General features: G+C 40.8%; 1 protein-coding gene across 1 annotated transcript; it reads left to right on the top strand.

The window, feature by feature from the left end:
* Positions 1–14,168: 14,168 nt before the first annotated feature.
* Positions 14,169–44,420, top strand: LOC128656430 (neurofilament heavy polypeptide-like). Its single transcript, XM_053710335.1, has 3 exons — positions 14,169–14,256; positions 29,082–29,168; positions 40,507–44,420. Exons 2-3 carry the CDS (start codon positions 29,141–29,143, stop codon positions 43,671–43,673), a joined length of 3,195 nt encoding a protein of 1,064 aa, XP_053566310.1. The 5' UTR covers positions 14,169–14,256; positions 29,082–29,140; the 3' UTR covers positions 43,674–44,420.
* The last annotated feature ends 27,669 nt before the right edge of the window (positions 44,421–72,089 follow it).

Raw genomic sequence — 72,089 nt, 5'->3', positions numbered from 1 at the left:
TACATACAGATACACACTGCACAGCATACACTTATACATGCACATACACACACACACATACATACAGATACACACACACACTTATACAAACAGATACACACTGCACAGCATACACTTATACATGCACATACACACACACACATACATACAGATACACACACACACACTACACAGCATACATGTATACATGCAGATACACACACACACATACATACAGATACACACACACACACTACACAGCATACATGTATACATGCAGATACACACACACACTTATACATACAGATACACACACTACACAGCATACACTTATACATGCAGATGCAAACACACTTATACATACAGATACACACACACTACCCAGCAAACACTTATACATGGAGATACACACACTACATAGCATACACTTATACATGCAGATACACACTTATACATACAGATACACACACACTACTAGCTTACACTTATACATGCCGATACACACACTACATAGCATACACTTATACATGCAGATACACACTTATACATGCACATACACACACACTACATAGCTTACACTTATACATACAGATACACACACACACTACATTGCATACACTTACACATGCAGACACACCATACATATCAAACACTTATACAGGCAGACACACACACACTACATAGCATATTCTTATACATACAGATAAACACACACTACATAGCATACACTTATACATGCAGATAAGCACACACACACTACATAGCATACACTTATACATGCAGATACATACACTACATAGCTTACACATATACATGCAGATACACACACTACATAGTAACAGAGGAAGAAGTCTCTGCACTCCTATCCTCGGCTCATCTCACAACCTGCCCACTTGACCCTATTCCTTCACGACTTATTCCCCCTCTCTCTGCTTCACTAACCCCTACCCTAACTCATCTCTTTAACCAATCCCTCACTGCTGGCACATTTCCTGACACATTCAAGCATGCGTCAATCATACCAATCCTAAAAAAGCCCTCGCTTGACCCCTCCACGCCTTCTAACTATCGACCGGTCTCCTTACTTCCCTTTGCTTCAAAATTATTGGAGGACTAGTCTATAATCGGCTAACTCAATTTTTCACAACTAACTCCTTACTTGATCCACTACAATCTGGTTTCCGCCCTAAACACTCAACAGAAACCGCTCTTGCTAAAGTAACAAATGACCTGTTATCAGCCAAAGCAAAAGGCCATTACTCATTACTAATTCTTCTTGACCTGTCCGCAGATTTTGACACAGTTGACCATCCTCTCCTCCTAAAATACTACATTAATTTGGCATCCGAGACACAGCCCTCTCCTGGTTTGCATCATATCTTTCAAACCGCTCGTTTTCAGTTTCCTTTAACAACATATCTTGTGATCCTATGCCTCTCTCAGTTGGAGTACCGCAAGGCTCTGTCTTAGGTCCCTTGCTTTTCTCTCTTTATACATCCTGCCTTGGAAAACTTATAGCCTCCTTTGGATTCCAGTACCACCTATATGCTGATGATACCCAAATCTATCTTTCCTCTCCTGATATCTCTCCCTCTTTACTCAACCAGATTTCTGACTGCCTCTCTGCAATTTTCTCTTGGATGTCTTCACACTACCTTCAACTCAATCTGTCCAAAACTGAGCTGCTTCTTATTCCCCCCTCTTCGAGACATCCGACACCTGACATTTCTCTGATGGTTGGAGACTCTATTCTCAACACCTCACCCCAGGTCCGCTGCCTTGGGGTCACACTAGACTCAGAACTCACATTCAACCCACATATACAAACGCTTACCAAATCCTGCCGGTCTCGCCTACGCAACATTTCCAGAATTTGACCGTTCCTTACTCAAAATGCTACAAAAATACTTATTCATTCCCTCATCCTGTCACGCATTGATTATTGCAATCTACTCTTAAATGGCCTTCCAAAACACTGCCTCTCATCCCTCCAATCTATTATGAATGCTTCTGCTAGACTCATCCACCTAAGCCGACGATCTACATCAGCTGCTCCGCTCTGCCAGTCTCTACACTGGCTCCCCATACACTCCAGAATACAACAGTCTAACTCCCAACTATATCTCCTCTCTCATTGTGAAATACTCCCCATCCCGTCCTCTTCGATCAACCTCTGACCTACATCTCTACACTCCTGTTATCTCTACATCCCACTCCCGCCTCCAAGACTTCGCACGTGCTGCTCCTGTCCTCTGGAACTCTCTACCCCGCTCCATCAAACTGTCTCCAACCTTGTATAGCTTCAGAAGATCCTTGAAAACCCACCTATTCAGAGAGGCTTACCATATCTCCTCCATCCCGCATCCGAACCAAGCTAATACATGTACATGAACTGCCTGACTCACTGCTGCAAATACAACCGATGTAACAAGCTACCCCAACCTTATGTCTCTGCACCCTAAACCTATAGACTGTGAGCTCTCCGGAGCAGGGCCCTCTTCCTCCTGTGCTAGATTTGTTTAGTCTTGTTATGTTTTGTATTGTATCACAAATCTTTGTCATTGTATACCCCTATCATTGTACCCAGCGCTACGGAATTTGGCAGCGCTATACAAATAAATGATAACAATAATAATAATAGTATACACGTATACATGCAGATATGCACACTTCATAGCTTACATTTATACATGCATACACACACACACTACATAGCCTGCACTTATACATACAGAGACACACACACTACACAGCTTACACTTATACATGCAGATACACATACATACATACAGATACACACACACACACACTACACAGCTTACACTTATACATGCAGATACCCACACACTTATACATACAGATACACACACACACACTACACAGCATACATGTATACATGCAGATACACACACACACTTATACATACAGATACACACACTACACAGCATACACTTATACATGCAGATGCAAACACACTTATACATACAGATACACACACACTACCCAGCAAACACTTATACATGGAGATACACACACTACATAGCATACACTTATACATGCAGATACACACTTATACATACAGATACACACACACTACATAGCTTACACTTATACATGCCGATACACACACTACATAGCATACACTTATACATGCAGATACACACTTATACATGCACATACACACACACTACATAGCTTACACTTATACATACAGATACACACACACACTACATTGCATACACTTACACATGCAGACACACCATACATATCAAACACTTATACAGGCAGACACACACACACTACATAGCATATTCTTATACATACAGATAAACACACACTACATAGCATACACTTATACATGCAGATAAGCACACACACACTACATAGCATACACTTATACATGCAGATACATACACTACATAGCTTACACATATACATGCAGATACACACACTACATAGTAACAGAGGAAGAAGTCTCTGCACTCCTATCCTCGGCTCATCTCACAACCTGCCCACTTGACCCTATTCCTTCACGACTTATTCCCCCTCTCTCTGCTTCACTAACCCCTACCCTAACTCATCTCTTTAACCAATCCCTCACTGCTGGCACATTTCCTGACACATTCAAGCATGCGTCAATCATACCAATCCTAAAAAAGCCCTCGCTTGACCCCTCCACGCCTTCTAACTATCGACCGGTCTCCTTACTTCCCTTTGCTTCAAAATTATTGGAGGACTAGTCTATAATCGGCTAACTCAATTTTTCACAACTAACTCCTTACTTGATCCACTACAATCTGGTTTCCGCCCTAAACACTCAACAGAAACCGCTCTTGCTAAAGTAACAAATGACCTGTTATCAGCCAAAGCAAAAGGCCATTACTCATTACTAATTCTTCTTGACCTGTCCGCAGATTTTGACACAGTTGACCATCCTCTCCTCCTAAAATACTACATTAATTTGGCATCCGAGACACAGCCCTCTCCTGGTTTGCATCATATCTTTCAAACCGCTCGTTTTCAGTTTCCTTTAACAACATATCTTGTGATCCTATGCCTCTCTCAGTTGGAGTACCGCAAGGCTCTGTCTTAGGTCCCTTGCTTTTCTCTCTTTATACATCCTGCCTTGGAAAACTTATAGCCTCCTTTGGATTCCAGTACCACCTATATGCTGATGATACCCAAATCTATCTTTCCTCTCCTGATATCTCTCCCTCTTTACTCAACCAGATTTCTGACTGCCTCTCTGCAATTTTCTCTTGGATGTCTTCACACTACCTTCAACTCAATCTGTCCAAAACTGAGCTGCTTCTTATTCCCCCCTCTTCGAGACATCCGACACCTGACATTTCTCTGATGGTTGGAGACTCTATTCTCAACACCTCACCCCAGGTCCGCTGCCTTGGGGTCACACTAGACTCAGAACTCACATTCAACCCACATATACAAACGCTTACCAAATCCTGCCGGTCTCGCCTACGCAACATTTCCAGAATTTGACCGTTCCTTACTCAAAATGCTACAAAAATACTTATTCATTCCCTCATCCTGTCACGCATTGATTATTGCAATCTACTCTTAAATGGCCTTCCAAAACACTGCCTCTCCTCCCTCCAATCTATTATGAATGCTTCTGCTAGACTCATCCACCTAAGCCGACGATCTACATCAGCTGCTCCGCTCTGCCAGTCTCTACACTGGCTCCCCATACACTCCAGAATACAACAGTCTAACTCCCAACTATATCTCCTCTCTCATTGTGAAATACTCCCCATCCCGTCCTCTTCGATCAACCTCTGACCTACATCTCTACACTCCTGTTATCTCTACATCCCACTCCCGCCTCCAAGACTTCGCACGTGCTGCTCCTGTCCTCTGGAACTCTCTACCCCGCTCCATCAAACTGTTTCCAACCTTGTATAGCTTCAGAAGATCCTTGAAAACCCACCTATTCAGAGAGGCTTACCATATCTCCTCCATCCCGCATCCGAACCAAGCTAATACATGTACATGAACTGCCTGACTCACTGCTGCAAATACAACCGATGTAACAAGCTACCCCAACCTTATGTCTCTGCACCCTAAACCTATAGACTGTGAGCTCTCCGGAGCAGGGCCCTCTTCCTCCTGTGCTAGATTTGTTTAGTCTTGTTATGTTTTGTATTGTATCACAAATCTTTGTCATTGTATACCCCTATCATTGTACCCAGCGCTACGGAATTTGGCAGCGCTATACAAATAAATGATAACAATAATAATAATAGTATACACGTATACATGCAGATATGCACACTTCATAGCTTACATTTATACATGCATACACACACACACTACATAGCCTGCACTTATACATACAGAGACACACACACTACACAGCTTACACTTATACATGCAGATACACATACATACATACAGATACACACACACACACACTACACAGCTTACACTTATACATGCAGATACCCACACACTTATACATACAGATACACACACACACACTACACAGCATACACTTATACATGCAGATAAACACACTTCATAGCTTACATTAATACATGTAGACACACACACTACATAGCCTACACTTATACATAGAGATACACACACACTACACAGCTTACACTTATACATGCAGATACACACACATACACACTTATAGATACAGATAGACATACACTACATCATATATTAGTATCTGTAACTCATTGTATGAGGTCCTGGGGTTGGCAAGCACATAAGCTGGCAGTCTGAGTCTGCCACTGTTCGTTACCCTGGTGTTGCCCTGCTCATCGTATAAAACTAAAGGCATGCTAGTATTATCACCAGAGGTTAGACGTCATCTCTACCAGGGGTTAGAGGTCAGCATTACCTGAGGTCAGAGGGTATACAGCCTTCTTACTTCTACTTAACCCACACACCATTCATTTTCCACAAGACATTCAACCCTGAGAGAGAAAAGCCAGCTGCTTCTGAGTATGGGCCCAATAGAATTTAAAAAAAAACAAACATATTTTTTTTTATTTTTTTTAAATGCATGGGGCAATGCGGGACAGATGGCTAGCAACCTGGGACAGACCCCTAAAATCAGGACTGTCCCGCGAAAATCGGGACAGTTGGGAGGTATGCAAAGTTCAGAAAGGACCTCAAAACCTGGCTCTCGACTGAATGCCCATCCCCTCCCTACTTCTCCTATCCCCTTTCCCTTAGCACCTTGAGACCCTCACGGGTGATTAGTTTGCGCTCTATAAGTACCCAATAGATAGATAGCTGCTCATTGGTGACTGCACAAAAATGCCTGTTTTCATTGGTTCACCAGATATCTTCAGATAGCTCCCAGTAGTGCATAACTGCTCCTTCAAAAAAGGATACCAAGAGAATAAAGCAAATTAGATAAAATAAGTAAATAGGAAAGTTGTTTAAAATCACGTTCTATTTGAATCATGAAAAATGTTGGTTTCATGTCCCTTTAACTAGCCTCGTCGGAGATAGTACGAAATTGCAAAACACTGTAGGTTTTACAAACAAATTGACATTGGCAAGCGTGTCTTCAAGTGTTTTATACAGATATCATTTAACCCCTTGATGTCTGTGATAGTCAAATGCTGCATGTGAGTTTCTAGTGATCGAGGAGTTAAATAATAACTGCAATTATATTTTGCAGTGGTCACATTTAACCCTTTTATTGCACTTTTGTGTGTGACAGGCAATTAATAGGTAGCTTGTTAATACTGTTTTACTGACCTCTGGTGGGTTACAAATCCTTGTGTTGCAGCCAGGAAATCAAGGAGGTTTAAAAATATAAGATCCTTGTGTTAAAAATGACTTCCTCTGCAGCACATGTGATTTATAGATAATTGGGCATAAATCAATAAAATGTATAATGTTTGTAACAGGTGATTTTATTTCAACATACTAGGAATAAATATCATAATTGGCTTCAAACAATCAACAAGTGCTACCCAGTGTCTGAACCAAAAATGGGCCGGCTCCTTAGCTTACATTCCTGCATTCCTTCAAATAAACATAGCAAGAGAACAAAGAAAAAATGATAATAGGAGTACATTAGAAAGTTCCTTACAATTGCATGCTCTATCTGAATTGTGAAAGAAAATGTTTTGGGTTTAGTATCCCTTTAACCCCTGGTTGTAAAACGCACTTAAGGACCAGCGTCTTACCCTGTATGACGCTGCTGTCCTCCTGGGCCTCTCTCTGCCCCAATCTCACTACTTTTAGCGAGATCACGGCAGAGCGAGGCACATGACATGTTCCTTAAAGGGACATTAAACACTAAATACATGCTAGATAGAATGATACATTCAAAGAAAAGATTAGTACATGACTAACATGTAGATGTATTTTTTAAAGTTTCATTAGTTGTTTAAAAAGTGACAAAATAAGTGTAAAGTTTTAGTGTCTATAAAACACTGGGAGCTGCCATGTTGTAACTTGTGTTACCTTCTCTGCTGTGGCCAATTAGGGACCATTATAAATAGGTCACTAGAGTGTGCAGCCAATGGTTGTGCTGGATTTAACAGTGTTCTGCACTTCCATTTCTAACAGGAACTGAAAAGCTCACAATTTCTGAATGGAATTACAGGCAAAGAGGACAAAATAAATAATGAAAATATATTGCAGAGTTGTTTTATATATACAATTTATCATTTTATATTACCATCTCAAAGTGTTTAATGTCCCTTTAAAGGGATTTTCCAGCCAAAATTAGAAACCCCATGGGTGCATTTTGGTATTGAACAGAAGCAATTTTGTAATATACATGCATTAGTAAAAAAGGCTGCTAATAAAAGTTATAGCTGTCTCAAATGTGTATTTAAGTATGCTCCGTGCACCAGCATTTAAAACACAGCACTTGCTTAGAGAGCTTAAGTGCTTGTACCAGCTGGTAATGATGACTCAATTTGTTAATCGCTGACATGATACCAGCTCCACTGATGATCTGAGCAGCTGCATTATTTAAAATGTGGGTGCAGTGCAATATCTAGCTATGCTTCACATGCACACGCAGAGAAAAATTAAAGTTAAAGTTAGCCACCTATAATTCTAGTTAACAGTTCTATGATGTGCTATTGAGGGTGTGACGTCAGAGAGGTGGAGAATGAGTTATGTGTGGAGAAAGGGAAACGAAAGTAAGCAAAAACATTAGAGGGAGAGGTGGGACTTTTTATATACTGATATACACAACAACTTTTCAGCAGAGAGAAACCTGACACATACACATCGATCTAGCACAAAGCTGTGCAGGTAGGAATATGTGATTATACATGGGGAAGTATGATAGAGGGCAAATGTATTAGGTTAATTTTGGGTTAAATATAAAAACAGTGACACAAAGAATAATCATGAATTGAGTGTTCAGGTATGATATGAGGGTGTACATGTAGGAATATGGTTCCAGATATACATATGAAGTATAAAATGGTGCTGATATGGCAAGGTGAATGTGTGTGTGATTATATTATTTGTTCTCTTGGTATCTTTATTTGAAAAAGCAGGAATGTAAGTTCACAAGCCGGCCCATCTTTGGTTCAGCACCTGGGTACAGCTTGCTGATTGGTGGCTAAATGTACCCACCAATCAGCAAGAGCTATCCAGGGTGCTAAACCAATAATGGGCCGGCTGATAAGCTTACATTCCTGCTTTTTCAAATAAAGATGCCAAGAAAATAAAGAAAAAATGATAATAGGAGTAAATTAGAAAGTTGCTTGAAATTGCATGCTCTATCTAAACAACGAAAGAAAACATTTGGGTTCAATATCCCTTTATTAAAAATGATGCCCTCTAACCTCAAGCAAATGGCACGGGAAGCATTTGCAGAGAATTCCATCTTTCTAAGCTCCTCTCTTTCTAAGTGATAATCTTTTAAAGGAAAACTAAACCCAAATTATTTATTTCATGATTATGATAGAGCATGCAATTTTAAGCAACTTTCTAATTTACTTCTATTATCAATTTTTCTTTGTTTCTTGGTATCTTTATTTGAAAAGCAGGAATGCAAGCTTAGAATCAGGCCCATATGTGGTTCAGCACCTGGGTAGCATTTGCTGATTGGTGGCTAAATGTAGCCACCAATCAGCAAGCTCTACCCAGCAGATACAGTTTGTTAATTCGCTTGTTGTGGGACAGTGTCAAATGCTTTGTTGAAATCTAGATATGCTACATCTACTGCTCCACCTTGGTCTAACACTTTAGTTATATCATCAAAAAAACAATTAGATTAGCTAGACATGATCTTTCTGATTTAAAGCCATTCGGATTTGTGTCCTCTACATTGTTTGTCTTTATGTTAGTCTTCTTTATTTATTTTAAGAGAGTTTCCATTAATGTATTTACTACTAAGTTAAACTGACTGGCCTGTAGTTACCAGAGTCTTCCCTACTGCTCTTTTATGAAGCGGGACTACATTTGCTATTCTCTAATAATCTGGAACTGCCATCACTGTTCCGGGAAGGCTTTCCATGAGGTTTTGGAGTGTGTCACTGGAAATTTGTGCCTATTTAGCCAAAAGAGCATTTGTGAGGTCAGACACCAATCTTGGATGAGAAGGTCTGACTCACAATTGTCATTCCAGTTCATTCAAAAGGTTTTCAATGGGGTTGAGGTGAGGGCTTTGTGCAGGCCTCTCACCAAACTCCTCCACACCAAACTCAAACCATGTCTTCATAGACCTCACTTTGTGTACAGGGGCACAGTCATACTGGAACAGGAATGTCCTCACCTAAACTGTTGCCACAAAGTTGGAAGCACCCAATTGTCTAAAATGTTCTCGCAACAGGTTTTGATTTACAGTCATCAGACAGATCGCTTCAGTTGCAATCTCCACGTCTTAGTCTCCTGAACGTTTCTGTTTTCTGCTCTTGAAGTCTGATATAGGTCTGAGCCATTCGCTTACTCTAATAGCTTGCACGCCATTCCAAGGCCTTATCCGGTTACCATAGAAATCGAAGTGCTTTGTTTTTTACCTTTAAACTGTCCCGCGGAAGGCCGCCAAATAAAGCGCATGCATCACCTGTCTAACCACTGCAATTATTTTTTTGTCTGGTTGTCGCGTTCTTGTGGCCACATATAAGATAAAAGGGCCACACAACCGTCTCCTGGATAATATTAGGAGCTAATGGAAACGGGAAGTACGTTATTTTAAATTTTTATCTCTTGGTAGTACGTTGATTAGATAACCGGACAACAATAAACGCATCATTATGTTTATCATATTTTTATGATACACTCTTTAGGTTATAGGTTTTATTTAAAATAATGCGTAATTTATGTACGAAGCACATACATTGTGCAGTTACTCTAAAACATGATGCAGTAGTTTAGCGAGGGACGGCTAGAGGGCACAACAAATTAATGTTTTCACATGCAAAAGGGTTAACCCCCATGCAGCAAGCATTTTTTGTTACTCTGTTATTTAAATAAAAATGTGCACAAACTTTTCACATTGAAAGTAGTATTTATTGTGTTCAATGTTAAAGTGATCCCCATATCACGTCACTACTAAAGGATCAGCATTTAACCCCGCCCTTTAATGTGATTAGTTGAACTTCCGCATAATTAACATTGGTATATTAAACGAAGACTTTATACCTTTATACATTAAAATAAATATAAATAAAAAAGAAGCTATGAAAATATACATTTAAACAGGTCAGGGCAGTTTGATCGGAGGTCTGATGTAGCCACGGATGTTTCCTGCTCAGCAAGCTTCTTGTACTCACTGCTGCATTCAATTAATATTGGGTGTCCATATCTCACATGTTTTTTATGCATGTTTGGCCACCTACATGAGTTTGAATAGTTATACTGGTTTGTCATTCTCCCTCTTTTTGTGGTTGGGTAAGTCTATTACAGTTATTGATTTTTGTCATTTTTACAAAATAAAATAAAATCCAGTGACATTAATCTCACAAACTGAAATATCTCCATGCTGTTAAAGTCAACCAGGTTCAGTTAAAGTTAGCCACCTATAATTCTAGTTAACAGTTGATGTGCTATTGACGGTGTGACGTCAGAGAGGCGGAGAATGAGTTATGTGTGGAGAAAGGGAAACGAAAGTAAGCAAAAACATTAGAGGGAGAGGTGGGACTTTTTATATACTGATATACACAACAACTTTTCAGCAGAGAGAAACCTGACACATACACATCGATCTAGCACAAAGCTGTGCAGGTAGGAATATGTGATTATACATGGGGAAGTATGATAGAGGGCAAATGTGTTAGGTTAGTTTTGGGTTAAAGGAACATGAAACCCACATTTTTTCTTTAATGATTTAGAAAGAGCATGCCATTTTAAACAACTTTCCAATTTGCTTCTATTATCTAAATTGCTTCATTCTCTTGGTATCCTTAGTTAAAAATCACATCTAGGTAGGCTCAGGAGCAGCAATGGATTACTGGGAGCTAGCTGCTGATTGGTGGCTGCACAGCAATGCCTGTTTTCATTGGTTCACCAGATATCTTTTCCGATAGCTCCCAGTAGTGCATAACTGCTCCTTCAAAAATGGATACCAAGAGAATGAAGCAAATTAGATAAAATTAGATAAAATAAGTAAATAGGAAAGTTGTTTAAAATCAAGTTCTATTTGAATCTTTGAGTCTTCAAGTGTTTTATACAGATATCATTTAACCCCTTGATGTCTGTGATAGTCAAATGCTGCATGTGCGTTTCTAGTGATCGAGGAGTTAAATCACAACCTCAATTATATTTTGCAGTGGTCACATTTAACCCTTTTATTGCACTTTTGTGTGTGACAGGCAATTAATAGGTAGCTTGTTACTACTGTTTTACTGACCTCTGGTGGGTTACAAATCATTGTGTTGCAGCCAGGAAATCAAGGAGGTTTAAAAATATAAGATCCTTGTGTTAAAAACGACTGTTGCGCTACTGGTATATAGGTGGTTAAAACACTGTTACGGGCATGTGATGATTTCAGTGAGGGGGGTTAAAAAAATAAATCACAACTCTGCGTGTGTTACCAGTAGCCATTCGACTTAAAATGATTGGTCATTTGTGAAAAATCTGTGTGGAATTGTTGGTGAGAATAAGGCAGCATTGGGAGACACATAGGGTGGAAATGGCCCATAGAATGTAACTATGAAGCTTCTGGTCTTTCTACAACCGTACAATGCCCAATTGCCCATTCAAAATAATGTGTATATCTTAATTTTCCATAGTACATTAAAAAGAGACAGATACAATACTTCCTCTGCAGCACATGTGATTTATAGATAAGTGGGCATAAATCAATAAAATGTATAATGTTTGTAACAGGTGATTTTATTTCAATATAATACTAGGAATAAATATCATTATTGGCTTCAAACTTTTTTGCCCCTATTTAAAGGGATACTAAACAAAAAAAAAATATTTTCATGATTCAGATAGAGCATGGAATTTTAAGCAACTTTCTAATTTACGCCTATCATCAATTTTGTTTCGTTCTCTCTGTATCTTTATTTTAAAAGCAAGAATGTAAGTTTAGGAGTGGGCCCATTTTTGGTTCAGCACCTGTTTAGTGCTTGCTGATTGGTAGCTAAATGTAGCAAACTATCAACAAGTGCTACCCAGTGTTCTGAACCAAAAATGGGCCGGTTTCTTAGCTTACATTCCTGCTTTTTCAAATAAACATAGCAAGAGAACAAAGAAACAATGATAATAGGAGTACATTAGAAAGTTCCTTACAAATGCATGCTCTATCTGAATCATGAAAGAAAATGTTTTGGGTTTAGTATCCCTTTAACCCCTGGTCGTAAAATGCCCTTAAGGACCAGTGTCTTACCCTGTATGACGCTGCTGTCCTCCTGGGCCTCTCTCTGCCCCAATCTCGCTACTTTTAGTGAGATCATGGCAGAGTGAGGCCCATGACAGCAGCGTCGTACAGGGTAAAGGCTGCTAATAAAAGTTATAGCTGTCTCAAATGTGTATTTAAGTATGCTCCGTGCACCAGCATTTAAAACACAGCACTTGCTCAGAGAGCCTAAAATGCTAGTACCAGCTGGTAATGACTCAATTTGTTAATCGCTGACATGATACAAGCTCCACTGATGATCTGAGCAGTTGCATTATTTAAAATGTGGGTGCAGTGACAATATCTAGCTATGCTTCACATGCACACGCAGAGAAAAATGTTAACCCTAAAACAGTGGTAACTTTTACTAGAAGCATTTTTGCCAATACAAGTATATTGTAAATATGTGCAGTTCATTTTGACTGGAATGTCCCTTTAAGGGCCTAACAAAGGGGCTCCCAGAGAAGCCTTTACATTCATTTGTGCCATGATTGCACAAGCTGTTTGTAAATAATTTCAGTGAGAAACCTAAAGTTTGTGAAAAAGTTTAGTTTTTTTTTTTTTTGATCACATTTGGCAGTGAAATGGTGGCATGAATATATCAAAATAAGTATCTAACTGCAATACTTTCTGCTTGGCTGTCAGGCAGTGCAGTAGCCAGTTCTTCTCTCGCTCTTCCTCCATACACACAGCCCCTGATTAAAAGCAACCAGCAAGTGGGGGGGGGGGGGGGAGCAGGTCAGGTCAGTTTGATCGGAGGTCTGATGTAGGTTTGTGGCTGACAGAGGGGCTGCACAGCCATAGAAACATTGATACGATTCATAGATAGGCCCAGCAAGTCTTCCCATATTTCCAAATCCAAATGGCTTGATAAAAGTTATTTAAATGTAATTACAAAAACATTAAAAACATGTACAGCATGGGATGGTGAATAGCACCTGCAAAGAACAAACACTGCAGTCACTGATAGAGTTGCCACCTGAGCCATGTTTTCCTGGACACGTATGAGTTACACATGCTGCAGGGTGTGCAGGGAGGAACATGAATAGTACTGTCCAGGATCACTATTCGTGTGCTGTCCAGGGGTGCAATTCATGTTCCCCTCTGCACACCCTGCAGCATGTGTAACTCATAAATGTCCAGGAGAACATGGCCGATGTGGCAACCCTAGTCACGGATGTTTCCTGCTCAGCAAGCTTCTTGTACTCACTGCTGCATTCAATTAATATTGAGTGTCCATATCTCACATGCTTTTTATGCATGTTTGGCCACCTACATGAGTTTGAATAGTTATACTGGTTTGTCATTCTCCCTCTTTTTTTGGTTGGGTAAGACTATTACAGTTATTGATTTTTGTCATTTTTACAAAATTAGAGGGAGAGGTGGGACTTTTTATATACTGATATACACAACAACTTTTCAGCAGAGAGAAACCTGACACATACACATCGATCTAGCACAAAGCTGTGCAGGTAAGAATATGTGATTATACATGGGGAGGTATGATAGAGGGCAAATGTGTTGGGTTAGTTTTGGGTTAAAGGGACATGAAACCCACATTTTTTCTTTAATGATTTAGAAAGAGCATGCCATTTTAAACAACTTTCTAATTTACTACTATTATCTAATTTGCTTCATTCTCTTGATATACTTTGCTGAAAAGCATATCTAGATAGGCTAAAGTAGCTGCTAATTGGTGACTACAAATAGTTACCTCGTGTGATTGGCTCACCCATGTGCAATGCTATTTCTTCAACAAAGGATATCTAAAGATTGAAGCAAATTAGATAATAGAAGTAAATTGGAATGTTTTTTTAAAATTGCATGCTCTATCTGAATCATAAAATACATTTTTGGGGTTTAATGTCCCTTTAACTATAAAAACCGTGACACAAAGAATAATCATGAATTGAGTGTTCAGGTATGATATGAGGGTGTACATGTAGGAATATGGTTCCATATAAATATGAAGTATAAAATGGTGGTGATAATGGCAAGGTGAATGTGTGTGATTATATTATTCGTTCTCTTGGTATCTTTATTTGAAAAAGCGGGAATGTAAGCTTACGAGCCGGCCCATATTTGGTTCAGCACCTGGGTACAGCTTGCTGATTGGTGGCTAAATGTACCCACCAATCGGCAAGAGCTATCCAGGGTGCTGAACAATAATGGGCTGGCTGATAAGCTTACATTTCTGCTTTTTCAAATAAAGATGCCAAGAAAACAAAGAAAAATTGATAATAGGAGTAAATTACAAAGTTGCTTGAAATTTCATGCTCTATCTAAATAACGAAAGAAAACATTTTGGTTCTGTATCTTTTTAATAAAAATTATGCCCTCTAACCTCAAGCAAATGGCAGGGGGAGCATTTGCAGATAATTCAATCTTTCTAAGCTCCTATCTTTCTAAGTGATAATCTTTTAAAGGGATACTAAACCCAAATTATTTATTTCATGATTCGTATAGAGCATGCAATTTTAAGCAACTTTCTAATTTACCCCTATGATCAATTTTTCTTTGTTCTCTTGGTATCTTTATTTGAAAAGCAGGGATGTAAGCTTAGAATCAGGCCCATATGTGGTTCAGCACCTGGGTAGCATTTGCCGATTGGTGGCTAAATGTAGCCACCAATCAGCAAGCGCTACCCAGGAGATACAGTTTATGAATTTGTTGTGGGACAGTGTCAAATGCTTTGTTGAAATATAGATATGCTACATCTACTGCTCCACCTTGGTCTAACACTTTAGTTATGTCATCAAAAAAACAATTAGATTAGCTAGACATGATCTTTCTGATTTAAAGTGATTCTGATTTGTGTCCTCTACATTGTTTTTCTTTATGTACGTCTTCTTTATTTTAAGAGTGTTTCCTTTAATGTATTTACTACTAAGTTAAACGGACTGGCCTGTAGTTACCAGAGTCTTCCCTACTGCTCTTTTATGGAGTGGGACTACATTTGCTATTCTCTAATAATCTGGAACTGCCATCACTGTTCCGGGAAGGCTTTCCATGAGGTTTTGGAGTGTGTCACTGGAAATTTGTGCCTATTAAGCCAAAAGTGCATTTGTGAGGTCAGACACCAATCTTGGATGACTCACAATTGTCATTCTAGTTCATTCAAAAGGTGTTCAATGGGGTTGAGGTGAGGGGTTTGTGCAGGCCTCTCACCAAACTCTTCCACACCAAACTCAAACCATGTCTTCATGGACCTCACTTTGTGTACCGGGGCACAGTCATACTGGAACAGGAATGGCCTCACCTAAACTGTTGCCACAAAGTTGGAAGCACCCAATTGTCTAAAATGTTTTTGTATCCTGTAGCATTAAGATGACCCTTTACTGGAACTAAGGAGCGTAGCCCAAACCCTGAAAAACAGACTATAAGGGGTTACATTTTTTAGTTTCATTCAGTCAACCTGACACCAACCCTCCCAAATACCAACTTATATATATAATAATGACACAACACTCAGGGTTGGGAGAAAAAACCACCTCCCCAACAGGGGGAGGGGTTGCTTTATTAAATAAATAAATAACTATAATCCTGATTAACCACCAAGCTGGCAAGAAGATCTTGTCCTAATTAACCCTCTAAGGGGTGTGGCCGCACTGGAAATGAGGACGCCCTCATTCCGCCTACATCTCCGCCCAAGGAAGATCGACCAGCGAGCCGACCTATCCCTAGCCCCTCGGCGACTAGGGTCCTACACGCCCACTGTACCTTCCTTCTATGATGTTACCGGCCAATTAGATTGTTATGCCACACCCCTTTCCGCCGCCCTTGGGAAAGCATGCCGCCATGCAAACCCCCACCTATCAATTTCAGGGTTAACGGAGTCTCCAATACTGGATAGTCAACGGTCCCCCAGCCAAAAGACTGTTAGTCCCGAAGGGAGACCCCATACTATCAATTAACGCCTTTGGGCTTACAAAGGTCCACATGACTATGTAGCCCCCTGCCAAAGGAAACTAAGCCAGCTGTTACGAACTGAAACTCCTCCATCTGCTACCGGACCTGTAAAAAATCAGACAACGAACAACCGCCAAACAGGGAGGGCTGGGAGGGAAGACAAAAAACAGGTTAGTGGTTTACTTTCAGTTCTGCAGCTCTATTATTAGCTCTGAATCTCCACCCTCTCAAGCTCCCTCCCCCTGCTCTGCAGGGAACACTCCTATCTTTTTAACCCTATACCTGCTTTCCTTCCTTTCAAAAAATTACCCCTTAACTTGTTACATCCCTAATTAGGTATTCCACTTTCCTAAGGGGTTACATTTTTTAGTTTCATTCAGTCAACCTGACACCAACCCTCCCAAATACCAACTTATATATATAATAACGACACAACACTCAGGGTTGGGAGAAAAAAACACCTCCCCAACAGGGGGAGGGGTTGCTTTATTAAATAAATAAATAAATAACTGACTTCCGGTGGGAGGGCTTAGCGGATAGCAGCAGAGAACGAGAGCTCCGACATTGTGAGCTTAAAAACGCTAAAATATCTGATCCTTTGCTGCTAATCCGCCTTCCCCATAGCTATATCTTGTTGGGTACTCCCTCATCGGATAACGCCGACTGATAAAAAAGCAGCTGTGCAGAGTTTGCCATCTACTCTGGCCCCTGTTAGCGCTGAAGTGTAAAAACCCACGTGGAAAGTGGCTCTCAACATCCTTCGCCTAATCTGACCCTCTAGACAAAGGTACCTGGAGCAGGGGAGATTCTCATCTGGCCCATCCGAGTGCCTGGAGCCCCGGTGGAAAAGCGGGCCTGGACTTGCATGGATACCTTCCATGCGGTGTAGCGTGGGTGCAGGGGACTTCTAACAGGTCAGTCACGCAGTCACAGTTGCGCACCTATTGTGCCCCGGAGCTGTGGGGCCTGCCTTGCACACTTGCACCTGTTGCCCCGTAAAGGTTACATAGACTGGCATTGCTGTGTGGGTTGCCTGGATCAGCACAGATATAGCAGGGACATAACATGCAAAACCTTACCCAATTGTGGGGCGGACATAGGCCTCCGCAGACATTTTGTTACCGGACACACGGCCAACGCTGGTCCTGGCGACTGCGCTAAGGCAGCAATATCGCAGGCAGGACATCTTTTGTAAGTGGCCCATACAAACCTTTTCTCACTTTGCAACTTGACTGCAGGCACTGTAACAGGCTAGACATTAATTTGACTTTGATGCATACCTTGTTTGCGACCTAGAGGCTGAGGCCTGCTTTGAACACCTGCACTTGTGACCCCGGAGGGCTCATGGAGTCTGATATATGAAAGATCCAGTCTGAAACAGGTGACTAGCATTGATTCAGCAGTGATATAGCAAATAGGGGGATCTATTCACACAACTTTCACTCCCAGGGGACCGGTGGTGAACAAGTGGAACACTTTCTTTACCTTTCTGGGTGTACATAGTGCCAGAGAACATTAGCAGTTATAATCACCGGTCTAGTGTCACGCACTGGAGGGGGTTTTGAGAGGTGGAGGATTCTGCCGATGAAAGTGGACGAGTACTTTCAGAGACTAGGCTCTTCTCAGGGTGGTAGAATGAGTCAAAAGAACAAAGGCAGTGACAGAAAGTCTAAACATCAGATGGAGACTCAGGCGGTGATTGAGCCATGCCCGGATGAAACTGCCAAACGCATGGGAGATCAGGCCCAACTCATGAAGGATCTGAAATCTTTTTTTCTTCCTAAAATGGAAAACTTGCAAGCAGGCCTTGATACCCTGACCAGTGAGGTCAGACAATATTCCACCCGCCTCTCGGATGCCGAGGGCCGCATTTCTGAGATAGAAGATAGGCAGGCTGAATCTAGTAATTCAATACAACAGATTCTTCGCCAAAACAAGATACTCCAAGAACGTGTGAATGACCTGGAAAACCGTAGTCGCCGCAACAACCTTCGGGTGGTTGGACTACCTGAAAAAGTTAAGGGCAAGGACCTCCTGGCCTTTACAGCCTTAATTTTACCAAAGCTTCTAGGAATACCTCAGGATATCTTGCCTTTGGATGTGGAGAGGGCCCATAGAATTGGGCCGGAGAAAAATCTGGAAAATGCCAATATGAAACCCAGGCAGGTGATCTTCAGGTGCCTTAATTTCCAGGAGAAGCTGAAGCTCTTAAGAGCCTACCGTCTCCAGAAAGAAGTCTTGTATGAGGGTAACAGAATTCTACTCTTCCAGGACTTCTCCTCGGAAGTTTCAAAGCAACGTAAAGATTTCTCACCTATCTGTTCCCGTTTGTATGAGCAGGGTCGTCAAGTGGCCTTGCTATTTCCAGCCAAGCTTCGTTTACTGACTCCCTCAGGCCCTAAGTTTTTCCACTCCCCCCGGGCAGTGGAGAGCTATTTGGAGACTGAGAGAAAACAGAGAGACCCTGATTGAAAGCCCTGAGTGAGAACTAATACGTAACTATATCTTGATTGCTAATGTTTATGTTCATATTTGCATTCATGGCATACATGGGGGAGACACCCCAAATAAGTTGTACCGCTGACACCCGAGGGTGTTATGCAACTAACGTCCATATTTTGTTATTTAGGTTAATGTTATTTAGGAATATGTTACAGTTGTTTTTTGAATGTTTGACTACTTTGCTGAGTTTTATAATCACTTATTTAGGGATCCTCATTTCTGTAAGAGCTATTATTAATATGAATGGGAGGATGCTAACTTATCTTAAAATGCTAGCACAGGGGAGATGTCTTATCTGCTTTATTTTAGGTAAAGGCTGTGTCCAGGGGATCCTTGGGGGTTCTAGGATTAAAGAAGATGTCCATGGATATGTAATCTGCTATGACCTTGTATATTTATGGTTCTTTTACTAGACAGGCTGATTTTGGGAATGTCTGAAATGCATGATATGTCAATCCTGAATGAATTCACAAGAGTGTTTGCTAGACCCAATGTATATTACAGCTTATTCATCTATCCCTGGCTAGGAACTAATGTAATTGTATGCCTTTTACTGTTTACAGGACTTGATGTTCCATTCTTACTGAGTCATAATCATTGTAATGTATTACTGTATATTCTTTCTCACAAGACAACCAGAGGAATAGGCAATGTAGGGGTTGCACTGTGGTATTTGAAAAGACACACCCTCAGTTTCACTACACCCCTCTCTCCTGGCCTTTCCTTCCCCCCTTCCCCCCCCCCCCCCCCCCTTTTTTTTTTTTTTTTTTTTTTTTTTTTTTTTCCCTATGTACCCCACCCTTAGGCCTTCCACTTATGTTGACTTGAATGACACTTAAATTGACATCATGGAATGTGGGAGGTATCAATTCTCTGATTAAGCGGAGAACAATACTCTCCCACCTGAGGAAATTGGACTCAGATATAGCATTTCTCCAGGAGACACACCTAATAGATGAGGAACATATAAAACTGCAACAAACATGGGTGGAACGGGTTTCCTACCTCTCATATACAAGCTCTTGTAGAGGCCTGGCCATATTATTTGGTAAACGCCTCCCAGTTGAGGTTTTATGCACGCACAAGGATAGGGAGGGAAGATTTCTTATACTGAAAGTTAACCTTCAGGGCAACATTTATGTTCTTTGTAATATATATGCTCCCAACTCTAAGACCTTGGTTTTCTGGGACACGTTGGTCCAGGCATTGGCTCAATTTGTGGGACACCCACTTATTCTTGGTGGGGACTTTAACCTTACTCCACACCCTCGGTTGGATAGGTCCTGGTTGGGTCATATAGATGTAGAGGCTAGGTTAATGAAACAAAAAGGGAAATTCGAGGTCTTTTCCAAGCTGCAATCTGACCTGGCGGTGTGTGACATATGGAGAAGGAGACACCCCTGGGAAAAGAATTATACGTGCTTATCAAAGGCTACTGGTTCCTTATCCAGGATAGACATGTTCTGGATATCGGAGTGCTTGATACCCAGGGTTAGCCAGGAAAAAATTTACACGGTTGTGTTGTCAGATCATGCCCCGGTGGGTCTTACATTGAAACTCACTCGTAGTAGACCAAATAGAAACACACTTAGATTTCCGTCTTACTTGGCTACCTCGGAAGCTTTTCAAAAGTTTCTAACACATTGTTGGAACGACTATTATACAGACAACCAACAACATTTAGTTACCCCACAGTTGTTCTGGGACACAGCTAAGGCGGTTTTGACGGGGCACATAATTTCCTATGTGGCAAACCTTAAACGTAGGGCAAAACAGAAATACGATGACCTCCAGGGACTTTTGGAACACTCTTACCAAGTGTGTTGTACAACCAGGTCTAGGGAGACACATGACGCGTTCATTCTGGCTAAGGAAGAATTGGAGACCTTTCTGAGGCAGAAAGCGGCATCTGACTTGCTGAAATCAGCGAGCAGATTCCATAGATATGGTAATAGGTCGGGCAGGTTGCTTGCAAATCTGGTGAATAGAAGGGAGATGGGCCGAGAAGTTGCGGTTATTCAGTTTCAGGGTAACACATACAAGACACCAATGGAGATAGCAGAGGGCTTTGCACTCTACTATAAGCAGTTATACTCTAACCAAGATGCTCCTCCGCCGGAAGTGCTTGAACACTTTTGGCGTTCGATAACACTCCCAACTCTAACAGAGAATCAATTGGAGTCCCTTAATGCCCCTATCTCGTCGGGTGAGTTACAAGCTATAATAAAATCCTTGGCTCGGGGTAAGGCTGCAGGCCCGGATGGACTCCCAATAGAGTTATATCGGTTGCTTCTGCCACAAGTAACGCCAGTACTACAACAAGTGTACAATGGCTTTTTTCAGGGAGAGGGATGCCCTTCAAACACCTTCGCCTCTGCCTATATAACATTAATCCCCAAGCCAGGAAAAGATCCCTTGGAGCCTGGATCATACCGCCCGATCTCACTCCTCAATTCGGACTATAAAATCTTTACCAAAATTCTTGCAAATCGTCTAAAAACTATCCTACCCACCCTACTTGACCCTGATCAAACTGGCTTCGTGTATCAGCGTACCTCGGTAACCAATCTGCGGCGGGTACTGCATGTTATTAACCATTACTGGCAGAGAGAACAGAGCCACACAGGGGATGACCACTCTGAGGCGTTCCTTCTCTCCCTAGATGCAGAAAAGGCCTTCGACCGGGTCGAATGGCCTTTTCTTTTTGATACCTTGGAGCGTTTTAACTTCAGGGGTTCGTACCTAGGAGTGTTGAAAAAACTTTACTCGTCTCCTCTTGCCCACATCCTAGTTAATGGATGCTTTTCTTCTGGCTTCTCCTTGAGGAGAGGCACTAGACAAGGATACCCTCTTTCTCCCTTGATCTTTGATCTCGCCTTGGAGCCCTTAGCAGCAAAGTTGCGTCAGGTTTTCCCAGGCGTGGCGGTGGGAAAGAATATCCTCCAGTTAGCCTTATACGCAGATGACATGCTTCTGTTTGTAGATTCGCCTAAAATCTTTGTGCCTGTCATCTTGAAAACCCTGGAGTCCTTTGGGAGATTCTCGGGTTACAAGATCAATAACACCAAGTCGGAGATCTTGTGGCTTAGTAGACGCGGATCGGATTCCACTACATATCCCTTTGTTGAGGTGCAAGATGCCCTCATATACTTGGGCATTAGGCTACACAGGAACCCGCACAAAATATACGGCCTCAATATCACGCAACAGTGTGACCTGATATGCTCCAAATTAGCCAGTTGGCATAATCTCCCCTTGAGCCTCACTGGTCGTATAAGCCTGTTCAAAATGTCCCTGCTACCTAAGCTCTTATACCCCTTATTGATGCTACCCTTTATGGTGACGAGGGGAGATGAGAGGAAACTGAACAGGGCTATGAACCGATTCGTATGGAAAGGGAAAAAATCCAGAATAGCGGCTAGTAAACTGCACTCTTCTTTCCTGAACGGAGGCCTGGGTTTACCACACATCCAGTGTTATAGCTGGGCGGCACAGATCAGATTAGTATTGGATTGGCAAATGGGAATGGCACACTTTTGTGACACCCAGCTAGAGGAGACAGTGATTGGTGTGTGTGGACTGGCTTATCTCCCGTACTGCAGACTGGGGGATCTGCCTCAACACATAAAAAATAACTTCCTGTACAGAGATCCGCTTCTGGTCTGGTCTAGGGCACACAAGATGTTGGGTCATACACATCCTGCGCTCAGGCATATACCCATTCGGGGTAACATTGATTTCCCAGGAGGAGATGAACACGCTCCTTTTGGGGTGTGGGGGGAGAGAGGATTGCAGAGGATTGGGGGTGCTCTGGATACATTGTTGCACACCGTCAGAATGTTTCAAGAGCTAAAAACTACTTATAATTTACCGAACCAGCATTTCTATGCATATCTACAATTAAGACACTATATTAAAACATTAATAGACAAAAACCCGGGGTTTTGGAGTCAGGCTCCTTTTGTAATCCCCCAAACAGCTTTTAAGTTAGGGAGTTTTTCCATTTCAGAAGTGTATCAGGAACTTTTACGCCATCATGTTACTAGGGTTCAAGAGGGTATGTTGGAAAAACTAAAATTGGATACCACCAATGAATTAACTATCCAAATGATTAAAGATAGCCTTATGAAAACCAAAGCAGCTACATTGGCACTGACATTGAGAGAGGCGCAAATTAGAATGATCAACAGAGATTATATTACCCCCAGCAGAAGGGCGAAATGGAGCCCCCATAGCCCAAATAGATGTGCGAAGTGTCAATTTCCAGACCCCTCCTTGATTCACTATTTCTATGAATGCCCGGGAGTTAGAAGGTTTTGGGGATATTTACAATATTGGCTTAAAATTAAATTGTCCATTGACATCTCTTATAATCCCACCAACATATACTTATTCACGTGGACTGGGGTTGTAAGTGGAAAGCAACCTTTACTGACACTCTGCACATTAGTTGCGAGACAGTGCATATTAACCTTATGGTGCTCACATTCCTCCCCGACAATGACACAATTTAAGAGGGCCCTATTTAAACAACTGTTTATTGAGAGGCAGGACGTGTTCTGGGACACCAAACTTAGATTGAGGCCTTTTCTGAAGAAATGGAGATGCCTGATTGAGAGACTGCCCACTGGGCAACAAAAACAGATACTGGCACCTTATGCTCAGCATGAGATTGTACTGGAGGGCATCCTGAGGGGAGACTGGCCGGCCTTGTCTCCTGGGGAACCTGCTCATGCCAGGGTTGACGATTCTGAACTAATCCTGATTGAATCCTTCTTTTGATCCCTTGCCCTTTCTTACTTCCTTGACTCACTCACCCACCTCACCCCCCTCATCTCCCCCTCTAATCCCCCTTTTTTTTTTTTCTCCCCACCTCCCCCCCCCTCCCAGACATACATTCATCTACTTAGGCTACTACAATGAAAGACCCAAGAGTAGCTTTGGAAATGTATAACTTGTGTGGCAAAAGTGGTTTTTGTAAGTTAGATTAGTTTAGGGTATTGTTAGACTAGTTCATATGGTTTATTATAAAAATTGAAAAATGTTATTGAGAGATACGTGCAAACCAACTACACAGAAAGAGACTTTGTTCTTTACACTCATTATGTTCATCGGATGGCTCCATGGTCAGCCTTCATATAAACGTCAACTACATATGGACTACTGCAATGATTATTATCTAATGTTGCCTTTCTTCAATTGATAAATATGTATGAGATGCACTCACTGTATGATTAATCATTGGCTGTACTTATGGATTGCCTGACAATTTGTTGTATTCTCAATAATAAAAAAAACGAATTTAAAAAAAAAATAAAAAAATAACTATAATCCTGATTAACCACCAAGCTGGCAAGAAGATCTTGTCCTAATTAACCCTCTAAGGGGTGTGGCCGCCCTGGAAATGAGGACGCCCTCATTCCGCCTACCTCTCCGCCCAAGGAAGATCGACCAGCGAGCCGACCTATCCCTAGCCCCTCGGCGACTAGGGTCCTACACGCCCACTGTACCTTCCTTCTATGATGTTACCGGCCAATTAGATTGTTATGCCACACCCCTTTCCGCCACCCCAAAGAGGACAAGGTACTCTTGCCCCACTAAACATAACTAGAAGCCAGGACCTGCCGAATATTCTCCAGGAACAAATCATTACCTGCATCAGATAAATGCACCTGATCCTTCCTAAACAAACCTGCATAATCAATACGAATATTGTCATGTAACACTACCTTCCCACCTGAAGCCAAAACCTCTTTGCAAACATCCCTATTTAGTTTTCTCTTTACACGAAAACCAGCCTTCCTAGTAGCCATATGCCTCCATATGTTCCTGGATATAATGTTTGACCATATAATGGTCACACCCTTAAACTGTGTTCTCAGCCACCTAACATCAGAAACCATAATATCAGCAAGATCTCCCATCGGCATAGTTCCCACATCATTTCCACCTAAATGAAGTAGAATCACATGAGGTCTCCCCCATCTCCTTCTGGCTTCGCCAATCTGCTCGGGCAATTGGGACCACAACATGCCCCTCCTACCCAGCCACCTAATCGACACTTTGTTAGTCGGCAATCCCAACTGCTGACCTCCCGCCCGGGATGCTGCCCGTATGGCCGCCCAATGAACATAAGAATGTCCAACTATCCAAATCCTTCGGCATCCCGTGTCCTGACCTGAAAAAACATCAACCAACAATAAGGTCCTGGCTTCCTCAAAGAAACACCAAAAAACACATCACTAACCATAGAACCACAAACATACTGCTCTTTAACCTACTACTGCTTCAGGGGCCTAATGTATTTCTTATACTGTCCGGAAGACCAACGGCCAATGACCTTGATCTCTCTCTCAGAACAACCCCCCATGGCTGCATCGGTGGCAGACCCGATGCGAAAAGAATGAGGAGCTACCACCGCTGGATCCCACCCCAAACTACAAACTACCTTCCGTAATACTGCTCTAAACTGAAACTGGGATAAAAAAGACCCATCCTCATGTACCAAAAACAGCCCCCCTACTCTTGGCCTAATTTGCCTAAATTTCTTACAAAGCAAAACTGGGCATATTGATGGCTCCACCTGCGATAGCAAATTGAGCCATCTACCCTTTCCTACCTGATCCGTTTTTGATCTAGCCACAAAGACTAGGACCGCCTGGTCCACTAACCTAACATGCTCATCCAATAAACCCATACCCGCAACAGTTTTGGATCGCGCCACTAATTCACTAATCCTGAGAGCAGCAAAGTACGCAAGCGAAAATGCTAACGAAAACAATAGTACCTCAAAACTAGAGTCACATACCACCTCAAGCTGTTGTATCAGCTGCGCTAGTCTCGCCCTAGTGATAGGCTCCCTCTCATCTCTTCTCTTAACCCCTAACCTGCATACCCCCTTCAACGCAGCCCTAGCCAAAAATTCTCTAGAAACATCCTCCACCCCATACAATTTAGAGAAAAATGCTACAGCCGCTGCTTTTCCACCTATAGCGCCAGGAGATAAACCTGCCCGATCTAAGGAGCCCAACCACATAATAAAGAACTGCACCGAAGGTGTCCTCCATGTGGTACCAAAAGACTGTAAAAATGTACCTCACTCACGCCAAGCCACGCTGTTCGCCTGCCACGTCCTAGGAGCCAGCGAGCCCTTCAGAAGCCTTAACGCAGCACCCCAGAACTCGCCACCTGTCAGAAATATGTGGGACACCCATTACCCTAAACCTCCACGTTTGTTGTCTGCACCCAAACTTAGCCCCCTAAAATGCCCTAAAGCTACATCTATCCCAATCTGAACCCCTTGGCTATCACCCCCAACAAAACCCACAACCGCGCCTAAAAACGACCCCAAGCCAAAATCGCCTAGAAAAAACATTCTCCCCAGGCGGAGAATTAACGTAGTGCCCGATAAGCCCCCGGCGAACCTCACACAATACATTGTACTCATCCTAAACTCCGCAACTTTGCCAAACGTCAACTCAAAGAATTGATAGCCACTGGCATATCAACCCCATCAACTACAACCTCCCTAAACACACTATTGGACTCGACAAACCAGACCAAGTCCAAACTTCACTGATTCCCACTTGGGCACCATGCCCAATGAGGACCTTCCAACAAAAACAGGGCATAGGGAACAACAACTGCCCAACAGAACTTCCAAACTATAACTTAAACTCGCCTGTAAAACCCTGCTGCTACTTTTTCGCGACCACCCTAATTGCCCGAAGGCATACCCCGCGGTTCCTCGGCCCGAGCATTCTTCCCAGCAGAACCCTGACTAAATTGTTGTTTTCCCGTATAACTGTCCCTCTTCCTACTGCAGTCATTGCCTGGATGGGTACCACTGCAATAAATACACACATGCCTAAAAAGGCATTGAGTACCCCTGTCGCATAGTCTCTCCTGGAAACGCCAGCATTCCCTGCCCCCTCTCTTTCGAAAGGGACGGTTTTGCTGACCAGGGCTAAATGATTTCACCGGCCCAGCACCCGTATTATCTAAGAGATCAAGATTGGACCATAGGTCCATCTCTTTCATCCCAAAAGTTAAAACCGAGTTTGCCTCCAACATTCTCCTAAATTGCGCATCGTACTGTCGCCACGCGGTACCTTTTCCCCTTTCATGGATGTCGTCAATGACCTCCATGTACTTAAGGATGTTAACAGCCTGGTCCGGATTGGCTTCTATGTAACAAGAAGCCAATACCCTAAAACACCTCATCCATTCTTGGTATGTTTCTGGCCTATGTATCTTCTTATCCCCTGTACCATCTTCCGCCATCTCCCTAACCTGGTACGCAGCCCTAGACAGCTCAAAGATTTTAACGTAGCGCCCCTCCCTAATTTTTTTCGCAATCCTAGGTTTTAAATGCGAATGCAGAGAACGAACTATGCAAGGATAAGTGTCAGCTGTACTCGCTACGCCGCCTTTCTTCCCTTTTTTACCTCCCCCAGGTGCTGCAACCGCCCCAGTATCAGCTATCTCCTTATCGCCAGTTGCTGCGCTGCGCACCTTCACATTTTTAGTTTTCCTGTCAACTAACTTCCTTATTTTTTTAAACAACTTGCGATGCCCCTCATCTCTTAGCCCCGTGGAACTGTCTGAGTCCCCTGAGCTAGATGAATCGTCCCCCCCTGTGTGTTGTGCAATAGCAGGCTCACCATTTCCTGATGCCGGTACCGTCCTGGCCTGCGTGGATCCAGAGGAACCTTCAACCACCTTCTCTCCTGCTGATGAGACTACCTCAGCTCTCTCCGTCCGCCTTGTGCCGCACTGCCACCAGCAACTCCAATCTCCTGCGCTTCACGAACAGCAACAGCAGCCTGTGGAACAAAATGAAAAGTGGGAGCAACACAGGGAGAAACAAGCTGCCCAGGGAGCCCCCCAGTCGCACCTCCCAACCCCCCAGATCCTGCAGACTGCCCCCCTGACAAATGCCTTGATATGAGCCTTTTTCTTAAACTTGCCATTAAATCCATATGCCCCACTTTTCTAACAGATCTCCCATGTACCGGGGTACAAACTGGCCCTAATGGCCCTTTATTTGCCGCCTGAATCCTATCAGATCTCCTACTAGGCTTATTTCTGCCTTTATTATTATTCATCCCCTTCTTGTTTCCCTTTGCCCTGCGAGTGACTGTCCCCCCGGCCCTCCCGTTCCCCCCTGTGGCTCCACCTACCTGCAACAAACCGCCCGCAGGGACCTGATGTGGCACAGAACTACCCGCGACCGCTCAAGCTCCCTCCATCGCCGCAATCTGAATGGATTGCGCAGGAGGTCCCAAGATGGCGACCGGATGTGCGGTGGGCGGAGCTAGAGCGGGCGCGCGCAACGGAGGATCCACTGCTCCAGAATCCCCACGAGGCTCTACATAACATGGCGCCTGAGGCCTACCCACCATCCCCCTCTGCCCGGAGACAAAAGGGGGGGATGGCGACGCGCTCCTGCTCCCCGGGGAAAAACTCATCTCCGGGGAGTACAGTAACACATCGGCTACAGATTGGTGAGCAACAGCCGGGTTCCGGTGAGGAACCGGCTGCCCCACAAACCCCCCATCCAGAGAAGTGCTAGCTAGGGAAAGCGTGGCCACACTAGGGACAGAGAAAATAACAGAAGAGGGAAAAGAGACAGGGGCATGAGAGGAAGCCAGCGGAGAAGCAGAAGACACAGAAACATTAGGGAAAAGGGTAGGAGCTGTAAAAACAGCAGAAGAAGAGACCGGTAGGGAAATAGAATATACAGGGCTAAAGGGAGAAGGAAAAGAAGAGCCCACAGACACAGAAACAGGCAGGGAACCAGCAAGTTCAGAAACAACAGGGATTACAGAAAAAGGCAGGGACATTTCACCACTGTCAGTAACCACACTCTTTTTCTTCCTTGCAGGGACATCCTCTTCTTCCACCAATCTTCGTGGGACCTTCGCAGACCGCTTGGACCTCTCCATGATGCAACCTGCAAGTCAAAAAACAGGTTAGTGGTTTACTTTCAGTTCTGCAGCTCTATTATTAGCTCTGAATCTCCACCCTCTCAAGCTCCCTCCCCCTGCTCTGCAGGGAACACTCCTATCTTTTTAACCCTATACCTGCTTTCCTTCCTTTCAAAAAATTACCAACTTGTTACATCCCTAATTAGGTATTCCACTTTCCTTATCTCTCCTCCACCAAACATTACAATTTGCACTATGCGTTCTGGTTGGTAGTGTTCTCCTGGCGTCCCCCACACCCAGATTATTTCATTAGACTGTCATGATTTATTACTCCAGTGCTCCATAGTCCAGGCTTGGTGGGATTTACACCAGCCAACACTTGGCATTCCACATGTTGATGTGAGGCTTGTGTACAGCTGCTTGGCCGTTTAAAGCCATTTCGTGAAGCATCCAACACATAGTTTTTATGCTGATTTTGCTTCCAGAGTCAGTTTGGAACTCTGTAATGAGAGATGCAACAAATGATAGGCAATTTATACAAACTTCAACACTCGGCAACTGCCCTTTTGGGTTTGCGTGGTTTACTACTGTGTGGATGGGCTATTGCTACTACATGCTTACACTTCAATAGCATTTACAGGTGATGATGGCAGAAATATCACAAACTGACTTGGGGCAAAGGTGGAATGGAATCATAAGACAGTGCCACGTATTTATATATAATTAAGAAGAAGAAGCACACACTTGCTCCAAAACATTACTACAATATATTTGTTGAGTGCTTTCTCTCTCACTCGTATTCTTTTATTTCACCTCTGTATACATGTTTGTGCAGATTGATATTTTGTAGATATATGTCTTTCTGCCTATTGTTAGGCTCTCTACATATTTCACTTCAGACCCTTTCATGATTTTATGGCACACACTCTTCTCCCTGTACTCAGAACTTTATATAATACTTTCACACACAGTGCTAGAATACAAGTGGAGCGCTAATTTATTGCGCTCCTGAAATGGGCAAATTCACCTGTTTATGGGCGCGTGATAAATAGCCAGCCATTACAAGTGGCTGGTAATTGCTACCGCAAGCTTGAGGTAGCAATAAGCACTTAAAAAATTAACCAGAGGTCAGACCTCTGGTTACATTTTAAAATTGCCCCCCAAATAAATTGTGTAGTGGCTATAATAAATTAAAAAATATTAGCATTTAAAAAAACAAAAACTGCACTAAGCAGTTTTTAGTGACCGGTGTGGGGTGTTAGAAAAAAACGGCACTGAAAAGTGCCTTTTCATTGCGGTCTATGGGATCTGCGTGTTCCCTGTAAATATATATGTATATATTCATATACATATATATTTATTTTTGCTGCCCATCACTGCGCGACTTAGCCCCTTTGCTGCTCTATTTTTCATGCCGTGTCCCACAGCATGAGAACAAGGCTTCTATTGAAGCCTATGGAAGCGTGCTCTATTGAGCGCAAAGCTTCCCAGCAAAGCAAATGCGCAATTTTGCGCTCCACTTGTAATCTGGCCCATAATATGTAAATTCTATTATATCAGATCACTTCTGATTCTGAACTATAGAGGAGAGGAAACAAAGTAATATCTATCTGCATGTAACATTTCATGAAGGTACTTTTCTCCAACATAGGTGTGTCCGGTCCACGGCGTCATCCTTACTTGTGGGATATTCTCTTCCCCAACAGGAAATGGCAAAGAGCCCAGCAAAGCTGGTCACATGATCCCTCCTAGGCTCCGCCTACCCCAGTCATTCTCTTTGCCGTTGTACAGGCAACATCTCCACGGAGATGGCTTAGAGTTTTTTAGTGTTTAACTGTAGTTTTTATTATTCAATCAAGAGTTTGTTATTTTAAAATAGTGCTGGTATGTACTATTTACTCTGAAACAGAAAAGAGATGAAGATTTCTGTTTGTATGAGGAAAATGATTTTAGCAACCGTTACTAAAATCCATGGCTGTTCCACACAGGACTGTTGAGAGGAATTAACTTCAGTTGGGGGAACAGTGAGCAGTCTTTTGCTGCTTGAGGTATGACACATTCTAACAAGACGATGTAATGCTGGAAGCTGTCATTTTCCCTATGGGATCCGGTAAGCCATTTTTATTCAGACAGTAAATAAGGGCTTCACAAGGGTTTATTAAGACTGTAGACATTTTCTGGGCTAAATCGATCATATTTACACATATTTAGCCTTGAGGAATCATTTAATCTGGGTATTTTTTGTAAAATAATATCGGCAGGCACTGTTTTAGACACTTTATTCTATAGGGGCTTTCCCTAATCATAGTCAGAGCCTCATTTTCGCGCCGGTATGGCGCACTTGTTTTTGAGAACAGCATGGCATGCAGCTGCATGTGTGTGGAGCTCTGATACATAGAAAAGTCTTTCTGAAGGCATCATTTGGTATCGTATTCCCCTTTGGGCTTGGTTGGGTCTCAGCAAAGCAGATTCCAGGGACTGTAAAGGGGTTAAATATAAAAACGGCTCCGGTTCCGTTATTTTAAGGGTTAAAGCTTCCAAATTTGGTGTGCAATACTTTTAAGGCTTTAAGACACTGTGGTGAAATTTTGGTGAATTTTGAACAATTCCTTCATACTTTTTCGCAATTGCAGTAATAAAGTGTGTTCAGTTTAAAATTTAAAGTGACAGTAACGGTTTTATTTTAAAACGTTTTTTGTGCTTTGTTATCAAGTTTATGCCTGTTTAACATGTCTGAACTACCAGATAGATTGTGTTCTGACTGTGGGGAAGCCAAGGTTCCTTCTCATTTAAATAGATGTGATTTATGTCATAAAAAATTTAGTAAAAATGATGCCCAAGATGATTCCTCAAGTGAGGGGAGTAAGCATGGTACTGCATCATCCCCTCCTTCGTCTACACCAGTCTTGCCCATACAGGAGGCCCCTAGTACATCTAGCGCGCCAATACTCCTTACTATGCAACAATTAACGGCTGTAATGGATAATTCTATCAAAAACATTTTAGCCAATATGCCCACTTATCAGCGAAAGCGCGACTGCTCTGTTTTAGAAAATACTGAAGAGCATGAGGACGCTGATGATATTGTTTCTGAAGGGCCCCTACACCAGTCTGAGGGGGCCAGGGAGGTTTTGTCTGAGGGAGAAATTTCAGATTCAGGAAAAATTTCTCAACAAGCTGAACCTGATGTGATTACTTTTAAATTTAAGTTGGAACATCTCCGCGCTCTACTTAAGGAGGTGTTATCCAATTTGGATGATTGTGATTATCTGGTCATTCCAGAAACACTATGTAAAATGGACAAGTTCCTAGAGGCCCCGGGGCCCCCCGAAGCTTTTCCTATATCCAAGCGGGTGGCGTACATTGTTAATAAAGAATGGGACAGGCCCGGTATACCTTTCGTACCTCCCCCCATATTTAAAAAATTGTTTCCTATAGTCGACCCCAGAAAGGACTTATGGCAGACAGTCCCCAAGGTCGAGGGGGCGGTTTCTACTCTAAACAAGCGCGCCACTATACCCATAGAACAGAGCTTTCCAAACTTTTCATGTTGGTGACACACTTTTTAGACCTACATCATTTCGCGACACGGTAATTAATTCAGTTGTATTAGCAAAAAGGATGTTAAACTAACTTGTTTTAAAATATACGGACACATACATAAATTATATAATAATATGTATTTACAAGTAACAGTATGTATGTGCAAGAATTAAAAAAAAGTTTAATAACACCAATAGCTACTTACTATTTTAATGGGATGTATGAGGTTGATGGGATGAACACAATTTCTGAATATTTGGTGGAATATTAGATAAAGACAATCACATTTCATCATCAAGCATTTTTAAGCTTCCACTTCCTATCCATATATCAAGAGCAGGAACAGCAATGCACTACTGGGAGTTAGCTGCAAAAAAAAACCTCTGACTTCAGCTCAGCGTTTAAGCTGCCGCCCTTAGAGCTCCGTGAGCCCTACTGACTACTGCCCGCGCTGCAAACACACTGCTGTCCCACTCACTGACTACACATGCAGTCACAAGCCAATTAAGGAGACTACACGTGCAGTCAGGAGCCAATGTGCCGCCAAAGCCGCCAATGGGAATAGTTTCAGTTCCCACTGAGCTGTGTTAATTGGTTAAGATGATCTGTGACCCACTAGGTATCAATCGTGTCAACCATGTGATATGCATAGCAGGCGGAAAGTCAGAAACCAAAAAAAAAAAAAAAAATTAAATTTAAAAAATATTGTGCTGAAGCAGGGACACACCTACACACTGCTGCCGACACACTAGTGTGTCCCGACACACAGTTTGGAAAGCACTGCCATAGAAGATAGTTGTGCTTTCCAAGATCCTTTGGATAAAAAATTAGAAGGTTTGCTAAAAAAGATGTTTGTTCAGCAAGGTTACCTTCTACAACCAATTGCATGCATTGTCCCTGTCACTACAGCCGCGTGTTTCTGGTTCGATGAGCTAGAAAAGGCGATTATTAGTAATTCTTCTTCTTATGAGGAGATTATGGACAGAATTCGTGCTCTTAAATTGGCTAATTCTTTCACCCTAGACGCCACCTTGCAATTGGCTAGGTTAGCGGCGAAAAATTCTGGGTTTGCTATTGTGGCGCGCAGAGCGCTTTGGTTAAAATCTTGGTCAGCGGATGCGTCTTCCAAGAACAAATTGCTTGACATTCCTTTCAAGGGGAAAACACTGTTTGGCCCTGACTTGAAAGAGATTATCTCTGATATCACTGGGAGCAAGGGCCACGCCCTTCCTCAGGATAGGTCTTTCAAGGCCAAAAATAAACCTAATTTTCGTCCCTTTCGCAGAAACGGACCAGCCCCAAGTGCTACGTCCTCTAAGCAGGAGGGTAATACTTCTCAAGCCAATCCAGCCTGGAGACCTATGCAAGGCTGGAACAAAGGAAAGCAGGCCAAGAAACCTGCCACTGCTCCCAAGACAGCATGAGATGCGGGCCCCCGATCCGGGACCGGATTTGGTGGGGGGCAGACTCTCTCTCTTCACTCAGGCTTGGGCAAGAGATGTTCTGGATCCTTGGGCGCTAGAAATAGTCTCCCAAGGTTATCTTCTGGAAGTGATTCATCCTGTTCCATTAAGAGAACGAGGGATGGGGTTCTACTCCAATCTGTTCGTAGTTCCCAAAAAAGAGGGAACGTTTAGACCAATCTTAGATCTCAAGATCCTAAACAAGTTTCTCAAGGTTCCATCGTCCAAAATGGAAACCATTCGAACAATCCTTCCATCCAGGAAGGTCAATTCTTGACCACGGTGGATTTAAAGGATGCGTATCTACATATTCCTGTCCACAAGGAACATCATCGGTTCCTAAGGTTCGCATTCCTGGACAAGCATTACCAGTTCGTGGCGCTTCCTTTCGGATTAGCCACTGCTCCAAGGATTTTCTCAAAGGTACTAGGGTCCCTGCTGGCGGTGCTAAGACCAAGGGGCATTGCTGTAGTACCTTACTTGGACGGCATTCTGATTCAAGCGTCGTCCCTTCCTCAAGCAAAGGCTCACACGGACATAGTCCTGGCCTTTCTCAGATCTCACGGATGGAAAGTGAACGTGGAAAAGAGTTCTCTATCTCCGTCGACAAGAGTTCCCTTCTTGGGAACAATAATAGACTCCTTAGAAATGAGGATTTTTCTGACAGAGACCAGAAAAACAAAACTTCTAAACTCTTGTCGGATACTTCATTCCGTTCCTCTTCCTTCCATAGCGCAGTGCATGGAAGTGATAGGTTTGATGGTAGCGGCAATGGACATAGTTCCTTTTGCGCGCATTCATCTAAGACCATTACAACTGTGTATGCTCAGTCAGTGGAATGGGGACTATACAGACTTGTCTCCGAAGATACAAGTAAATCAGAGGACCAGAGACTCACTCCGTTGGTGGCTGTCCCTGGACAACCTGTCACAAGGGGTGACCTCCCGCAGACCAGAGTGGGTCATTGTCACGACCGACGCCAGTCTGATGGGCTGGGGCGCGGTCTGGGGATCCCTGAAAGCTCAGGGTCTTTGGTCTCGGGAAGAATCTCTTCTACCGATAAATATTCTGGAACTGAGAGCGATATTCAATGCTCTCAAGGCTTGGCCTCAGCTAGCGAGGGCCAAGTTCATACGGTTTCAATCAGACAACATGACGACTGTTGCGTACATCAACCATCAGGGGGGAACAAGGAGTTCCCTGGCGATGGAAGAAGTGACCAGAATCATTCAATGGGCGGAGACTCGCTCCTGCCACCTGTCTGCAATCCACATCCCAGGAGTGGAAAATTGGGAAGCGGATTTTCTGAGTCGTCAGACATTGCATCCGGGGGAGTGGGAACTCCATCCGGAAATCTTTGCCCAAATCACTCAACTGTGGGGCATTCCAGACATGGATCTGATGGCCTCTCGTCAGAACTTCAAGGTTCCTTGCTACGGGTCCAGATCCAGGGATCCCAAGGCGACTCTAGTAGATGCACTAGTAGCACCTTGGACCTTCAAACTAGCCTATGTATTCCCGCCGTTTCCTCTCATCCCCAGGCTGGTAGCCAGGATCAATCAGGAGAGGGCGTCGGTGATCTTGATAGCTCCTGCGTGGCCACGCAGGACTTGGTATGCAGATCTGGTGAATATGTCATCGGCTCCACCATGGAAGCTACCTTTGAGACGAGACCTTCTTGTTCAAGGTCCGTTCGAACATCCGAATCTGGTCCCACTCCAGCTGACTGCTTGGAGATTGAACGCTTGATCTTATCAAAGCGAGGGTTCTCAGATTCTGTTATTGATACTCTTGTTCAGGCCAGAAAGCCTGTAACTAGAAAAATTTACCACAAAATTTGGAAAAAATATATCTGTTGGTGTGAATCTAAAGGATTCCCTTGGGACAAGGTTAAGATTCCTAAGAGTCTATCCTTCCTTCGAGAAGGATTGGAAAAAGGATTATCTGCAAGTTCCTTGATGGGACAGATTTCTGCCTTGTCTGTGTTACTTCACAAAAAGCTGGCAGCTGTGCCAGATGTTCAAGCCTTTGTTCAGGCTCTGGTTAGAATCAAGCCTGTTTACAAACCTTTGACTCCTCCTTGGAGTCTCAATTTAGTTCTTTCAGTTCTTCAGGGGGTTCCGTTTGAACCCTTACATTCCGTTGATATTAAGTTATTATCTTGGAAAGTTTTGTTTTTGGTTGCAATTTCTTCTGCTAGAAGAGTTTCAGAATTATCTGCTCTGCAGTGTTCTCCTCCTTATCTGGTGTTCCATGCAGATAAGGTGGTTTTACGTACTAAACCTGGTTTTCTTCCAAAAGTTGTTTCTAACAAAAACATTAACCAGGAGATAGTCGTGCCTTCTTTGTGTCCGAAACAGTTTCGAAGAAGGAACGTTTGTTGCACAATTTGGATGTTGTTCGCGCTCTAAAATTCTATTTAGATGCTACAAAGGATTTTAGACAAACATCTTCCTTGTTTGTTGTTTATTCTGGTAACAGGAGAGGTCAAAAAGCAACTTCTACCTCTCTCTCTTTTTGGATTAAAAGCATCATCAGATTGGCTTACGAGACTGCCGGACGGCAGCCTCCTGAAAGAATCACAGCTCATTCCACTAGGGCTGTGGCTTCCACATGGGCCTTCAAGAACGAGGCTTCTGTTGATCAGATATGTAGGGCAGCGACTTGGTCTTCACTGCACACTTTTACCAAATTTTACAAGTTTGATACTTTTGCTTCTTCTGAGGCTATTTTTTTGGGAGAAAGGTTTTGCAAGCCGTGGTGCCTTCCATTTAGGTGACCTGATTTGCTCCCTCCCTTCATCCGTGTCCTAAAGCTTTGGTATTGGTTCCCACAAGTAAGGATGACGCCGTGGACCGGACACACCTATGTTGGAGAAAACAGAATTTATGTTTACCTGATAAATTACTTTCTCCAACGGTGTGTCCGGTCCACGGCCCGCCCTGGTTTTTTAATCAGGTCTGATAATTTATTTTCTTTAACTACAGTCACCACGGTATCATATGGTTTCTCCTATGCAAATATTCCTCCTTAACGTCGGTCGAATGACTGGGGTAGGCGGAGCCTAGGAGGGATCATGTGACCAGCTTTGCTGGGCTCTTTGCCATTTCCTGTTGGGGAAGAGAATATCCCACAAGTAAGGATGACGCCGTGGACCGGACACACCGTTGGAGAAAGTAATTTATCAGGTAAACATAAATTCTGTTTGTTTTTTTTGCTGTACGTCAGACTAATAATTTTCCTTTCTTACATTAAAAAATACTTCTTTAACACTTAAAAATTCCAAAAATGTTCAACCAATTTACTAAAAACTTTCAGCATTCCCAAGCATTGAGTGTGTCCCAAAAACTTTTGTTCATCCAATCTAATGTTACAACCACCGGGAAAAACAAACTAACAAATAGTATTTAATGTTGACCAGTTCAGAACAAGAATAGAGTGTATACACTAACCAAGAGCTTCATAGTTTAATGGCATAATTTATACAGCTAAACATGTAGTGAAAAAATCATGCATAGATTTAAACCCAACAAAATATATTGGCCAAGATTACAAGTGGAGTGCAACTGATAACAGATAGCATGTTATTTTACTATCTGCCCTACACAATCAATAACATTTAACTGTGTGTTACAAGTTGTTTAACACATCTGATACATATATAGTGCACTTTATGCTTTAATGAATAGCACACAGTTTTAGTAGCATTGCACTCAGGGCCGCCATCAAGAGGTGACAGGAGTGACTGTAGTGATGGGCCCCATGGTCTCAGGGGGCCCTGTCCAGCCCCAACCACCAGAGCAGTGCTGCTGCAGGTGTTCTAAAGTAATGTGTCTACCCGTAGGAATGTGTATACCTCATCACTTCCGGTGACGTTTCTCAGCTGGTGGAGGTTTGTGGCGCTCACTGCGCCTGCGCTAGAGGCACAATCTCCTTACAACAGCTGAGCTGAATTGATGAGAATACGATAAATTATGTGGCACGCGCACGTTACTTATAACTCTGGAGCTAATAATATTATAGACTTAATAAACTGTAATAGGCGTCTCCCTTTTTGGTGAAATGGGTTAGTCCAGATCTGAGCATAGACTTGTGGTCTGCTGAGGATGAATATGTGATGGATACCCAGACAGATAAATATGTATGTGCGGACGTATGTGTAATGATCAGTACTCATCGTGCTGCAAATGCTTACTACACGTGCAAATATACAGATTTAGGTGACTATTGAAATCCTGGTGATCCATCAAACTGATGTTAGATACTGCTGTATAAAGTTTTCTAATAAATACAACACCCCCACCCCTCCTATGTATACAACTAATATGCACATTAAATCTGTATATTTGCACGTGTAGTAAGCATTTGCAGCACAATGAGTTTATTAAGTCTATAATATTATTAGCTCCAGAGTTATAAGTAACGTGTGCATGCCACATAATTGATCATATTCTCATCAGCTGTTGTAAGGAGTGTGGGCCTCTAGCGCATGCGCAGTGAGCGCCACAAACCTCCACCAGCTGACTGTACGTCACCGGAAGTGAAGTGGTAAACAAATTCCTATGGTAGACGGTTTAATTTAAGACACCGGCACTAACCGCCTCAGTGATTTGTGTAAGGGACAGCATGAGTAGGGACCTTGGGCTGCCTGGAGGGAGTGGGAGGCAAAAAATCGGGGGGTTGAAATCAGGGAGGTAAAAAAAATGTTCTTTGTGGCTGAGGGGTTTTGGCCGGTCCCTGACCGCCAGACTACCTAATCATGACTGTCACTTTTTCTGTTCACTCTGCCTACAAGGTCCCTACTCACCTACTGTCACTGACAGAGGGGCCTGGGTGAGTAGGGATTGCGCAGGCAGAAGGAACAAGAAGCTACACTCTGCTCTCCTGGGGAACCAGAGGGTTGTGGTTACAAGCTCAGGTCCCGACTGCCTCATGGAGAATAAGACCAGAGGCAAAGACTGGGAAAGAAAGAGCCTGCAGAAAGGGTGTTTACTAGTACCCAACCGCACACAGCACCCTGTACTACTGAGCACTGCGTTGCTAGACCTCAGTGTCAGAGAGAGTAGGGACCAGAGGGCAGCTAGGGGCTACAAGTTTAGAGGAGGGAACTGGACAGCATGGGAGACTCTAGTAGTGCTGGCTGTCACGCTCTACAAATACCTGATAATAATAATAATAACCACACATAAACAGTAGGGCTATGAGTCACTGTCGGGGTCAGCAACTGTTGCAGTAAATTTGGAGGTATTTTATTATTATTATACTTTATTTATGAAGCGCCAACATATTCTGCAGCGCTGTCCATGGATACAATTCATTTAAATAAATAATACAAGACTTGTAAGAGACAAGACAAAATTTACAAATACATACAGGAGGGATTGAGGGCCCTATTCCCGTGGGAACTTACAATCTAGAAGGTACTGTGCAGTAATATTGGAGTATTGGAGGTAGGCAGCTAACAGTAGTTATTCAAGGCAGGCTTATTTAAAGTAACAGCAGATTGCCCATCACACTACTAACACCAATGCTTTTTATACCATATGTCTTCAATTCTTATATATATAATATACGTGTGTGTGTGTGTGTATATATATATATATATATATATATATATATATATATATATATATGGGCCATAATAGTTGAAAAATTACATGCTATAATCTGTTAGAGTATGACATGTTTTGACTATCGACACCACTCTGCTGTGCATTTAATTCCTGACTCAGTTCTGCAACCAGTGCTGCTGACTGGATCAGCGGTGGGTTTAGCTTGGGACCGGCAGTGCACCACCTGTCCCAAGCAGAACATGTACTGTGTTAAACCCCTTTACAGGGGTTAAATACACAGTCAAGCAGGGTCGATAGTCAAATTAGATGCTCTAATGGATTATAAAGGCTATATTTATATTATATTTATTTGACTTTTAAGGCTCTTTAACATAGTACCCCTATTGCATCTTTATAAGTTTGCACTCCTTAACGTACCTTAAACTTGCAGTAAAACTAAAATGATAAGAAAAAATAAATAAAAAATCACAGACTATTGTGGAAAATGTATGGAAATAAGGATGTTGAGGCATATATGGCATGTAGAGTACAAGGATCAATTCAAGAGGTAGGATACTGGCAGAATACAGGAGGGTGATGTAAGTCAAATAATACCATAGTAGTTGTACAGGGAAAATAGAATATAAATAGCCAGTAAAGGCTTTTGTAGAACATGAAGGAAGAAACATTTTTTAGGCCAAGCTCAAGGCCTGTAAATACACAGGTTCCTTGTAGGGCAGTAGAATTTAAAAGGGAAATTGTGACTTTAAACTTACCTTAACACTTTTTTTGTTTAAGTTTGACCACTCATATATTTTTTTCAGCTTATCCACCAAATACAGAGAAGATGCAACACAAACATTCTGTTCCCCTTATCCAACATGTCCCACTTTTGACTCAGATGCCAACAAACTTACCGCCTGCAGGAATGTGGAATTATCCTCGTTCTCAATTACTACAACCATCGCTTTCTCCACATTTACATGGAATTCTGCCTGTGCCAGTTCAATATCGCCCACTGTGTCCAATAAACATAGACCCCTACAATATAGTTACATATCATAACTTCTTACCGATAAAAACAAATGAACCCTGCTCATCAACAGAGAGACTATTTTGCCCTGCAACAGGGCAGCTATATTGCCCAGAAACAGGGAGCTTTAGTCAACTTACCAACCTCCATTCTTTGTTTCATGTCTCACCTCCCCATGCTGCATCTGCCCAGCCTCCCGATGCTAAATCTAGCCAGCCTCCCGATGCTAAATCTAGCCAGCCTCCCAATGCTAAATCTAGCCAGCCTCCCGATGCTAAATCTAGCCAGCCTCCCGATGCTAAATCTAGCCAGCCTCCCGATGCTAAATCTACCCAGCCTCCCGATGCTAAATCTACCCAGCCTCCCAATGCTAAATCTACCCAGCCTCCCAAAGCTAAATCTACTCAGCCTCTCCAAGCTGAATCTACCCAGCCTCTCCAAGCTGAATCTACCCAGCCTCCCCAAGCTGAATCTACCCAGCCTTCCCAAGCGAAATCTACTCAGCCTCCCCAAGCTGAATCTACCCAGCCTTCCCAAGCTAAATCTGCCCAGTCTTCCCAAGCTATAATGACACAGCCTCCCCAGGCTATATTTACCCAGCCTTCCCAAGCTAAAGCTACCCAGCCTCCCCAAGCTAAAACTACACAGCCACTCCAAGCTAAATCTGTCGAGCCTTCCAATGCTAAATCTACCCATCCACCCCAAGCTAAATCTGCCCAGCCTTCCCAATCTAAATCTACCCAGCCTCCCCAAGCTATATCTACCCAGCCTCCCCAAGCTAAATCTACTCAGCCTCCCCAAGCTGAATCTACCCAGCCTTCCCAAGCGAAATCTACTCAGCCTCCCCAAGCTGAATCTACCCAGCCTTCCCAAGCTAAATCTGCTCAGTATTCCCAAGCTATAATTACACAGCCTCCCCAGGCTATATTTACCCAGCCTTCCCAAGCTAAATCCACCCAGTCTTCCCAAGCTAATTCTACCCAGCCTCTCCAAGCTAAATTTACACAGCCTCTCCAAGTTAAAGTTACCCAGGCTCCCCAAGCTAAAGCTACACAGCCTCCCCAAGCTAAATCTACACAGCCACTCCAAGCTAAAGCTGTCCAGCCTTCCCAAGCTAAATCTACACAGCCTCTCCAAGCTAAATCTACACAGCCTCTCCAAGCTAAAGCTCCCCAGGCTCCCCAAGCTAAAGCTACCCAGGCTCCCCAAGCTAAATCTACACAGCCACCTCAAGCTAAAGCTGTCCAGCCTTCCAAAGCTAAATCTCCCCATCCTCCCCAAGCTAAATCTCCCCAGCCTTCCCAAGCTGAATCTACACAGCCTAAAAAAGCTATATTTACCCAGCCTCCCCAAGCTAAATCTACTCAGCCTCCCCAAGCTGAATCTACCCAGCATTCCCAAGCTAAATCTGCCCAATCTTCCCAAGCTATAATTACCCAGCCTCCCCAGGCTATATTTACCCAGTCTTCCCAAGCTAAATCCACCCAGTCCTCCCAAGCTAATTCTACCCAGCCTCTTCAAGCTAAATCTACACAGCCTCCCCAAGCTAAAGCTACCCAGCCTCTCCAAGCTAAAGCTACCCAGCCTCCCAAAGCTACATCTACACAGCCTCCCCAAGCTAAATCTACACAGCCACTCCAAGTTAAATATGTCCAGCCTTCCCAAGCTAAATCTACCCATCTTCCCCAAGCTAAATCTGCCCAGCCTTCCCAAGCTAAATCTGCTCAGCCTCCCAAAGCTAAATTTGCCCAGCCTTCCCAAGCTAAATGTGTCAAGTCTTCCAATGCTAAATCTGCCCAGCCTTTGCGAGCTAAATCTGTCAAGGTTCCCCATGCTAAATCTATGCAGCCTCTCAAAGCTAAATCTGCCAAGCCTCCTCATTTAAAATCTACTCAGCCTCCCCATGCTAAATCTGTCCAGCCTCCAAAAGCTAAATCTGTCCAGCCTCCGGAAGCTAAATCTGCCCAGCCCACCCATGCTAAATCTGCCCAGCGCTCCCACACTAAATCTGACATAGCTTCACATAATACAAATCAAAAACATATACAACCTCAGAAAAATACACTACATATCAAAGATGATTATACACTTTTTTTAAATGCTGATTTGAGAGTGAACTCTAGTGATGGAAAGCATGAAAAAAGATGCAACTGTTTGAAATGCAGGAGAACAAAACCAAAAAAAGGGAAAGATCTGAAAATGTCCAGGAAACCCAGAAATAACCTTAAAGCACATATTTTTAATAAAGACTTTAATCTGTGCAAAAATCAAATAATGAGCTACATGGTGCATGAAATAATTCATAAAACATTTAAGAGGACCCATGATGGGAATCTGTCACCATCAGAGCTTCATACATTTTTGAACTCAGGCCAGTGGTGGAGAAAAGACCAGCCATGGACTATGCGCATGAAGGAGACAGCAATATGTAAGTACAGGAAGCTGAAGCTTGAGAAGGAAAATCAAAGTGTTAAAATAGCAGACTGGGATTTCCTTATGCACCCTGAGAAGGCTTGGCTGGCAGGTCTTGTAAGGATGGCCACAAAGACACATAGCAAAGAAAGCTGGCCATTGCTGGTGAAGTGTCTACACAAACATCCAAACAGCACTCTGCGCCATGCCTGCAAACACCGCTCCTTTTGTTTGACTTGGCATGAGGGGTCCTACAACCTGAAATCTGACCATGAAAACTATACTGAGTTACAGTGTCTCATGGCTATCACTGGAAGAGTATACGCAGAGCTTCTGGTTCATACAAACAAGGAGACCTTGATTCTACCTGTGTGGTTTGATTTTGAATGTTGGGATCAGACAGAAGTCAAATTGGAGAGATTCTACATGGAGACTGTGATGCCAATTTTAAAAAATAAAGAGGCCTGCGATCAAAAAAAGATCAAATCACTGACACCTCCCTTTACTGACTTATTGCAGGAATCTGCAACACTTTACACTCACTAAAATACTGTAAGAACTGTGATGTGAATGATGCAATAATCAAGTTTTCAGTCATTCAAGTGGCGTATCTAGGTTTGTGCTCCCCTAGGCACACAGAATTCTGCTGCTCACTGGACTATAAATAACTAGAAAGAGACAATTAGAACCTTAAGACAATGTTAACAATCACATAGGTTTCTAAAAGTGTTCCTAAGAACCGACAGTGCTTGAAAAATAATTGTGTTTTTACATATTATATTATTTTCGGTGTCTACATGTTTTTTTCTTTCTAATACTTGACTTATGTAGTGACTTGTGAATGTTTGAAAAAATAAATTTAAATAGAAGAAAGAATGTTACCTTTAGCATTTGTCTTACATTTCCTTATTTTGGCTGTGACATTTTCCCGAAAAAAAAAAAACATTAAAAAAATTTGATTGTTTAATCCCAAAGATTTATACTATAAGTATTATTTTTTTTTTCATGATTCAGATAGAGCATGCAACTATAAGCAACTTTCTAATTTACTCCTATTATCCTAAGCTTACATTCCTGCTTTTTTAAATAAAGATACCAAGAGAACAATGAAAAATTGATAATAGGAGTAAATTAGAAAGTTGATTATAATTGCTTGCTCTATCTGAATCATGAAAGAAAAAAATTGTGTTCATATCCCTTTAATTCAAATGAGACATTCAAAATATGGTGATGTAACTTTCATTTGAAACAACAAATGTTAAGTGCAAATTCAAATACATTTTTAACAAATCATTTTGGCCTTTTGTTTGTTTTTTTGTTGTGTTTTTTTTTAATTTTATTATTATTTAAAATACATCTAAACATATCCCTATCACTTAAAATACTGATGGTTTACTATGTAATTTCTTGCAAATGTTCAAGCCTATTTGGCAAATTTTTATAAAACCACTATTAAAATGTGGCAGGAAGTGCTTTGTGCTGCACCTGCAGGTCTCCTGACTACCCCCTCTGTGTAGCTGCTATAGCAGTGCTCAGCAGAATCAGTACGGAGATCGCTGTGCATGGGCCCTATAATTCAGAGGTTTAGGTACAGACCTGGGTGCACGGGAAGGTTGCTAGGGCTATCGGGTGGAAGATGGATGAAGAAGACTTCCTCATCGTGCAGTGGCAAAAGATGGATGAAGATGGACCACCATTGCCGGCATGAAGATGGGCCCCAAGGCTCTCAGGATGAAGATGGGCCCCACCATGGTTAAAGGGACAGTCAACCATAGAATTGTTATTGTTTTAAAAGATAGATAATCCCTTTATTACTCATTCCCCAGTTTTGCATAACCAACACAGTTATATTAATATACTTTCTCCAACATTGGTGTGTCCGGTCCACGGCGTCATCCATTACTTGTGGGAAATATTCTCCCCCACAGGGAAAGGCAAGGAGAGCACACAGCAAGAGCTGTCCATATAGCTCCCCCTCTGGCTCCGCCCCCCAGTCATTCTCCTTGCCGCTCTGAACAAGTAGCATCTCCACGGGGATGGTGAGGAGTTTGTGGTGTTAGTTGTAGTTTTTTATTCTTCTATCAAGAGTTTGTTATTTTAAAATAGTGCTGGCTTGTACGATTTACTCTACAACAGAAAAGTGATGAAGATTTCTGTTTAAGAGGGCTATGATTTTAGCACAAGTAACTAAAATCCATTAATGTTACCTCACAGGACTGTTGAAACCAGAGAACTTCAGTTGGGGGTAACAGTTTGCAGACTCATCTGCTTCAGGTATGACTAGTCTCCTTCTAACAACACAGGCTAATGCTAGATGACAGTCATTTTTCCCCTCAGGGAAAACGGTAAGCCATTTTTCTTTCACCTCAGCAAAAAAGATAACAGGCTTCCCCTTTTTGATTTTTATGCTGGTAGACACTGTCAGGGGCCAAATTGATTGTTTTTTATTACAATATGATGGCAATTGAAATGTTTTATAAGCTCATATACACTTGGGGACGTTTTTTTATTGATCTGGCTTGCTTTAGACACCTAAATCTAGTCAGGAAGGCCCCTTCACTCTAGCGTACTGAGGGAGGAGGCCTAATTTTGGCACTTCAGTTAATTTCAAGGCAGTGCATGCAGTTCCATGTGAGAGGGTCCTGTGGCTCAGAAAGTGACTCCAGAAGGCTTATTTCTGTGGATGATTGACCCCTAAGAAAGGTAAAAGCTGCAGCAATGCTGTAAGCAGGGATTGTGGTGTATAAAAACGGTTAAATCCAACAATTAGCTCCGGTTTGCTTGTTTTAAGAGCTAGAGTCTCCATATTTGCTGTGCAATACTTTCTAAGCATTAAGACACTGGGGTCCAAATTTCAGAAAAATCGGATATTGCCTTCATAGTTTTTTGAACATTCAGAAATAAAGTGTGTCATTTTATTATTTAAAGAGACAGTAACGTTTTTGTTTAAAATCGTTTTTATTGCATTGTTTGCCTGCCTAAATCTGTTTAACATGTCTGTGCCATCAGATAACCTATGTTCTGTGTGTGTAGAGACAAATGTGGTTCTCCCTTCGAGTGTTGGTGATAATTGTGCCATAGCGTCCAAACAAAATGAGGACAGCTCTGTTACATTTCATAATGTTGCCCAAGATGATTTATCTAATGAAAGTAGTGGGGATAGTTCTACATCCTCTCCTTCTGTGTCTACACCAGCTTTGCCCGCGCAGGCGACACCTAGCGCGCCAGTGCTTATTTCTATGCAACAATTAACGGCAGTAGTGGATAATTCTATAGCAAATCTTATATCCAAACTGCCAGCATTTCAGAGAAAGCGTGATTGTTCAGCTTTAAATACAGATAAAAGGGATGAACAATCAGACGCTGACGATGCTTTATCTATTTTACCCTCACATCAATCGGAATTGGCTGTGAGGGAAGGGCTGTCTGAGGGTGAAATTTCAGACTCAGGAAAAATTTCTCAACAGGCAGAACCTGATATAGTAGCATTTAAGTTTAAGCTAGAACATCTCCGCGCTTTGCTAAAGGAGGTATTAGCTACTCTGGATGACTGTGATTCTATGGTAGTACCAGAGAAGTTGTGCAAATTGGACACATTTTTAGAGGTCCCAGTGCACGACGACGCTTTTCCAATACCCAAAAGGGTAGCGAACATAGTAGAAAAGGAGTGGGAGAAGCCAGGTGTACCCTTTGCCCCACCTCCTATATTTAAGAAAATGTTTCCCATAGTAGACCCTAGAAGGGACGCATGGCAGACGGTCCCGAAGGTTGAGGGAGCTGTTTCAACACTAGCGAAGCGCACCACTATTCCTATAGAGGACAGCTGCGCTTTCAAAGATCCTATGAATAAAAAATTGGAAGGATTGCTTAAAAAGATTTTTGTTCAGCAAGGGTTCATCCTTCAACCAGCTACGTGTGTTATTACTGTCACTTCAGCGGCGTCCTTTTGGTTCGAGGAACTAGAAAGGTCGCTCCAGAAAGAGACTTCCTATGAAGAAGTCATGGACAGAATTCACGCATTAAAATTAGCTAATTCCTTTATATTGGATGCCGCCTTTCAAATAACGAAATTGGCGGCGAAAAACTCAGGTTTTGCTATAGTAGCGCGGAGGGCGCTTTGGCTGAAATCCTGGTTGGCAGATGTGTCGTCCAAGACTAAGTTACTTAATATTCCTTTCAAGGGTAAGACCCTTTTTGGGCCGGAATTGAAGGAAATTATTTCAGACAACACTGGGGGTAAGGGCCATGCCCTCCCACAGGATAGGCCTTTTAAGGCTAAGAACAAGTCTAATTTTCGTTCCTTTCACAATTTCAGGAACGGACCGGCTAATAACTCCACTGCCGCTAGACAAGAAGGTAACGCGGCCCAGCCCAAACCCGCTTGGAAGCCCATGCAAGGCTGGAACAAGGGTAAACAGACCAAGAAACCTGCTGCTGCTACCAAGACAGCATGAAGGGGTAGCCCCGATCCGGGACCGGATCTGGTAGGGGGCAGACTATCTCTCTTCGCTCAGGCTTGGGCAAGAGATGTTCCGGATCCCTGGGCACTAGAGATAGTCTCCAAGGGATACCTGCTAGAGTTCAAGGGACTTCCTCCAAGGGGAAGGTTCCACCTGTCTCGCTTATCTTCAGACCAGATAAAGAAACAGGCATTCTTACATTGTGTAAGAGACCTATCAAAGATGGGAGTGATAAACCCAGTCCCCTCCGGGGAACAAGGGCTAGGTTTTTACTCAAACCTGTTTGTGGTTCCCAAAAAAGAGGGAACTTTCAGGTCAATTCTGGATTTAAAGATATTAAACAAGTTCCTCAGTGTTCCATCCTTCAAAATGGAAACCATTCGGACAATCTTGCTGACAATCCAGCAGGGTCAATATTTGACTACCGTGGATCTAAAGGATGCGTATCTGCATATTCCAATCCACAAAACTCATCATCAGTTCCTGAGGTTCGCCTTCTGGACAAACATTACCAGTTCGTGGCTCTTCCATTCGGTTTAGCCACCACTCCCAGAATTTTCACAAAGGTGCTAGGGTCCCTTCTAGCGGTCCTACGGCCGAGGGGCATCGCTGTAGCACCTTATCTAGACGACATCCTAATCCAAGCGTTGTCTCTTTCCAAAGCAAGGGCCCACACAGACATTGTGTTGGCTTTTCTCAGATCTCACGGGTGGAAGGTGAACATAGAAAAGAGTTCACTGTCACCGTCCACAAGGGTTCCTTTTCTGGGAACAATAATAGATTCTGTGGAAATGAAGATCTTCCTGACAGAAGTCAGAAAGCTAAAGCTTCTAAACGTTTGTTGAGTTCTTCATTCTATTCCTCAACCCTCCATAGCTCAGTGCATGGAAGTAATAGGACTAATGGTCGCAGCAATGGACGTGGTTCCTTTTGCTCGAATTCATCTAAGACCATTACAGCTGTGCATGCTCAATCAGTGGAATGGGGACTATACAGACTTGTCTCCCCAAATTCAAGTAGACCAGGTAACCAGGGACTCACTTCTCTGGTGGTTGACCCAGGATCACCTGTCTCAGGGAATGAGTTTCCGCAGACCGGAGTGGGTCATCGTCACGACCGACGCCAGCCTCTTGGGGTGGGGCGCGGTCTGGGTCTCCCTGAAAGCTCAGGGCCTATGGTCTCAGGAAGAGTCGCTTCTCCCGATAAACATTTTGGAACTAAGAGCAATATTCTATGCGCTCCTGGCTTGGCCTCAGCTAGCGGAAGCCAGGTGCATAAGATTTCAGTCAGACAACATAATGACTGTTGCGTACATCAATCATCAGGGGGGAACAAAGAGTTCCCTAGCGATGAAGGAAGTAACCAAGATTATCCAATGGGCAGAGAATCACTCCTGCCATCTATCTGCTATTCACATCCCAGGAGTAGACAACTGGGAGGCGGACTATTTGAGTCGTCAGACTTTCCATCCGGGGGAGTGGGAACTCCACCCGGAGGTCTTTGCTCAGTTAACCCAATTATGGGGCATTCCAGACATGGATCTAATGGCGTCCCGTCAGAACTTCAAGATTCCTTGCTACGGGTCCAGATCCAGGGATCCCAAGGCGACTCTAGTGGATGCATTAGTGGCGCCTTGGTCGTTCAGCCTAGCGTATGTGTTTCCACTGTTTCCTCTCCTTCCCAGGCTCATAGCCAGGATCAAACAGGAGAAGGCCTCTGTGATTCTGATAGCTCCTGCGTGGCCACGCAGGACTTGGTATGCAGACCTGGTGAATATGTCATCGGCTCCACCATGGAAGCTACCTTTGAGACAGGATCTTCTAGTACAAGGTCCATTCGAACATCCAAATCTAGTTTCTCTGCAGCTGACTGCTTGGAAATTGAACGCTTGATTTTATCCAAGCATGGGTTTTCGAATTCTGTGATAGATACTCTGGTCCAAGCCAGAAAACCTGTGACTAGAAAGATTTACCATAAAATATGGAAAAAATATATCTGCTGGTGTGAATCCAAGGGATTCTCCTGGAGTAAGATTAAAATTCCAAAGATTCTCTCCTTTCTCCAAGAAGGTTTGGATAAAGGGTTGTCAGCTAGTTCTCTAAAAGGACAGATTTCTGCTTTATCTGTCTTGTTACACAAACGACTGGCAGCTGTGCCAGATGTACAAGCCTTTGTTCAGGCTTTGGTTAGAATCAAGCCTGTTTACAGACCCATGACTCCTCCTTGGAGTCTAAATTTAGTTCTTTCAGTTCTTCAAGGGGTTCCGTTTGAACCTTTACATTCCATAGATATTAAGTTATTATCTTGGAAAGTTCTGTTTTTGGTTGCTATTTCTTCTGCTAGAAGAGTTTCTGAATTATCTGCTTTGCAATGTAATCCACCCTATCTGGTTTTCCATTCAGATAAGGTTGTTTTGCGTACTAAGCCTGGTTTTCTTCCAAAAGTTGTTTCCAACAAGAATATTAACCAGTATATAGTTGTTCCTTCTCTGTGTCCGAATCCAGTTTCAAAGAAGGAACGTTTATTACACAATTTAGATGTTGTTCGTGCTTTAAAGTTCTACTTAGAAGCAACAAAAGATTTTAGACAAACTTCATCTTTGTTTGTCATTTACTCTGGTAAGAGAAGAGGTCAAAAAGCTACTGCTACCTCTCTCTCTCTCTTTCTGGCTGAAAAGCATTATCCGTTTGGCTTATGAGACTGCCGGACGGCAACCTCCTGACCGAATCACAGCTCACTCTACTAGGGCTGTGGCTTCCACTTGGGCCTACAAGAACGAGGCTTCTGTTGATCAGATATGTAAGGCAGCAACTTGGTCCTCTCTGCACACTTTTGCCAAATTCTACAAATTTGATACTTATGCTTCTTCGGAGGCTATTTTTGGGAGAAAGGTTTTGCAAGCCGTGGTGCCTTCCATTTAGGTAACCTGATTTGCTCCCTCCCTTCATCCGTGTCCTAAAGCTTTGGTATTGGTTCCCACAAGTAATGGATGACGCCGTGGACCGGACACACCAATGTTGGAGAAAACAGAATTTATGCTTACCTGATAAATTACTTTCTCCAACGGTGTGTCCGGTCCACGTTCCGCCCTGGTTTCCTAATCAGGTTGAATTTTTTTTTCTTTATACACTACAGTCACCACGGCACCCTATAGTTTCTCCTTTTTCTCCTAACCGTCGGTCGAATGACTGGGGGGCGGAGCCAGAGGGGGAGCTATATGGACAGCTCTTGCTGTGTGCTCTCCTTGCCTTTCCCTGTGGGGGAGAATATTTCCCACAAGTAATGGATGACGCCGTTGACCGGACACACCGTTGGAGAAAGTAATTTATCAGGTAAGCATAAATTCAGTTTTTTACCTTTGTGATTACCTTGTATCTAAGAATCTTCTTCCAGCCCCCTGATCACATGACAGTGACTGTTTATTATCTATTGTCTTAAATTTAGCATTGTATTGTGCTCGATGTTAAATAACTTTCTGTGCCTGAACACAGTGTTATCTATATAGCCCACGTGTACTTTCTGTCTCTTTGTGTTGAAAAGAGATTTAAAAAGCATGTGATAAGAGGCAGCCCTCAAAGGCTTAGAAATTAGCATATGAGCCTACCTATGTTTAGTTTAAACTAAGAATACCAAGAGAAAAAAGCAAATTTGATGATAAAAGTAAATTGGAAAGTCAATTAAAATTAAAAGTCCTATCTGAATAATGAAAGTTTAATTTATACTTGACTGTCCCTTTAAGGTGCACCGCCATTGAGGATCACATAGGAGCAAGATTCAAGTACCATCTTTGAGGTTAAGCAGTAGGCTTTTTTGGTGTATGTTTTTTTTTGTAGAATAGGGTTTTTTTCCCTACCAAATGCTCTTTTCACAGCAATCTTTTTTTCTTTAGATAGGTTATCTTTTTTGGGGGGGTTACTTTTATTGCATTTTCGGGCAATCTTTTTTTAGGATATTTTTTTTTTTAGAATAGTTTTTTTTATAGGGGAACAGAAGAGCTTTAGGGTACTGCCCTACCAAATGTCCTTATCAGGGCAATTTTTAAAGTATGTTTTTTAGATAGTTTTTTTTTGGGGGGGGTTACCTATATTGTAGAATGGGATTGTCTTTTTTTTTTTTAGAAAAATAGCTAAATCTCTTTAGGGCAATGCCAATGCCCTACTACAAGCCCTTCTAAGGGATATTGCTATAGTAACGTTTAGTGTTAGTAAAGGGTTTTTATTTTTTTATTTTTTATTTTCTGTAATGTTGTTTATTTTATTTTTTTAAAAAGTTAGACTTTATTAGCTATTCCCCATTCCCCAGTTTTGCAAACCCAACACAGTTACTGTATATTAAAGGGTCATTAAATACTTGAGATAGTAATATAAAAAAAAAAATTGTATACATAAAAAAAAAACTCTGCAATTTACTTTTTATTATCAATTTTTTCCCCTTTTCCTGGAATTCCATTTTGAAATTGTGAACTTTTCACAAAGTTGTTGTCTGCACACTCTAGTTACCTATTTATAACTGTCCCTAATTGGCCACAGAAGAGAAGGTAACCTAGGTTACAACATGGCAGCTCCCATTGATTTATAGGCAATAAAACTTTACACTTATTGTGCCAATGTTTAAACAGCTAATGAAACTTTAAGAAATACATCTACATGTTATTCTCTGACCAATCTTTTATTTGAATGCTTTATTCTATCTAACATTTATTTAGGGCAAGATTACAAGTGGAGGGCTAAATTATTGTGTCCACGTAATTAAAAACCACAAAAAAATTTTTGATCTTCATATCTATTATTAAAAATAACAGGGAAGAATGGAATGAAATGGAAGATATTGAAACGTTTTGCATAAATATTATGAAGAATTATATTGAGCGCTAAAAATAGAATTAGAAAATCAATGTTGGGAATGAATTGAAACTCCCAGGATTGATAAACTTATTATAGTTAGGATAAATTAACCCATAAGAGAAAGAGAAGTTAATCAGACTATCAAATTGTCAGTATATTTATAAGAATCTTCAGTAATGCTCTCCAAATAATATATCAGCCTATGGCAGGGTTATAATACAATAAATTTAATAATTATTCTTTAAAAATATAAACCCTCAATCAATATGCATTTACTAGAAACCATATCATTAATATAAATATCTGAATTATTTTTATTAGTTAATATCTATGAACATATTGGAATATATTTGTAATACCAGAACATGAAACAATATTATATGCGTTTAAAAACTAATTAAAATATGCTATGCAGAGTTCATACAAGTTCACCTTTTTCACAGTGGAATTTCATTCAGTTAACACAATGAGATTCCAAGATATTTAAGTGCTAAACATCCAAGCAATACAATTCTAACAATGCTTATTTAAACAATAGGACAGTCTACATATTTAAACATCAGAAATTGTATATATTATTTGTGCCAACAATCAAACTCTGAGTTATAACTCTATATTTCCACAGATAAAACAATTTAGCATCAAGGATTTGTTTGACAAAACACAGGCTATGAAATATGAGCTAAAATATAAACTGCTCTTTAAATTTATTTACTACGGCAATTTTTTTAATACATTACCAAGATGAACACCAATCGATATCCAGTATTTCTTAATAGGAACAATCTCACCTCAGAATACAAAAATTGGGGATATCCGCATATGGAGCATAAAAGTAGCTGTGTGCTTTAATAATAACTACAGTAGTTATTCCTTCAGGATTAGCGAGCAGCCTCTAGCAGCCTCTATGCTTGGGGTTAAATCATCTGATCTCACCCCTCCCCTTTTTTTATCATTACCCATCATTGGTGAGGATTGGAAACGCCCAAACGGAAGCTTGTCTCGGATTGGCCCTTTGCAACTGAACATGGATTGGTTCATCTGGGAATGCATGTTGTCAGGGAGATGCATCCCAGCAACCACTAATCGTCTCTTTGTTGTAATACCTGCATCGCAACACCGGATTCTGTCCATCGGGGGCAGCATGACAGCAACACAGCTTCATTCTTAACATTTCTAGCATTTAAAATTATTTCTTTAAAATGTGTAATAACTGCCATAATTTCCTTACATTAATAAGTTCTATGTTCATTATGTACTGGGCTAGGTCACAATATTATTTTAATATGAAACATCATGTGTCTTTAACATTATATTATTATCCTGTTAATTATTCTGAAATTAATGGCATTTATACATCTAATATGGTATTCATGCAAATACAGCATGTTTCACATTTCCAACAAGTTCTGCATGCATAAATTTCTCCATGGTCCATCTAAAATAAAATAAGTGTTATTAATCATTTCTTTTTAGTTCCATAAATATTCTTCTTAAAATAATACAGATGCTAAGACATTTTATGCTTTCAATATATATATATATATATATATATATATATATATATATATATATATATATATATATATATATATATATATATACACATTAGTTTCTATGCAGTATCTTGTATTTATTATCTTTGAACTCCATCTGGAAAAACAGAAAAACATGTCCTCTATATGCATATATTTTAAATATGGGATTATTACAATTTCCATTCAATTTATTACAGATTTGAATTTATTTATTCATATATCTATTCACTGCAGCGATTATTTATTTAATATAATATGTTGCAGTTCCATATATATACATATATGGGTTATTTGAATTATTTCAAACACACATAAAACTATTGGCATAATTTCTTTTTCAAAATGTATTTATTTTTATTTATGCCATACAGGGAATTGTAAATGCTAATTTGTCTGTTTCTTGTACATGGAGACTTCATAAACAGCATAGATCATTTTACTAGTAGTTGTAAAAGACACAATACAACATATTTTCTGTTTAACTAGCAATACAGACGTGTATTTGATGTTTAGGGGCAATTAACAAGCCTGTGCTAATTACCATTTCCCTATGATTTTGACCAGCTTTTCACTGCTGATTACAGACTCAGCGTCCTTCTCACCACAGGTAGTAGTATCCTGATCTAGGTGCCATGCTTATCTTTGTTTGAAAAAGATCTAATCTCATCAAGTGGTGATGTAAAAAAAAAATGTTTTGAAATTTGTATTTGGCTAGGGAGCAAATGTCCCCTTTTGAAGTTTCTTTAGACATCCTGCTTGTATTTAAGTCTTGAAATGTGTATTCAATTCATGGGGTTTTGAATCAATCCTGACATCAGAATTGCAGCCCTTACTTTAGTAATATCTGATTTAAAAGATGGTTTAATACATAAACACATTCCCTTGTCCTATTTATATATATATATATATATATATATATATATATATATATATATATATATATATATATATGTCATTTACCTGTACCCTGACATAATTCCCCCTCTCAAATCCAAATATATGTAGGACACATGTATTTGAATTGGATCAAAGTCAGTGATACTCAGTGAGGATGTTGGCCGTATACATCATAGACAGTCTCTTATGCAGAGAGTTCGTCATTTTTGATCCTTCATGTTTATCAGTTAGGCATCTTTAAACTACAGTATGTCTTTAATTCATTTGGGGATATGACACTTCATTCTCCCTCTATGACTTGTAGTTGGGACCTAGGATGACACGCTCGCAGCTGATTGATATGGACCCATTTATCTATGACACTTTCATTTTTGGGGATCCGTATTTTATAGGCCACTGGAGATATTTTGTCAGTAATGACAAAAGGACCTTTCCATGATGGAAGAAATTTCTTCTCCCTAACCTGATCTCTTCCAAAGTTATAAAGATAAACTTTATCATTTATTTCATATTCCTTTTTGGGCATTTTGAGATCATAATAGGTTTTAGTGTCAGTTGCGGCTCTTTCTAAATTCCTTTGTGCAAATGCAAAGGCATATTGCAGGTGCTTTCTTAGGTTTTGATGTGTATTGACAGCGTTTATCAAATTTTGGTCTGATGTACAGTACAGCAGATGCTGAGGTAGAACCATTCTTCTACCAGTCATCAGTTCAAAAGGTGACATCTTGGTAGCACTACTTGGAGTTGCTCTTAATGCCATTAAGACAAGAGGTAGTTTTACATCCCAGTATTTACCCGTTTCACTCACAAACTTTTTGAGGATTTTCACAATGGACTGGTTGTAACACTCTACATCACCACTTGAGGCAGCTCTATAAGCAATATGGAGCTTTCTTTTTATCCCTAGTATTTTCCACATTTTGGTCATCACTTCGCTAGTGAAGTGGGTTCCCTGATCTGATTCGATTCTTTGGGGCAAACCAAATCTGGAAAACACGTGGTTGATGAGCAATGCTGCACATGTTTCAGCACTATTGTTAGGTGCACTGATGCACTATACCCATTTAATGAACAGGCATGTCACTGTTAACATGTATTTGTTACCTCTTGATGACCTAGTTACTGGACCAATAAAATCAATTTGTATATCTGACCATGGCATTACCATCCCCCTTTTCTGCAATGGCGCTCTATGCGTTGGTGCAGTGGGTTGGAACTGTGGGCAGATTAAACACCCTTGACAGTAGGTTTGAACATCTTTAAACATGTGTGGCCAAAAAGCGTAGTCACGCAATATTTCATATGTGAGTTTGGCACCACGATGACCAGATGTGGGAGCATCATGGGCATGTTGAAGCATTAGACCTCTGAACTTGGTGGGTACTACGCATTGCTGGATGCCAGTTTTGGAGGTTCTTATTAACAAACCATTCTGTAACTTGAATTGTGTTCTGGATTTCATTAAGATTCTAAGATCTTCTTTGCCAATACAATCATCTTTTGAGATGGGGTTATTTTCAGGATCTTCTATGTGTTTATAGAAGGTGCCTACAATGGGGTCTTCTTTTTGACTAGTGATCAGGTCCTCACTAGGAGAATCCTGACTCCATTGTGCCAAGTTAGGCTCACTCTGTTGTTTTTCCTGGTTTCTGGTAATGGCTTCTATCTGAACTGCACCCATTAAGTGTTCAATATTAAGGAGTTCTCCAGTTATGGCTCCTTGTTTGGCTAATGAATCCGCAAGATCATTGCCTTCCTTATCAGGACCTAGAACCCTGGAATGACCCTTGGTCTTTTTCCAGTATATGGTTAAATCATTGGATACCACCAGATTATCAATCTCGCAGAACAACTTGCCATGCTTGACTGGTTTGTTATTGCTTTTCTGCATGCCATTTCTTTTCCAAGTTGGCAGGTATTCAACAAAACTGTCACGCACATAATTTGAGTCAGTTATGATCACAAATTCATGAATACCATGTTCAATAGCCATTTCAATGGTTTTTAGAACATCAGTGAGTTCTGCAACTTGACTGGATCTTGGTCCAATGTTGAAACCTACAGATATATTTGAGAATCCATTTGCCCAAGTTATACCAATTCCAGCGACTAGTCTGTGCTCATTATCAATAGTGGCATGGTAAGAACAACCATCAACATATACCCAAGGTAATGTTTGGCAATTGTCCTCATTGTACATTTTATATGGGGAAAGCAATTGTTCCTCCAGGAAATCATCTTCTGATAATTCTTCCCCAGGATCTCAGCAGTGCCTCCATACAATATGTCAGTATTAGTACTTTGGGGAGCATTATATACTTGGGGTGTCTGGTTACCCTGAGAATATCTTCGCCATCTATTGTATCTACCTTTGCGTGGGTACCAATTATTTGGTGAGTATTCTCTTAGTGAGTAATTATTCACCTGATTATGTCCCCCACTTTGGTTATAGTCTCTCTGCGCCTCAGCCCGTGTAGGGGAAGGGGCAGAGTTAAACCTCTGTGGAGATGGCCTGTTTTGACTGGCCACCTCCGCATAGGTTTTCTTTTTAGACTCCAAATTGAGGGGGCTAGGTGACACCCTAATTTCTGCTACAATTTTGGGTTTTGATTCCTTTTTAACCCCCTGCTCACTGGACTGCTGAATAGAGTATTACTTTGTACTCTCTTTGATCAGGCATTCCAATGAGCAGTCCTCATCAAAATCTCTAGCTAAATTAATTTTGATGGGTTTAGGCAGTGCTTCAAAAAATAAATTTACAAATTCTGAGCAATCAAATCTGGGATTATCTTCAGCCATACTGTACGCATTTTTCAATTCAGAAAGGAACTCGATAGGACTTTGATTCGCACTACATTTTAAACCATATACCGCTATTTTTGCGGCAGTTTTAGTGCGATGTTGCCCGAATTCTTTTCTACATTGTCGTTTTATTTCACTCCAGGAATGAATATTCATATCCTTTAGTGAAGTAAAGAATTTGTGATGCTTACCATCAAATACCCAGGGCAGAAGTTCAATTTTTAATTTCTCACTTGTAACGTTCATTATAGCTAATGCATTTTCAAAGGCCTCTAAGTGATAAATTACAGAGTTTGTTCCCTTGTTGGAGAATACAGGTACGGCACCCTTTATGAAAGTAACTATTTTATGGGAATCATATACCTTTTATTAGACTTATTTTGGGATTCTCTATTAGAGTTTCCCTCACCACACCAGCTGAGTTACAGCAGTTATCTGGATTTACATCATGAGGTGATTGTCTATTTGGGAAATCTATTTCTGACCCAATAGGGGTCATTTGTCTATACTCTTCCATATATTTTTGTACCTCGTCCCTGACGCGTTCTCTAAGAGAGTTAGCATTATCTGCATTATTCTCACTGTTAATATAGGGGTTTTCATTATGGCGATATGACCTTTTTAAATCACTTAATTCTCTCTGGCTTTGCGCAAGCTGTTTATTTAATTCTTGTATCTGTGCTAGTAAGTCTATGTTATGCTTATCTAAGGCAGTTAGGATTTGGGCAAATTCATCCATTATATTTTTGGCTATTTTTAAATCCTCTTCGCATCTGCGTGAGGAACGAATACTACTTTCTAGCTCCTGTATTTGCAATTGTTTTTCTATGACACAAAGCGACATTTCGTCAATAATGCATATCACAAGGGGCCAAGATTTTAGTATTAGTTTGTCTCGCTTTTTGAGAGTCTTGCATTGATTAATCATTAATAATTCTTGGAAAAATTCATTGTTTTCATTCCACATATTATTATTATTATTAACGGTAATATTTTTAGCCTTAATTTCAAGCATATCCATAAAATCATCTAATTCACCCGAAATATTAAACTTCTCTTTAATGTGACTTATAATGTCTTTCTTAAGGACCTGACCTCTAGTAATGGGTATTGTGATGGGACCGTTTTCAACGCTATGTACAGAATTAAATGATTCACTCCTGGCTACAGACATTATTATATTGGTTTAATATTTAGTTAAATTAAAACGCTAATACAATTTTTACCAATAAAAAGAGAGAAGAAAAATAAATAAATTATATTTAAAAAAAAATTAATATTAATTTTGAAATATGAAAAAAATTAATATTTTTATGAATTTTGAAATATGAAAAATTAATATTTTTATGAATTTTGAAATATGAAAAATTAATATTTTTATGACTTTTGAAATATGAAAAATTAATACTTTTGATTAATTTTGAAATATGAAAATTAATATTTTTGATTAATTTTCGAATATGAAAAATTAATATTAATTTTTTCAAAAATGAATCTTTAACAATATTTCAAAATATCAATATCAGTCTCGAAATATGAACATCAATATTTCAATCTTCAAAAAAAAAATGATTTTCAAAATATTAATTTCGAAATATGAATTTTTTTCTCTCTTTTATAATAATTTCTATTTACTACAAATATATTATATCAATATTATAAATATTAATAATATCTCATGCAAGTGCCTCCATACAATATGTCAGTATATTTATAAGAATCTTCAGTAATGCTCTCCAAATAATATATCAGCCTATGGCAGGGTTATAATACAATAAATTTAATAATTATCCTTTAAAAATATAAACCCTCAATCAATATGCATCTACTAGAAACCATAACATTAATATAAATATTGGAATTCTTTTTATTAGTTAAAGGGACAATCTAGTCAAAATTAAACTTTCATGATTTAGATAGGGCATGCAATTTTAAACAACTTTCCAACTTACTTCTATTATCTAATTTGCTCAATTCTTTAGATATCCTTTGTTGAAGAAATAGCAATGTACATGGGTGAGCCAATCACACAAGGCCTTTATGTGCAGCAACCAATCAGCAGCTACTGAGCATATCTAGATATGCTTTTCAGCAAGTGATATCAAGAGAATGAAGCAAATTAGATAATAGAAGTAAATTAGAAAGTTGTTTAAAATGACATGCTCTTTCTAAATCATGAAAGAAAAAAATTGGGTATCATGACCCTTTAATATCTATGAACATATTGGAATATATTGGTAATACCAGAACATGAAACAATATTATATGCGTTTAAAAACTAATTAAAATATGCTATGCAGAGTTCATACAAGTTCACCTTTTTCACAGTGGAATTTCATTCAGTTAACACCATGAGATTTCAAGATCTTTAACTGCTAAACATCCAAGCAATACAATTCTAACAATGCTTATTTAAACAATAGGACAGTCTATATACTCTAATTTAAACATCAGAAATTCTATATATTATTTGTGCCAACAATCAAACTCTGAGTTATAACTCTATATTTGCACAGATAAAACAATTTAGCATCAAGGATTTGTTTGACAATACACAGGCTATGAAATATGAACTAAAATATAAACTGCTCTTTAAATTTATTTACTACGGCAATTTTTTTAATACATTACCAAGATGAACACCAATCGATATCCAGTATTTCTTAATAGGAACAATCTCACCTCAGAATACAAAAATTGGGGATATCCGCATATGGAGCATAAAAGTAGCTGTGTGCTTTAATAATAACTACAGTAGTTATTCCTTCAGGATTAGCCAGCAGCCTCTAGCGGCCTCTATGCTTGGGGTTAAATCATCTGATTTCACCCCTCCCCTTTTTTATCATTACCCATCATTGGTGAGGATTGGAAACGCCCAAACGGAAGCTTGTCTCGGATTGGCCCTTTGCAACTGAACATGGATTGGTTCATCTGGGAATGCATGTTGTCAGGGAGATGCATCCCTGCAACCACCAATCATCTCTTTGTTGTAATACCTGCATCGCAACACCGGTTTCTGTCCATCGGGGGCAGCATGACAGCAACAAAGCTTCATTCTTAACATTTCTAGTATTTAAAAATATTTCTTTCTGCCATAATTTCCTTACATTAATAAGTTCTATGTTCATTATGTACTGGGCTAGGTCACAATATTTATTCTGATTATTTTAATATGAAACATCATGTGTCTTTAACATTATATTATATTAAAGCAATTTATCTTGTTAATTATTCTGTAATTAATGGCATTTATACATCTAATATGGTATTCATGCAAATACAGCATGTTTCACATTTCCAACAAGTTCTGCATGCAAAAATTTCTCCATGGTCCATCTAAAATAAAATAAGTGTTATTAATCATTTCTTTTTAGTTCCATAAATATTCTTCTTAAAATAATACAGATGCTAAGACATTTTATGCTTTCAATATATATATATATATATATATATATATATATATATATATATATACACACACATTAATTTCTATGCAGTATCTTGTATTTATTATCTTTGAACTCCATCTGGAAAAACAGAAAAACATGTCCTCTATATGCATATATTTTAAATATGGGATTATTACAATTTCCATTCAATTTATTACAGATTTGAATCTATTTATTCATATATCTATTCACTGCAGCAATTATTTATTTAATATAATATGTTCCAGTTCCATATATATACATATATAGGTTATTTGAATTATTTCAAACACACATAAAACTATTGGCATCATTTCTTTTTCAAAATGTATTTATTTTTATTTATGCCATACAGGGAATTGTAAATGCTAATTTGTCTGTTTCTTGTACATGGAGACTTCATAAACAGCATAGATCATTTTACGAGTAGTTGTAAAAGTCACAATACAACATATTTTCTGTTTAGCTAGCAATACAGACATGTATTTGATGTTTAGGGGCAATTAACAAGCCTGTGCTAATTACCATTTCCCTATGATTTTGACCAGCTTTTCACTGCTGATTACAGACTCAGCGTCCCTCTCACCACAGGTAGTAGTATCCTGATCTAGGTGCCATGCTTATCTTTGTTTGAAAAAGATCTAATCTCATCAAGTGGTGATGTAAAAAAAAATGTTTTGAAATTTGTATTTGGCTAGGGAGCAAATGTCCCCTTTTGAAGTTTCTTTAGACATCCTGCTTGTATTTAAGTCTTGAAATGTGTATTCAATTCATGGGGTTTTGAATCAATCCTGACATCAGAATTGCAGCCCTTTAGTAATATCTGATTTAAAAGATGGTTTCATACATAAACACATTCCCTTGTCCTATTTACATATATATATATATATATATATATATATATATATATATATATATATATATATATATATATATATATATATAATATATATGTCATTTACCTGTACCCTGACATAATAATATCAAGAAGTGACCCCAGTTCTAACTACCTTATTTAACTATTTCTGGTCTAGTAAAATAATCCCATCAAGTATAATTTTAATGAATCTCTAATTACTATTATACTGAAACCTGGGGATAATCCTGAACTTTTGGACTCATCTCTTTATTAAATATTGATTATAAAATTCTTACTAGTATAATAACCAAAATTATTCAACCCATGCTAAACACAATTATCAATATAGACCATACAGGATTTATAGAAGGAAGGTCATCCAATATAAATTTAAGAAAAGTTTATTTAACTATAGAACATTATTGGTATGACTAGTCCTAAAGCCCGTTTACATGAGCCATTTTTTGCAGTACAGCAGTCTCACCCCTTGCTCTCCCCCCCTCTCTTTTGCTCTCTCTCCCCCTTTCTTTTGTGCTCTCTCCCCTCTCTTTTTCTCTCTCTCTCGCTCCACCTCTCTTTTGCTCTCCCTACCCCCTCTCTTTTGCTCTCTCTCCCCCCCTCTCTTTTGCTCTCTCTACCCTTTCTTTTGCTCTTCCCCCTCTCTTTTGCTCCCTCTCTCCACCTTCTCTTTTGCTTTCTCTGCCCCCTCTCTTTTGCGCTCTCTCCCACCCTCTTTTTCTCTCTCTCACCCTCTCTTTTGAGCTCTCTCTCTCCCCCCTCTCTTTTGCGCTCTCTCTCCCTCCTCTCTTTTGTGCTCTCTCTCTCTCCCTCCTCTCTTTTGCGCTCTCTCTCTCCCCTCTCTTTTGTGCTCTCTCTCTCCCTCCTCTCTTTTGCGCTCTCTCCCCCCTCTCTTTTGCGCTGTCTCTGTCCCCCCTCTCTTTTGAGCACACTCTCTGTCCCCCCTCTCTTTTGCGCTCTCTCTCCCCCTCTCTTTTGTGCTCTCTCTTTCCCCCTCTCTTTTGCACGCTCTCTCTCCCCCTTCTCTTTTGCGCTCTCTCTCTCCCCCCTCTCTTTTGCGCTCTCTCTCTCTCTCCCCCTAACTTTTGCACTCTCTCTCTCCCCTCTCTCTCTCCCCCCTCTCTTTTGCGCTGTCTCTCTCCCCCCTCTCTTTTGCGCACACTCTCTGTCCCCCCACTCTTTTGCACTCTCTCTCTCCCCCCTCTCTTTTGCGCTCTCTCTCCCCCCTCTCTTTTGCGTGCTCTCTCCCCCCCTCTCTTTTGCTCTCTTTCTCTCCCCCCTATCTTTTGTGCTCTCTCTCTCCCCCTATCTCTCTCCCCCCTCTCTTTTGCGCTCTCTCTCTCCCCCACTTTGGCTCTGTCTCTTTCCCCTCTCTTTTCCTCTGTCTCTTTCCCCTCTCTTTTGCTCTCTCTCTCCATCCCTCTCTTTTGCTCTTTCTCTCCATCCCTCTCTTTTGCTCTCTCTCTCCCCCTCTCTTGCTCTCTCTCTCCCCTCTCTTTTGCTCTCTCTCTCCATCCCTCTCTTTTGCTCTCTCTCCATCACTCTCTTTTGCTCTCTCCCCCTCTCTTTTGCTCTCTCTCCCCCTATCTTTTTCTCTCTTTCCCCCTCTCTTTTGCTCCCTCTCTCCACCTTCTCTTTTGCTTTCTCTCCCCCCTCTCTTTTGCTCTCTCTCCCCCCTCTCTTTTGCGCTCTCTCTCCCACCCTCTTTTGCTCTCTCTCTTCCACCTCTCTTTTGCGCTCTCTCTCTCCTTCCTCTCTTTTGTGCTGTCTCTCTGCCCCTCTCTTTTGTGCTGTCTCTCTCACCCCTCTCTTTTGTGCTCTCTGTGTCCTCTCTTTTGCGCTTTCTCTCCGCCCTCTCTTTTGCGCTCTCTCTCTCCCCCTCTCTTTTGCGCTCTCTCTCTCCCCCTCTCTTTTGTGCTCTCTCTCACCCCTCTCTCTTTTGCTCTCTCCCCCCCCTCTCTTTTGCGCTCTCTCTCCCCCTCTCTTTTGCGCTCTCTCTCTCTCCCCTCTCTTTTGCGTTCTCTCTCTCTCTCTCCCCCCTCTCTTTTGCGTTCTCTCTCTCTCCCCCCTTTCTTTTGCGCTCTCTCTCTCCCCCTATCTTTTGCGCTCTCTCTCTCCCCCTCTCTCTCTCCCCCTATCTTTTATGCTCTCTCTCTCCCCCCTCTCTCTCTCCCCCTCTCTTTTGCGCTCTCTCCCCCCTCTCTTTTGCGCTCTCTCTCCCCCCCTCTCTCTCTCTCACCCCTATCTTTTGCGCTCTCTCTCTCCCCCTCTCTTTTGCGCTCTCTCTCCCCCTCTCTTTTGCGCTCTCTCCCCCACTTTCGCTCTGTCTCTTTCCCCTCTCTTTTTCTCTCTCTCCATCCCTCTCTTTTGCTCTTTCTCTCCATCCCTCTCTTTTTCTCTTTCTCTCATCCCTCTTTTTTGCTTTCTCTCTCTCCCCCTCTCTTTTGCTCTCTCTCTCTCCTCTCTTTTGCTCTCTCTCTCCATCCCTCTCTTTTGCTCTCTCTCCCCCCTCTCTTTTTCTCTCTTTCCCCCTCTCTATTGCTCTCTCTCCCCCTCTCTCTCCCCATCTCCCCCCCTCTCTTCTTTTGCTCTCTCTCTCCCCCCTCTCTTTTGCTCTCTCTCTTCCCCTCTCTTTTGCTCTCTCTCTTCCCCTCTCTTTTGCTCTCTCTCTTCCCCCTCTTATTTTCTCTCTCCTCCTCTCTTTTTCTCCCTCTTCCCTCTATTTTGCTCTTTCCCCTCTCTTTGACTCTTTCCCCTCTACTTTGCTCTCTCTCCCTCCTCTTTTGCTCTTCCCCCTCTCTTTTGCTCTCTCTCCCTCCTCTCTTTTGCTCTTTCCCCTCTCTTTTGCTCTCTCTTCCCCTCTCTTTAGCACTTTCACATCTCTTTTTGTATCTCCCCCTCTCTTTCTATCTCTCTCCCTTCTCTCTCGCGCTGACCACGACCGCCCCCACCACGCCCGGCCATGCCCACTGTCGCCGCATCATGCCGAAAACAGCAGATCAGGTAAGGCCAGGTGTGTTTGTCCTGTGCTGTCTCTACTGCGCATGACAGCTTCGGATAAACACACTTGGCCTTTTATATTATAGGATAAGAATTTTAACAAAAATTATCCAGTTCATTATATATCCATCATTTCCTTAGACACTCATAAGGCTTTTGATTCCATAACCTGGGACCATCTCCTTACTACATTATGATAAAATATTAACAATATTATAGAAATTCTTTACATAGCATTTAAAGCTTTCTTAAATATCAATAATACCAAAACACCCCGTTTTTGCAAAGGGACATTCCGGTCAAAATTTAAAAGCACATAGATGAATTACATCTTTGGATAGAAACATATTTGCAGTTTACAAACAAATAATATAACTCCCAGCACTCAAATAGTGTATATTACAAGGTTTATTCAAAAAGCTTCCCAAGGGGGAGCCGCATATCATCACCAAAAAAAGTCTCCATTCATAAGATAGAATATCACTAATAATGTTGTAATTTCACACATATACAATGTAAGTTGTAGCCAACACACAGTTGTTACTCGCAGTTTTATTGTAGTAACGTGTCACTGCTCCATATAGTCTTATCTCCTTGAGAAAGGGCAGAGTTTCCAAAATGCGCATCGGAGTTGCAAGCCAACATCTTCACCACGGGTCTTTGGTCATCATTGCTAACGAAGAGCACACACAGCTAAGGAGCATGGCTCTGCAACCGATGGTGGGACACTAAAGGACATATGGAGTGGAATAGTGATGTGTTACTACAATAAAACCGCAAGTAACAACTGTGTGTTGGCTGCAATGTACATATTTGTATACAAGTGGTTTGAATTATGAACTGTCTCGTTTAATGAAGTAGTCTGGATGTGATATGGCAATCGTTAGTGGGAAGCAGCGGTAAGACTGTTGGACTATACATCTATAACATTTGGACGCTTTACTGTTTATCAAGTGACATGCTGACTTGCTTGCAAGAGATTGTCAGATGGGATACAACTTGAAACGAGCAGTACCACTTCCTTTTGTAATACGCCTACTTTACGTCAGATGATGATACTTTAAAGAGATGTCATTATTTGACCAGTCGCTACAAAAACAGATGGTTTAAAGCTTAACAGGAATCTTATATGTATGCAGACTGGATCGCTATTAAATAAAGTAAAGTTGCATGATCTCAGGACTGTACATTGAATTTAATGGACATTTTTGTCAAAGTGACATACATTTAAAATTGCAACTTTTTTGTGATAACATCTGTGTGAAATTACATTATTAGTGATATTCTCTAATATATTCTCTAATGGAGAATTTTTATTTTGGTGTTGATACACGGCTTCCCTTTTAGGATGCCTAAGTGGTTATTTTTTGTCTTTTTTTTCAGTTTTTGAGCTCTTTTTGCTATGTATGTAATTAATGGGTGTATGTATGGTATGGGGGTCTTCTTCTAGTATGATTTACATTATGGTTTATGATAGATATACTTTTTTAATAAATCTTGTAATATACACTATTTGAGTGCTGGGAGTTATATTATTTGTTTATATAAGGTTTAGGAAATGCATGGCAGTTTTTTTCCCTTGCATCTTCTTTATAAAGTATTTGTTTTGAATTTAATTTAAGTGGTGCTGTCAATATTGTAATTAGTATTAATATTTGCAATATACATGTGTTGGAAAAAATTATTCTAGTAAAAGTTATTACTGTTTTAGTGTTAACATTTTCTTTGTACTTGCATGTGAAGCATAGCTATATATTGTCAGTACACCAGCATTTTAAATAATGCAGCTGCTCAGAGAGCCAGTGGGGCTAGTATGACGTCAGCAATTAACAAATTGTGTCATTACCATATGGTACAAGCACCTTAGACTCTCTGAGCAAGTGCTGTATTTAAAAATGATGGTTCAGACTTAAAGGGACAGTAAACCTCAAAAATAATGTTATATAATTCTGCACATAGTTCAGAATAATATAACATTATATAAGCGCAAACTTTATAAAACATAATATTCCCTTTTCAATTTTTTAAAACAACGGCTGTTTTTCAGACCCGCTCTCTGTGCTCTTCTGAGCGGATCTGTTTTTTTCACACAGCGCATCGGGCCAGCTGTATAGTCCCAGCCCGGCCCGACCGAGCCATTATACACAGTGCAGCTCGCTCCTGCTGTCAGACAGAGCAGTAGCGAGCTGCACTTAGTGTTATGGCGCGGTCGGGCCGGGCTGTGACTATACAGCTGGCCCGATGCGCTGTGTGAAAAAAACAGATCCGCTCAGAAGAGCACAGAGAGCGGGTCTGAAAAACAGCCGTTGTTTTAAAAAATTCAAAGGGAATATTATGTTTTATAAAGTTTGCGCTAATATAATGTTATATAATTCTGCACTATGTGCAGAATTATATAACATTATTTTTGAGGTTTACTGACACTTTCAATATACTTTTAAAACCGCTATAGCTTTTATTAGAAGCATTATTGCTAATATATGTATATTACAAAAATGTATTCTAATCAAAACTGATATGCATTAATGTGGATTCCAGTTATGGCTGGAATGTCCCTTTAAGACAGTGGTTTTCAACCAGTGTGCCGTGGCACACTAGTGTGCCGTGAGAGATCCTCAGGTGTGCCGTGGCAGACTGACAACAGTGCGGGGGTGTTTGTAAATGAATGTCAATATGTCATGTATAGTTTGTAGGAGGCATGGCATGACAGCACAGTGCAGTGTGTGTATGTATATGTATGTATATATATATATATATATATATATATATATATATCCTGTATTAGGCTACAATGTGTGATTTTGTAAAATTTTGGGATGGTGGTGTGCCACAGGATTTTTTAATGTGAAAAAGTGTGCCACGGCAAAAAAAAGGTTGCAAATCACTGCTTTAAGAGGCACCAGATAGGGGTATTCTCTTTCCCTAGTGATATTTAACACTACTTTTTGGAGCCATTAGCAATTTTACTGAGGAAAGAAATTACAAGGGATTAAAATTAGGAAAGAAGAAATTAAATTATCACTTTATGCGGATGACCCGCTGATTTTCTCCGGACAGTCAAATATTAATTTTAATAGAATTTCTAAAATAATAAATATGGTTGGAGCATTCTCATAGTTCAAAATAAATACAAATAAATCAGAAGTACTTTGGATTGATAAAAAACATGATATAGTGGGGAATATATTAAGAGAAGTTAAAAATTCTTTACTATATCTAGGAATTAAAATATCATCTAACCCTGAAGAGTGGTATAAATTAAATTTTATTCCGGGGGGGTTAAAAAATTCTGCGGAACCATTAGAAAATGGGAATCACTTCTGCTCTCTTTATCAGGGAACATTAATTTATTAAAGATGGTAACTTTCCCTAAATTACTTTATCTATTACTAAAAAAATAAAAGAATAAAATATGATTTATACTAATATTAAGAATTATCTTTGGGGTATTAAGAAACCTAGAACTAGCTTTAATAAACTAACCCTCTCTAAACAACATTTGGGCCTGGCTCTTCCTAATATTTTACATTAGAATTTCAGCAGTCCAGTCCTGCTTCAGGTAGATGAGCCAATGTTTAGCTCTTATATCGCCCACAAGCTATAAGTAGTTACTATACTGTAGTTTTTGATCTGACTGAAGTTGCTAATTACATATGCTGTACCGCAGTGGTCTCAATGTACAGGCCCTGGGGCCATATGCGGCCCCCAAGATAGTTTCCTGTGGCCCTCCCTTGTTTAAGGTAAACCATTAATTTGGGCTGTCAATTTTTTTAGGGTTTTAAGAGGTGTAACTAGTTGTTATATATAGGCACTCAAAAGATAAATATAAAGACAAGAGTCAAGTGTAGACTCCCACTATGCACTGCTTGGATAAATATCACTTGACATTGTTATACAGTTCCAGACTGATCACTTCACTTGGCACTCACAAGATAAATATAGAGAACTGTGTATGTCTGTTGTGGACTCTAACTCCCACCATGCACTACTACTTGGGTAAATGTCACTTCTAGTTCCTAGTATATTTATATAACTCTTTTCAGTCCAAGCGGCCCCCATGAGCGCAGGACACTTGGCCAGTGGCCCTCAGATACATTAAGTTTGATACCCCTGCTGTACCGGTTAATTACATGTACTCTTTTGTATGTCATATAGATTCTGTTTACAGAACATATTGAGTTAATGATTTTACAAAATTTTCTTATATTATGTATATGGTTACACAATTATTAAAATGTACAACAGAACATGCAGCCTTATACTCAAGCACCCTATATATATGTAGATACTGTTTAGGCAGTACATCATGCCGGCCTTTCAGTTGCAACAAACATTCAATGTTTTACCATATGCTTGAGCATGTTTTGTGTAACTTCTGTAAAATCACTACGCTATTTATAGCATATTCGTTACTGTATGTATATGTATTTTCTTTATTGACAGAACACTACATTAATACTTTCTGCACATCTGTGTTTATAAATGATTACTGCATAACCAACTTATTTACTTTTAGGTACATTAACAGCCACAATGTATTAATTGCATATCTGCTCCTTATTTATAACTGCTATCAGAGCTCCTATGTACTTATTGTAAGGAATTTGGTTCACTTGTAGTTAAAAACCTGTATGTGAGTGTATAAGAGCAGATACCTTAATTTTGCATTATTAGGTATTATGACCTCTTTATTCTCAAGGCTATGTTATTTTGTAGGTACATTTTGCACACTATCACCTAGATTACGAGTTTTGCATTAGAGGCTGTGCGGTGCTAACGAGCAGTTTATGCTCACCGCTCACTTACAGACAGCGCTGGTATTACAGGTTTTTACAAACCAAACAAGAAGTGAGCGTTGAGCAAAATTTTGCTCATTACCGCACTCCAATACCAGCGCTGCTTACGTTAGCGGTAAGCTGGTTGTGTGTGCTCGTGCACGATTTCCCCATAGGGATCAACGGGGAGAGCCGGCTGAAAAAAAGTCTAACTCCTGCAAAAAAGCAGCATAACACTCAGTAACGCAGCCCCATTGATTCCTATGGGGAAATAAAATTTATGTTTACACCTAACACCCTAACATGACCCCCGAGTCTAAACACCCCTAATCTTACACTTATTAACCCCTAATCTGCTGCCCCCAACATCGCTGCCACCTACATTATATTTATTAACCCCTAATCTGCAGCCCCCAACGTCGCCGCCACTATTCTAAATTTATTAACCCCTAAACCTAAGTCTAACCCTAACCCCCCTAACTTAAATATTATTTAAATAAATCTAAATAAAATTCCTATCATTAACTAAATTATTCATATTTAAAACTAAATACTTACCTATAAAATAAACCCTAAGCTAGCTACAATATTAACTAATAGTTACATTGTAGCTATCATAGGTTTTATTTTTATTTTACAGTCAAGTTTGTATTTAATTTAACTAGGTAGAATAGTTACTAAATAGTTATTAACTATTTAATAACTACCTAGCTAAAATAAAGACAAATTGACCTGTAAAATAAAACCTAACCTAAGTTACACTAACACCTAACACTACACTATAATTAAATGAATAGCTAATTTTATTTAATTGTATTTAATTTAGGGAAAAGTACAAACCCCCCCCCACTAAATTACAGAAAATAATAAACAAATTACAAGATTTTTAAACTAATTACACCTAATCTAATCCCCCTAACAAAATAAAAAAGCCCCCCAAAATAAATAAAAGCCCTAACCTACACTAAATTACAAATAGCCCTTAAAAGGGCCTTTTGCGGGGCACTGCCCCAAAGTAATCAGCTCTTTTACCTTTTAAAAAAATTGCAAATCCCCCCCCAACATTAAAACCCACCACCCACACAACCAACCCTACTCTAAAACCCACCCAATACCCCCTTAAAAAAAACTAACACTAACCCCTTGAAGATCACCTTACTGGGAGAAGTCTTCATCCAACCGGGCCGAAGTCCTCAACGAAGCCGGGAGAAGTCTTCATCCAAGCCGGGCGAAGTGGTCCTCAAGATGGGCAGAAGTCTTCATCCAGAGAGCATCTTCTATCTTCATCCATCCATCCGGCGCGGAGCGGGTCCATCTTCAAGACATCCGACGCGGAGCATCCTCTTCCTCCGACAGCTAACACTGAATGAAGGTTCCTTTAAATGACGTCATCCAAGATGGCGTCCCTTCAATTCCGATTGGATGATAGAATTCTATCAGCCAATCGGAATTAAGGTAGAAAAAATCCTATTGGCTGATGCAGTCAGCCAATAGGATTGAAGTTCAATCCTATTGGCTTATCCAATAGCCAATAGAATGCCAGCTAATCCGGCTTCCTCCAATCACGGCTTTCCCCCCAGGGTGGTCATTGCCTGAGGCCATGTTGTGATTGGAGGAAGCCGGATTAGTCATTGCTGATGTGTGAAGAGAGGATTTCCAGGAGGGGGAAGCTGCTCTGACTGTGAAAAGAAAAAAAGGTAAGTTTTTAATCAAAACGGCTGCTTTGTAAACTTTGATGAATGAAAGTGCCCCTGTTTTTAATAGTATTTTTAAAAAACAGGCTTTTGTTCATGAAAGTTTACCTTCACTTTAATGATTTGTAATTTTTTTTACAGGTAAAAGACCTGATTACTTTGGGGCAATGCCCCGCAAAAGGCCCTTTTAAGGGCTATTTGTAATTTAGTGTAGGATAGGGCTTTTTTATTTTGGGGGGACTTTTTTATTTTGTTAGGGGGATTAGATTAGGTGTAATTAGTTTAAAAATCTTGTAATTTGTTTATTATTTTCTGTAATTTAGTGTTTGTTTTTTTTGTACTTTAGCAAATTTTATTTAATTGTATTTAATTTAGGGAATTAATTTAATTATAGTGTAGTGTTAGGTGTTAGTGTAACTTAGGTTAGGTTTTATTTTACAGGTCAATTTGTATTTATTTTAGCTAGGTAGTTATTAAATAGTTAATAACTATTTAATAACTATTCTACCTAGTTAAAATAAATACAAACTTGCCTGTAAAATAAAAATAAACCCTAAGGCCTAGATTTGGAGTTTGGCGTTAGCCGTGAAAACCAGCGTTAGAGGCTCCTAACGCGGGTTTCTTACGGACTCCGGTATTTAGAGTTC

Source organism: Bombina bombina, chromosome 4, assembly GCF_027579735.1.
Source record: "Bombina bombina isolate aBomBom1 chromosome 4, aBomBom1.pri, whole genome shotgun sequence".
Taxonomy (NCBI): domain Eukaryota; kingdom Metazoa; phylum Chordata; class Amphibia; order Anura; family Bombinatoridae; genus Bombina; species Bombina bombina.
Note: the sequence above shows the minus strand (reverse complement) of the source record. Positions and strands in the feature narration are given on the sequence as shown.

Bases quoted from the DNA above. Each gene is read 5' to 3' on its own strand.
- LOC128656430 (XM_053710335.1), top strand. From the start codon at position 29,141: ATGATGCAACCTGCAAGTCAAAAAACAG. The intron at 29,169-40,506 runs GTTAGTGGTTTA...TATTTTTTTCAG, and splicing joins ACCTGCAAGTCAAAAAACAG to CTTATCCACCAAATACAGAG.